Source organism: Zingiber officinale, chromosome 3A (assembly GCF_018446385.1).
Source record: "Zingiber officinale cultivar Zhangliang chromosome 3A, Zo_v1.1, whole genome shotgun sequence".
In the NCBI taxonomy this organism is placed as follows: Eukaryota; Viridiplantae; Streptophyta; class Magnoliopsida; order Zingiberales; family Zingiberaceae; genus Zingiber; species Zingiber officinale.
The window spans coordinates 158,855,750-158,926,810 of NC_055990.1; the positions used below are offsets into that span (position 1 = coordinate 158,855,750).

The 71,061-nt window shown below is 36.8% G+C and overlaps 6 protein-coding genes across 10 annotated transcripts in view; 4 read left to right on the forward strand and 2 right to left on the reverse strand.

Moving 5' to 3' along the window:
• Positions 1-14,075: 14,075 nt before the first annotated feature.
• On the forward strand, positions 14,076-18,042 carry LOC122053037. Of its 3 annotated transcripts, none has more exons than XM_042614884.1 (6): positions 14,076-14,209; positions 15,379-15,657; positions 15,770-15,876; positions 16,015-16,147; positions 16,233-16,427; positions 17,494-18,042. In XM_042614884.1, the coding sequence occupies exons 2-6, from the start codon at positions 15,385-15,387 to the stop codon at positions 17,779-17,781; spliced, it is 996 nt and encodes a 331-aa protein (XP_042470818.1). In that variant the 5' UTR covers positions 14,076-14,209; positions 15,379-15,384; the 3' UTR covers positions 17,782-18,042. The 3 variants fall into 3 exon arrangements, with proteins under 3 accessions (XP_042470818.1, XP_042470817.1, XP_042470819.1); XM_042614883.1 differs by having other exon boundaries at positions 14,130-14,281; XM_042614885.1 differs by lacking the exon at positions 14,076-14,209 and adding an exon at positions 14,345-14,541.
• Positions 18,043-18,429: 387 nt separating this feature from the next.
• LOC122053038 lies at positions 18,430-26,279 on the reverse strand. 2 transcript variants are annotated; one of them, XM_042614887.1, is made up of 7 exons: positions 25,976-26,279; positions 25,315-25,485; positions 25,024-25,113; positions 23,997-24,113; positions 23,757-23,843; positions 22,156-23,012; positions 18,430-19,550 (listed from the first exon to the last, which is right to left on the reverse strand). In XM_042614887.1, exons 1-5 carry the CDS (start codon positions 26,153-26,155, stop codon positions 23,787-23,789), a joined length of 615 nt encoding a protein of 204 aa, XP_042470821.1. In that variant the 5' UTR covers positions 26,156-26,279; the 3' UTR covers positions 18,430-19,550; positions 22,156-23,012; positions 23,757-23,786. The 2 variants fall into 2 exon arrangements, with proteins under 2 accessions (XP_042470821.1, XP_042470820.1); XM_042614886.1 differs by having other exon boundaries at positions 18,430-18,724; positions 18,804-19,550; positions 22,156-23,843; positions 25,976-26,278.
• On the forward strand, positions 19,092-23,069 carry LOC122053036 (palmitoyl-acyl carrier protein thioesterase, chloroplastic-like). Its single transcript, XM_042614882.1, has 6 exons — positions 19,092-19,499; positions 21,710-21,843; positions 21,931-22,044; positions 22,109-22,286; positions 22,408-22,476; positions 22,830-23,069. Exons 1-6 carry the CDS (start codon positions 19,092-19,094, stop codon positions 23,067-23,069), a joined length of 1,143 nt encoding a protein of 380 aa, XP_042470816.1.
• Positions 26,280-27,064: 785 nt separating the features above from the next.
• On the forward strand, positions 27,065-47,326 carry LOC122053039 (dynamin-related protein 3A-like). Its single transcript, XM_042614888.1, has 20 exons — positions 27,065-27,632; positions 29,568-29,850; positions 29,976-30,004; positions 30,096-30,197; positions 31,514-31,582; positions 31,662-31,721; positions 31,847-31,960; positions 33,141-33,189; positions 35,435-35,541; positions 35,724-35,816; positions 35,889-35,981; positions 36,270-36,407; positions 39,332-39,445; positions 40,979-41,083; positions 41,189-41,231; positions 42,791-42,939; positions 43,031-43,177; positions 46,723-46,775; positions 46,918-47,017; positions 47,119-47,326. Exons 1-20 carry the CDS (start codon positions 27,222-27,224, stop codon positions 47,203-47,205), a joined length of 2,346 nt encoding a protein of 781 aa, XP_042470822.1. The 5' UTR covers positions 27,065-27,221; the 3' UTR covers positions 47,206-47,326.
• A 10,575-nt stretch (positions 47,327-57,901) lies between these two features.
• LOC122050824 (triacylglycerol lipase 2-like) lies at positions 57,902-60,171 on the reverse strand. The gene is made up of 8 exons (XM_042611698.1): positions 59,824-60,171; positions 59,270-59,410; positions 59,065-59,175; positions 58,811-58,954; positions 58,684-58,724; positions 58,507-58,586; positions 58,304-58,399; positions 57,902-58,206 (listed from the first exon to the last, which is right to left on the reverse strand). The coding sequence occupies exons 1-8, from the start codon at positions 60,169-60,171 to the stop codon at positions 57,902-57,904; spliced, it is 1,266 nt and encodes a 421-aa protein (XP_042467632.1).
• Positions 60,172-68,892: 8,721 nt separating this feature from the next.
• Positions 68,893-71,061, forward strand: part of LOC122053040 (stearoyl-[acyl-carrier-protein] 9-desaturase, chloroplastic-like) — a 4,649-nt gene continuing 2,480 nt past the window's right edge. For both annotated transcript variants that reach the window (XM_042614889.1, XM_042614890.1), the window contains exon 1: positions 68,893-69,109. In XM_042614889.1, the coding sequence (XP_042470823.1) occupies positions 68,988-69,109 (122 nt within the window). In that variant the 5' untranslated portion in view covers positions 68,893-68,987. The remainder of the gene's footprint in view (positions 69,110-71,061) is intronic.

A 71,061-nucleotide genomic window follows, 5' to 3' on the forward strand; every position in this document is an offset into this window, starting at 1 on the left:
ACTAACAAATACGAAAGTTAACCTAAAACAAGAAGAAAGAAGACAACAAACCAAACACAAACCCTAACACAAAGCGTGTACGTGGTTCGGAGATAACTTGCTCCTACTCCACGGCGTGTCCGTAAGGTGGACGATCCCTCAATCCGTTGGTGGATTAGTCCCCGGCAAACTCCGGCTAGCTCAACCTCCTTGTGGGTGGAGAAACCTCACCACAACTCCAACCAAGACCTCTTGGCACACAAAGATCTCTTGAGCACTTTGGTGACTACTAATTAGGCTTTAACCAAGTCTAATTTCGTCACCTTGGCCGGCCATCCCAAGCTCCTTCTTATAGAGCTTGGAGCAAATCAGAAAGCTGATTTGCCCGTTACCAGTCGACTGGTCAATGCACCAGTCGACTGGTGCCAACGGCTATCTCAACGACTCTCTGCTACAGTGAATCAGTCGACTGCTACAATCATCAGTCGACTGCTACAGTACTGCTACAGTAACGCTACAGTAAACCCTAATTTTGGGATTTTGCCTCGAGTACATTCACTCAGCACTCGTTCTCTCCCGACCAACCTAGACCTAGCCTTCTAGCCTCCTCCATCAGCCTCGCGTCCCTCGGATGTCTCCCCATCCTTCACGTCTTGCCTTCTGGAGCTTCCTTCGGCCTTGTCCATATTGTCGGGTCTTCCTTTGCCAAGAGGCTCCTCACCTCCGGGGTTTCATCCATTGTCAAGTCACACTTGGACTTACGTTGCCAAGACTACATGCTTGGACTTACACCGCCAAGACTCATTCTTGGACTTTCCTCCTTTGCCAAGATCACACTTGGACTTTTCTTGTTGTACTTGTATCCTGCACACTCACAATGCATATCAAATACAACAATAAACCTAACTTAAACCTTTGCCCAAATATCAAAACCTAGGGCACCTAGATTGCTCCAACAATATATACACCTAAGAAAACTAGGCTGAATTCTATACCAAATCATGCCTAATGAGCTAGAGAAAAATGCATATTGCTTCTACTTAAACTCGATGTTCACTAACTCCTCAGCTAAATCCCTAGCAACCATTCTGCACAACAAATTGCGAAATAAAGGAATCAAGCTTGCCGAATTGAAACTTTAAAAATTAAACTTGCTGAGTTATCAAAAAGAAAGGTTGTCCTATGCTCTAATAGAGCTGTACGTTTCTGTAGTGAACTCAAAGAAAACTTGAACTGGAATAAGCTCCAAAGGGGTTGTTCTAAGCTCTAGTAAAGCTGTTCGTGGTTACAAAAATGCACTGATATGCTAAACTACACTAAGAAGGAATTTAAATCTGTGTCAAAGAATTAATAACACAAAGTCTAGCAACATGTTAAGGATTAATAACACTAAGTCTAGCAGCATGTTAAGGATTAATAACACCACCAAACCTGCACAGCAACTCCAACTCAACCTAAAACCTGCTGGGATAGGGTCCTATGGAAGGGTGTACTTTGCAATTCTAAACAATGAAAAGCCCAAAAATCCACCGAGCATAAACCCAATTCAAACAACTACTAACCTGTTCGATACAAAGGAATAGACAATCATGCAAAGATAGGGCTACATAGCTCCAACATTCTAACTTCCAAAAAGAATTAGAAATCAAGCGATAACCTATAGAACACTCACGACAGAAATCTTCAAAGATAAAACTCCTTACAGCATGCTTCAACAATCAAGAAGAACAAGCATAATCTTTACAACATGATTCGAAATCAAGAAAAACAAGTCCGAAAACTACTGTCAGAAATCTAACTCACGGCAATAAGCATGAAAACCAAAATCCTTAAATCACGGCAGCAAGGAAAGAAAATCTCGGAGCTATCCTACTGCAGGTGAGTAGCAACTCACCGAGTGTTCTTGGACTTACAACTGGAGAAGAAAAGAGGCTTCTAGGGCTTCGGGAGAAGCTTGAAATCTTGACTCTTCTTCACGTTTCCGAGCTCCCCTCGTCGAGGTGATCACGCACGGTGAAGACCGGCCGGAAGAAGTCTTCGTCGGTGCTGGAGAAAAGACCTAACGTCGCTTTCGGCCAGAGAAGAATCGCTCGAAGAACAGCGCCGTCGCGGAGGAGAAGGGAAAGAACAGATAGGGTTTTGGGAAAAATTTCGATCCTTTTTAAAAAAAAACGATTCCCATTATAACTACACTATAAGTATCTATCTCTACATATCTGGTTAACAAAACGAGCGTAGCTTAGTTGGTTGGCCTGGGTTCGGCTGAGGTTCAGCTCGGGTCGAGGTCTTGGGTTCGAGTCTCACCTTCAACGGTTTTTGTCAAAACTTCTTTCTTTTTGTAACCCTACTAAACGACCTCCAAAAATTACGTAAAAATACTCTAAAAATTCCTAAAAATCTCTAGAATATTTTAAAAGCATTTCCAAATATTTTTATGGACTTTTAAAACTTGAAATAGGGAAAATTGGGTCGTTACAATCCCCCATACCTTATAAAAAGTTCGTCCTCGAACTTAGAATAGCTCTGGATACTTCTGTCTCATACTATCCTCCCGCTCCCAAGTGATTTCCTCGTACTTCTGGTTCTGCCAGACGACTTCTTTGTTTCTCAATCTCTTGATTGCTCTGTCCACTATCTGTGTAGGTCTACTCTCGTAGCTAAGATCCTCTTGGATCTGCACTGTCTGAGGCTGAATCACTTGGCTGGGGTCGTGAAGACACTTCTTTAGCATGGAGACATGAAATACATTATGTATTGCTGACATGTCTTCTGGTAAGTCCAGCTTGTAAGCTACTTTCCCAATCCTTTCTGTGATCAGGTAAGGTCCTTCATAACGAGGACTTAATTTGCCCTTCTTACCAAATCTCATCACTCTCTTCATAGGAGCGACCTTGAGAAAGACTGAATCCCCTACTTGGAATTCAAGTAGCCTACGGCGTGTGTCAACATAATTCTCCTGTCTATTCTGGGCAGTCTCTATCCTCTGTCTGATCTTCTCGATAGCCTGAGTAGTCTCATCTATCAGTTCTGTCTGAATGCCCAGTTCTACTTCCATTTCTTTTCTCTCTCCTGCTTCTTGCCAGCATATGGGTGATCTGCACTTCCTGTCATATAGTGCCTCATAAGGTGCCATCTTGATGGTGGCCTGATAACTATTGTTGTAGGCAAATTCAGCTAAGCATAGATACTTGCACCAACTTCCTTTGAAATCTAGTGCACAAACTCTGAGCATATCTTCTAGAATCTGATTTACTCGCTCTGTCTGTCCATCAGTCTAAGGATGGAAGGCTATGCTGAACTTGAGTTTGGTGCCTAGTGCAGTCTGAACACACTCCCAAAAGTGAGAGGTGAAGCGCCCATCTCTATCAGAAACAATAGATTTAGGAACTCCGTGCAGTCTGATCATCTCTTTAACATACAGCTATACCAACTGCTCTGTAGAGTGGGACACCTTGATGGCTAGAAAATGTGCAGACTTGGTCAATCTGTCCACTATCACCCATATCGCATCATATCTATTTGTGGTTCTTGGGAGACCTGTTATGAAGTCCATGGATATGTCTTCCCACTTCCACTCTGGTATAGGAAGAGGCTGTAGAACTCCTCCTGGTCTCTGGTGTTCTGCTTTAACCCTCTGACATGTCAAGCAGGTACTGACATATTTAACTACATCTCTTTTGAGTCTAGACCACCAAAATTTCTGTTTCACGTCTTGATACATCTTGGTAGAACCAGGATGCATGGAGTAGGGTGTACTATGAGCTTCCTCTAAAATTTTCTTTCTCAGCTCTTCATCATTGGGGACATAAAGGCGGCTCCCCTGATAAAGAATTCCACTGTCTGATACTCGAAGCTCTGAATTTTCTCCTTCTTGTATCCCTTGCTTAATCTTTTGGATATCTGGATCTTCACTTTGCTTTCTCTGTATATCCTCAAGCAGGGTAGACTCCAAGGTCAATGCAGAGAGTTGCCCATAAATAACCTCAAGTCCGAAATCTGACAACTCCTTCTGCAGTGGCAGGGCTAATGATGACAAAGACATCAGGGATGCACTGGATTTTCGACTTAGTGCATCTGCCACTTTGTTGGCTTTACCTGGGTGGTAGGGGATTTCACAGTCATAGTCTTTGACCAACTCTAGCCACCTACGCTGTCTCATGTTTAAGTCCTTCTGAGTGAAGAAGTACTTAAGACTCTGATGATCTATGAAGATTCTACACTGAACTCCATACAAATAATGTCGCCAGAGTTTCAGTGCAAAAATCACAGCTGCCAGCTCAAGATCGTGAGTGAGATAGTTCTTTTCATAATCTTTGAGTTGTCTGGAAGCATAGGCTATGACTTTTTCTTCTTGCATGAGTACAGCTCCTAAACTCATCTTGGAAGTATCACTGTAGATGTCGAAACTCTTGTCGCTTTGTGGAACAGTCAGAATGGGAGCACTGATCAATCTCTTCTTTAGCTCTTGATAATTCTGCTCACATTTATCTGACCATTCGAATCTCTTGTTCTTTCTGATGAGGGTTGTTAGTGGAGAGGCTATCCTGGAAAAGTCCTCCACGAATCTTCCTGTAGTACCCAGCTAAACCAAGGAAGTTTCTGATCTCTCTGACGTTCTTGGGTCTACTCCAGTTGTTGACCGCTTCCACTTTGGCTAGATCCACTTGAATACCTTCTTTAGAAATAATGTGACCTAGAAACGCCACCTGCTCTAACTAGAACTCGCACTTTGAGAATTTAACATATAGCTGCTTTTGCTGAAGGGTCTGCAATACTATCCTCAAGTGCGTGTCATGCCCCTCTGGGGTTCTTGAATAGACTAGAATGTCATCGATGAATACGATGACAAATTTGTCAAGGTATTCTCTGAACACTCTGTTCATTAAGTCCATAAAGACCGTTAGTGCGTTAGTCACTCCAAAAGGCATGACTATAAATTGTAGTGTCTAGATCTGGTTCTGAAAGTCGTTCTGGGTATATCCCTTTCTTTCACTTTCAGCTGATGGTACCCAGAGCGCAGGTCTATCTTTGAGAATACTGTTGTCCTTTTTAGTTGATCATATAGATCATCTATTCTGGAATAAGGGTACTTGTCCTTATCATCACTTGATTCAGAGCTCTGTAATCTATGCACATCCGCATAGATCCGTCCTTCTTCTTGACAAACAACACAGGAGCTCCCAAAGGTGAGTGACTAGGGCGAATGAAGCCTTTGTCAAGTAACTCCTGTAGTTATGCTTGTAACTCTTTCAACTCTGCTGGAGACATGCGATACGGAGCTTTTGAAATTGGACTGGTACCAGGAACCAATTCAATCTCAAACTCCACTTCTCTGTTGGGAGGTAGTCCAGGTAGCCCTTCTGGAAATACCTTTGGATACTCACAGACTACCCGAACATATTCCTGCTTGGGTCTTTCTTGTTATCTTTGTCCTTCCAGTTCTGATTACTTGACTGGGGTCTCTGTTTCCCCACTGTCTTGTCTTCTATCTTGACTGGCTTGTGTTGCGTTTGTTGTGCCTTGATGCGGTTCAGATAGTGCTCACTAATGCCCTGCTGACCAGCTCTTCACCAATCTGTGGTCGGTAAGTTTCACTACTCACATTAAGTGCTATTTCTGGTCTCAACATTCGGAGCATCAGTCTGACTCGTTCTTTTCTCTGTACTTACTAACTCTAGGCAAAGACGAGCTAGCCTGTTGAATCTTTTGACCGCTTCTTCTACTGGTAGGTTACCTTGTCTGAATTCTATAAGCTCCTCATAATGTTAATTGGTGATCCGTTGACGGAAGACTTCTTCGTAAAACTCTATCTCGAAGTCAGCCCAGCTCATCTGGTTGACTACTCTCCTACTCTTAACTCGCTCCCACTACATACAAGCATCTCCAGATAGGCAGAAAGAGGCACACTTACCCTTCTCGACTTCTGGTCAGTCAAGAAGCTCCATTGTGCTCTCAAGTGTCTTGAACCAAGCCTGGGCATCCCAGGACTCAGTCGTGCCTGAGAAGCTTTCTGGTTTCAGCTTCAGCCACTGGATGAAGTATGCTTCTTGTCTTCTAGGTGTTGTGGCGACTTCCAGAGCAACTGATAGGACTTCAGTCACCACTGGGGTCTCCACATTAATGGTTGGGGGAGTGGGAGGAGCTGGCTTCTGATTGGCCATTAGATTGGCAATCACTTGCTGCCGCTCGCTACTTGTCTCTGAAGTTGAGCAACAACTTCAGAGAGAATAGGCTCAGTTGATCTAAGCTCTTCGTTCTCCTGATCTTGGTTCTCAGTACGAACGGTACGGGGATGTTCTCTTCTTGCCATCTAATTATGCAAAGAAAAAGACTTGATATCTTCTCTATCCTTTCTAAACATACATATATATGGATCAAGAAAGGAAAACCAATAACTTCTATCTTACTTAAGTACTCATAAGCAATTACTCTGTACTGCAGTAATAATAAGGAAAGCAATAAAAGAAAGAATTTAAATACTTCCTTACTTGGAGACGGCAAGGAAGATGCTGATGTGTGTGTGATGCTGGAGAATGGAACACTACTTTGATACCAACTGTAACGACCCACCTTCTACACTACTACTACTCTCTAAAGGTGGACGCTACTTAACTACTAACTCTATTTAACCGGTGTGATTAAAAACCACATGGAAACTCTACCGAAAAATTTCGGTAGAATCTCCCTTGTACCGGTGACCTTAAACTGATATACAAACACTGTATACATCAGCCACAGGCGGTTGGAACATATATCAGACAACCATGCAGTTTATATATATGAAAAAGAATCAAAATACTGAAAGAAATAACTCTATCAATGCATGATAAAAACACTCCAATGAAAATAGCATATACAAGTTCTAAATTCTTTTAACAATTCAACGGAAGCAATCTTAATAAATTTTTTTAAGCTAAGTCCCAAGATCTCTCCATAGTCCTGGCATCACACACCGTCACAGCATCTCCTTGTCGCCTTCCTTCTTATCCTTTTCCTTTTCCTTTATCTTTTATCTGCAGTAGGAGAAATGCAGACTATAAGCAAAATGCTTAGTGAGTGCTATCTAACTCACAAAAACTCGATATGCATGTATATAAATAAAAGAGACATGCTAAAACTGAATGCTAACATGTAAAGCTACTCATGCTCATAAATAGCAAAGAAATCAACTAACTGAAAAGCTAACATATAAAGCTAAACATGCTCATCAACTAGCAAATAAATAACATGTAAGAAACTGAACATGTAAAAGCTGCTAGCATAAAAGAAAGCTAAACTTGCTGATCTTTAAAACAAAGTGAAGCTTACTTTATTTACTCTAAACTTATTCTTTTATTTCACTTGTTTAAAATTTATACTTTAATACTTGAAAATAATAATCAACTTCTCTTGGGCCCAGGCGTAGTACCATCTTGTGCGCGTTCCCTAATAGGTTGGGGTAGCGAGCCACCAATCCTAAAAGAGCAAACCTTGGTCTACCAGGGCCAAGACCTTGGAATTGAACACCTGGATTTGTTTAACGACAACCTTGGAAGTCGGGTACTAGCCTCTTCTTAAAAGTAAAATACTTATTATCTTAATTACTTCTTCTTTAAATGCCTTGTCATTTTAATAGCATCTTGTGTGCCAAAATCCCTAAAGTCTTGACTTTGGGATTTACCTAAGGCCTTGGCCTTTTATTTCTTTTCTTTTTCTTTCTTTTTACTTGTTAATGCTTCTAAAAGAATTTGATAGAACTCTTATTTTCCCACTAGAATACATGGCTGTTCATACTTATTAAAATAGCAAATGAAAACTAAAGAAACTGCTCATGTGTATCTAGTAATAAAGAAAACTGATCATGCTCAACTCATAGCAATTAAAAACTGCACATGCTCAATAATAGCAAATGAAAACTAGAAAAATCTACATATAAGACTAATACAAATCTGCACTGTGAATGTTACAAAATTCTGCAAACATTCCTACCTCGAGAGAAAACTATTGAGGCATATATACACCTAAGAAAACTAGGCTGAATTCTATACCAAATCATGCCTAATGAGCTAGAGAAAAATGGATATTGCTTCTACTTAAACTCGATGTTCACTAACTACTCAGCTAAATCCCTAGCAACCATTCTGCACAACAAATTGTGAAATAAAGGAATCAAGCTTGCCGAATTGAAACTTTAAAAATTAAACTTGCTGAGTTATCAAAAAGAAAGGTTGTCCTATGCTCTAATAGAGTTGTATGTTTCTGCAGTGAACTCAAAGAAAACTTGAACTGGAATAAGCTCCAAAGGGCTGTTCTAAGCTCTAGTAAAACTGTTCATGGTTACAAAAATGCACTGATATGCTAAACTACACTAAGAAGGAATATAAATCTGCGTCAAAGAATTAATAACACAAAGTCTAGCAACATGTTAAGGATTAATAACACTAAGTCTAGCATCATGTTAAGGATTAATAACACCACCAAACCTGCACAGCAACTCCAACTCAACCTAAAACCTGCTGGGATAGGGTCATATGGAAGGGTGTACTTTGCAATTCTAAACAATGAAAAGCCCAAAAATCCACCGAGCATAAACCCAATTCAAACAACTACTAACCTGTTCGATACAAAGGAATAGACAATCATGCAAAGATAGGGCTACATAGCTCCAACATTCTAACTTCCAAAAAGAATTAGAAATCAAGCGATAACCTATAGAACACTCACGACAGAAATCTTCAAAGACAAAACTCCTTACAGCATGCTTCAACAATCAAGAAGAACAAGCATAATCTTTACAGCATGGTTCGAAATCAAGAAGAACAAGTCCGAAAACTACTCTCAGAAATCTAACTCACGGCAATAAGCATGAAAACCAAAATCCTTAAATCACGGCAGCAAGGAAAGAAAATCTCGGAGCTATCCTACTGCAGGTGAGTAGCAACTCACCGAGTGTTCTTGGACTTACAACCGGAGAAGAAAAGAGGCTTCTAGGGCTTCGGGAGAAGCTTGAAATCTTGACTCTTCTTCACGTTTCCGAGCTCCCCTCGTCGAGGTGATCACGCACGGTGAAGACCGGCCGGAAGAAGTCTTCGTCGGTGCCGGAGAAAAGACCTAACGTCGTTGCCCCTTTCCGCCCGAGAAGAATCGCTCGAAGAACAGCGCCGTCGCGGAGGAGAAGGGAAAGAACAGATAGGGTTTCGGGAAAAATTTCGATCCTTTTTAAAAAAAACGATTCCCATTATAACTACACTATAAGTATCTCTGGTTAACAAAATGAGCACAGCTCTGTTGGTTGGCCTGGGTTCGGCTGAGGTTCGGCTCGGGTCGAGGTCTTGGGTTTGAGTCTCACCTTCAACGGTTTTTGTCAAAACTTCTTTCTTTTTGTAACCCTACTAAACGACCTCCAAAAATTACGTAAAAATACTCTAAAAATTCCTAAAAATCTCTAGAATATTTTAAAATCATTTCCAAATATTTTTATGGACTTTTAAAACTTGAAATAGGGAAAATTGGGTCGTTACAAATTTCTCCCAGAGGTCTTTTGCGGAGTCGTAGCTTCCGATTTGACTTACCTCTTGGGGTGGAAGAACGCTGAGCAAGTGAAACTCAGCTTTTCCGTTCGCCACAAAATTCGCCTGCTCCTTCTTCGTCCATTGGAACTCTTCTTTGTCTTTAGGAGCTGAAAAATCGTATTTTATTGTTAGTAAGATATCGAACTCGGTTTTGAAGAATACCTCCATTTTTCGCTTCTATGTAGCGAAATCTCCGTCGAACATCGGGGGATGGATGTTCGCGCCGGCCATTGTCTTGATCGTAGTGCTTCAGTTGGCAGTTAGTTCTTCTGAGACGATCAGACTCTGATATCACTTGTTGGTGCAGCGGAAGCCGGCAAGAGGGGGGGTGAATTGCTCCTGAAAAAATAAATATACTCTCCTCATACTTTCAACTCAAATTAGTGCAATAGTTAAATAAAACAGTAAAAGAAAGACACAGGAGAATTAACCTGGTTACAACCAAGGAGGTTGTTAATCCAGGGCAGTAGAAAAAGCGCAATAAAAAAAACCTCCTTTGCTGAAGGCGGAGAAGCCTTTTACACTTTCAAAAGCTCAGAACTATTGCTAGGAAACACTACAGATTGAATGCTTGAGTTGATGTTGAATTCCTAGCTCCAGGGGCCTTTTTATAGCTCCTGGAAAGTCTATCCCGAGGGTCCAAGGCGCCTCCAACAAGGTTTAAGGTGTCTCCAGCTCGGTCAGCGGATAAAACTTTATCCGCAGCGCAAACGGTCAAAACAGACCTGTTGAAGGCGCCTTCAACAGGCTTGAAGGCGCCTTCAAGGGCGCCTTCAAGCTACAGTAACTTCCTGCTACAGTAATTTCCAGCCTCTTTTGACTCATTTTCTTCTTCGCTTTGGCTTCCGAAACTCCGTTCTTTTGGGTGATTGCGGCCAACCGGAATAGGGCTCACCCGAACCCAATTCCCGGCCTTCTCCTCGAGCAGCCTTCCATCCGGCTTAACGTCCTTCGAACGTCGCGCACGCTCTTCACGCCCATCGGAGTACTCTTCCGTAGCTCTCTCGTCCTTCGGACGCACCGAGCCCGTCGGCTCCCTTCCCGTGCCGTCCTTCTCGCTAGCTGCGTCTTCCGCTCGACTTCCTGTGCTCCTAAGCTCCTGCACACTCAGACACAGGGATCAAACACAACAGGGCCTAACTAACTTGGTTGATCACATCAAAACTACCACGGGGTCCAACAGGAGATACACGTTATTCACTGTTTGTGCCTACGTTACTGTTGCTCCACTTTCCTTCTACACTTTCGATGACTGACTTGAGCGTCGAAGAGCCAACGCTAGAACTCCTTCCCTGGCTCGGCACTGACATTACTTGTTTTGCAAAGCAGAATGACATCTACAGCCGATCAGCAAAGCAGTCACATCCCCAACTTTCCACCTTCCCGCTTTCAGGCAGGATCATTAGTGATTACTGATTGTGTCATTGGGAGATCCAATAACATCCAATGATTAATTCAAGACAGTTATAACTAGTCCCTAGGGCAATGGTGCAAACATAGGACGTCTTTTTAGTTTCTCAGACATCTAAAGATTGAGTTTTAGTTTTGACGAATTAATGAAATGAGCAATTGACCTAAGAATGTCGAGTTCATGGGATGTTCGTTGAAAGCGCTTCTCGATTTACTTGATGGTCGGTGAGAAATTTGTTGGAGCAATCTAGTGACCCTAGGTTTTGATGTTTGGGCAAAGGTTTAAGTTAGTTTTATTGTTGTATTTAATATGCATTGTGAGTATGCAAGATATAGGTACAACAAGGAGAGTCCAAGTGTGATCTTGGCAAAGGAGGAAACTCAAAGGGTGAGTCTTGGCGGTGTAACTTCAAGCATATAGTCTTGGCAACGTAAGTCCAAGTGTAATTTGACAATGGATGAAGTCCCGGAGGCGGGACCTCTTGGCAAAAAAAGACCCGACAATAAGGACAAGGCCGATGGAAGCTCCAGAAGGTAAGACCTGAAGGATGGGGAGGTATCCGAGGGACGCGAGGCTGATGGAAGAGGCTACAAGGCTAGGTCTAGGTTGGTCGGCCGAGGACGAGTGCTGAGAGATTGTACTCGGGGTAAAATATTAGGTATAGGGTTTTACTGTAGCGTCAATGTAGCAATACTGTATGTAACGACCCATCTTCTGGGTACTAGGCTGTAAGGCCGATCGCTGACAGTAATGCTGTGTAACGGTCTGATTTCCACAGAGGGCAGTCGACTGCATGTTTTAGCAGTCGACTGGTAGGCGGGGTTTTCAACCCGCGAGCTATAAAACCAAAGCTTGGGAGCTTGGTTTGAGTTGACGAAATTAGACTTGGTTAAGGTCTAATTAGTAGTCTACAAGTGCTCAAGAGTTTTCCTTGTGTCCAAAAGGTCTTGGTGAGTTTGTGGTGAGGTTTCTCCACCCACAAGGAGTTTGAGCTAGCCGGAGGTCTTCCGGGGAGTAATCCACCGACGGATAGGGATCGTCCACCTTACGGACACGCCGTGGAGTAGGAGCTTTATCTCCGAATCACGTAAATGATCGTGTAGCTTGGTTTGCATTCTTTCTTGTCTTGTATTTTGTTTAGCTTGTTTATTTTTGTATTATTCCGCTGCGCAAGCTAACAACGTAGGAAGCGAACGATTTGGGTGAGCCGTTATTCACCCCCCTCTAGCGGACGTCAAGGTCCCAACAAAATTTTCATAGGACTGGACTGGTCATCTTAAGGATTAGTTAACGTAAGTTGGATATATGATGTCAATTAAAAAAGATGATCATAAATAAATACTTAGTTTCGACTAAAAAAATATAGTCATAACTACTCCCCAAGACATTATGTGGTGGTAAATTGCATGGTGCATTTCTCAAGTAATTAGGGTTCAAAAATCACGTAGTGCATGCATGCAACGCTTGACATTAGGGCGTTATTTCGGAGTCACTTTGCTTTCTATATTTATTTGGTGGTTGAAATGTAGATTGAATCGTCCATCCTAAGATTAATCGGTGTAAATTAAATATTTGGTATAAAGAAAAGATGGTCATAACTGGATCCTCGAGTCACGATGTAACAGTAAAATATTTAAATAATCTGTCAAGCGTACTCATAATTTGAATCATAGTTACGATGCATTATAAATATTTTTTTCTCTGGTAAAATAAAAACTTTAGAACGTTGGCTACTAGCTAAGAGGGTATTTGGCTGAGCTTATAAGCTCTCTAGCTCTTCAAATTTGCTTGGTAAAATTTTTTTTAAACAGCTTATAAGCTATCAAAATAAGTTATTCTAGAGCTTATAAGTTGGTTTTAAAAAAGTATGAAAGCCCATATTTTTTAAAAAAAGATTTTATTTTAATAATTTTATTCTCTAAAATATCGTTATATAATTTTATAAATCTTCATCTTATCTTCCATAAATTTTTATAAACTAATATCTTTTTATCTTCGTCGACTTATCTTCCAAGACTATGTCATCTTTTCCACCAATGCTTTTTTTCAATTTTCTCTTTCTCGATGTAAAAATTCACTCAAAACCCTCTATTAATAAAAAATCTAAAACCCTCTATTAATAGTATTATATCCTTTTTAATAATTTTATTAATAAAAAGATCTTATAATATCAAACACATTAATATTTTTAAATTGATTATAATAAATTTACTCAAATACTTTAATATTTTATTTTTAAAATAAAACTTAACAACTTATAAACTTATAAAATGATTCACATTTTCAAATTTATCCGATGGCTGATCCAACCGGACCGTTCATCTCTCAAATCAATGAACTCTCATCCACCTGTTTTATCTTAAAAAAAATGGTCATAATTATTTTATAATTCTTTTCTTATTTTTCCCATTTATTTAATAATAATTCAATTATCAAGAGTAAGGCCCACGTCGGTTAAAATCTTTTAATTTTCTCTAGCAAGTACCTATATATTTATATTAAATTATAACTACCTTGCAGGCTCACACCTCATGTTACCCACCAAGTTTTGAATATTGTCCAGCCGCCCTCATCCTGCATTGCAACGCTCGCCGTCGACCTACATTGCCCGCCGACCAATCTCACGGTTTACTCGCCTTTTGTACCCGCGCTTTAATTACTTCGCGGTGAGCCACGCGGGTCCCGCCGGCGATCTCGCCTTTCCTAGCCCCATGACGGCAGGCGTCGGATTCGGGCACAGGCCTGCGACATCACCGCTTCCCATTTCCTTTCTCACTTAGAAATCTTACCCAAACGTCCACCTGTGTACGACAAGTTCTAGGCTACTCCGTGAGCTCTGGGACCCTCCAATCGTCCAATAAATCTTCCGGGTTTGGAATTTAAGGTAATCTCGTGAGTTCTAACATCAAATCGAGGCAGGGGCCGTCGACTCGTCCGTAGAGGTCGCCAAGAAAAACGACGTTTTTTTTAAAGGCATGTAATTTTCTTGCCCTTTTTTAATTCATCGACAGCTTGATTATATCTTCGAAAGCGTCCGTTGACCCACTAAAGCCCGACTAAACTATCATTGGCTAAGAAGTGGGCCTGGAAGCGTAATGCACAAGGTACAAAAGAGAGTGTGACGTTCGAGTAGCGGTAGAAATCGTAATTTGATATTTCTATGCATTGTCGAAGCAATTAAATGGTACCAAAATATAACTCCCGACATTTCCAGCGAATTAGCGACTCCGTCGCTCTCCGCTTCGGCCGGACCTCTTCCCACTTCCTGGTAATCTTCCTCGCTCGCTCGCTCGCTCGCTCGCTCTTCTCCACTCGAGGAACCTTGTGGTGTTTGTGATTCGTAAGCTATGGAGAATTTTGTATTTGGTTCAGATTTGTGCTTATGATACATGTACTTGACATGATTTCTGAATCACTTGATCGCTCCTCTTTCCGCGTCGAATGCTTCCAGTTGTTGGATCTTGTTGTAGGTTTTTTTTTGTGGATTTTGTTGGCTAGGGCGAAGAGTGTTGCGGTGGACTGCAAACCTAGCAAGAGAAACGGTGGTTGTTTTTTCGCTGCTTCATCTCTACGCTTGGGCTCTGTTTTGGTTGATTGTTGGTTGGTGTAACCTTTTGCTCACTAAATTTCTGACTTGACGTGTAATAGTCACGCTCGATCTCGAGTGTTGTCGTTGCTACTCTAGTTTCAGATCTCGGGAAAAAGATGAAAATTTTCCTATGAAATTTATAGTGGTCGCTTGTCATATTGTTTGATAGTGTCATGAGTGAAATATCGATACTCCATCTTGCTTGTAGTCTATGCAACGCTGGGAAAAGTGGATTAGTAACTGTTGCGTTGTTCTAGGGTTCGGATGTGCTTACCGAACCAAATTGGTGTTCTTTGTTATTTGCATGTGAAAGGAAGTGGGCCTAGATAGGTGGCAGGTGCCTCTTGGTGAAACTTCATCTGTCATGATCCTTTTTCTTTTTGTTTTTCTTCCCCTTGCGATGCTTCCGAACCTTTGCTGGTAAATGAATCTAAAGTAGTAGGGATTGTGAGTAGGAGTCTAGGACTAGCTAAGTTATAGATAAAAGTCGAATTGTACTTTTCAGTACTTGTTTAAAAGACAAAGACAGTGTTAATCCATTTTCACCATTATACTACAACAGTAGATGCATTTTTCCATTTCTCTGTCATGAAAATTTGTTGAAATATTATCAGTGAGCCATAAATATTTCTAGTTGCTATTCTTTATTGATCACTCACGCTTAAAGTCAAATGATAGGAGGAAGTTCTGTGGCTTGGTTCACGGGGTCTGTTTGAATTATTTATGTCTCATATCTTATATTTTCCATCCATCACTATTTATGAGTATTAGCGCACACAAAATATATAGACGTGTAAATCTCTATGTTTATTTATATATTTACATTGGATTTTTTTCTGACTTAGCAGGTGTAAATGTCGACCAAAGCCCTCAGGGATCATAATATAAATGTAGTTTTGGGATCGGATAAGAAAGTTGATGGCAAAGGAAATTTAACAAAGCCATTTACTGAAAAGATCACTGAGAATGGATCTGAGTTACAGAAGAAAACTCCTCACCTATTTTCTACTCCATCATTTAATGGCGATGTTGTGGGGTCTAATGGATCAGAGACAGGAAATTCAGAAGTAGAGTACATAGAATCTGAAAATCTGGTTGATTTACCAGACTTGGATCTTTGCTTTAGTGTATGTTCTCATCCTCAAGTTTTCTTTGTTTCTTTCCCTATGCACTAACCTACCAGTGCAATTATCATTGACCTAATGAAGTAAATGGGTATTTCTTTTTTCTCTCACATAGACACTTTTAGCTAGGTTAGACTCGAAGGATTGGATTTCAGTATGTGAAGCCCTTAATAATGTGCGCCAATTGTCAATTTATCATGGGGAAAAACTGCTTGAAATCTTGTGAGTCATCTACTTATATTTTTCTTTGCAAGTATATCACACTATAATGGTTGTATATTGTACAATTAAGTTATTAATCATTTATCAACTGGCATTAATCAACTCTGGCTATTTCTTTTTCCAAACCTTCTATGGTAGAGGATCTGTGATTCCATTGATTGTGAAGTCACTGAAAAGTCCAAGAAGTGCTGTCTGCAAAACCGCAATTATGGCATCGGCTGACATATTTAGGTGTTACAATGATAAAGTTGTTGACTCAGTAGATCCCCTGGTATATTTTTTTCAACCATATATGTAATTTTATTATGTTAGTTTCCTGTATAAAATACTAATGCCATGGTCCTTTCTTGTTTTAGCTTGTCCAATTGTTACTAAAATCCTCGCAAGACAAGCGCTTTGTATGTGAAGCTGCTGTGGCAGCTCTAATAGCAATGACCATTTCAGTTTCTCCAACACTTTTGTTGCCAAAGTTGCTTCCTTATCTTAGCAACAAAAATCCTCGAATTCGAGCAAAAGCATCTATGTGTTTCAGAAGGAGTGTATCTCGACTTGTAAGTTCCCTTCTTTATTTTCAGAGGTATAATTGCTTATCGATCCATCTAGTTGGTGAATAATGTAGTTTACGCAAACTTATTTTGATGATCCATTGTAACTTCATTTTATGTATTTGTTTTAAGAAGTACTTTACATCAAGTTGGAGTCATATCCCTAGGTGTTACCATGTCCTTGATGATATTAGTATATTTTAATAGAATGATTTTTTATTGGATTGTTGGACGTTTTAGTACATTTAATCAAGGTTTATTTAAAATCCACCTGATCAGTAAGAAACATCTCATTAAATTTGTGTTAGCCTAATTTATCTGATTTAGCTTTTGTATTTATATTTTCATAAGCTAAAGAACCAGATGATTTGATTGCACTGTATAAATTATATTGCAATTATGACCGTCTCTAACATATTAGAAGTTCTGACTCCTTTTTTTCTGGGAATCATAAGAAATGTTAAATCCGTGAAGAAAAAAAAGTTGGCATTTTTTATCTTGTTTTCTAAATTATGTGTGGATCTTCTTATAAGTCAGACTGGGTGATTGTTAATTAAAGTGTTCCATTTCTTGGGGAAAAAATGGTTCTTATTATTTGATAAGTTCTACTGGAAACTGTAGGAAACATCTAATCCTATATTCCTATTGTATGGAACTAGTAAAAAGAATTTGTCCATTACTAATTTACGATTCATGATCATGAGAAATGGAACGGCAGCCACATACATACTCAGCCTGCTGGATCCTACTTTTTTATTTCGTTTTAAGTGAGACTTAAATTGAGGTAGATCTACATCATACTGATGCAGCGGGCTGTCATTTTAATATCTTTTTTGGATTCAGATTCAGATTTGAGTTGAATTCAGTCAAAATAATTAGGAAATATTATAATGTTCTCCATGATGTAGTTCTCAGATTTGAATTAAGCTTTTCTTTTTGTTTTTTGGTAAATGAAATCAAGCCATTTGAATAACTTATTGACCTTTGGAATCAGAACATGCATTCTCCTCCAAACCCTGACTCACAACTTGCTGAGCAGCGATTCTCAATAATTGAAAATCATTACTTGCAGGGAATGGAAGGGATCAAAGCTTACGGAATCGACAAGCTCATTGAAATTGCAGCATCCCAGCTCAGTGACCAGCTTCCTGAATCAAGAGAAGCCGCTCGGACACTTGCAGTTGAACTACAAGCCATTTATGTCAATTCTCAGACCTCCCTGAACGAAGGCTGTGCCGAGCTGGCGGATGCTGAGTCCTGGGAGACCTTCTGCCATGCAAAGCTCACGCCTTTAAGTGCTCAGGCAATTCTTCGTGTTACCTCATCCAATCAAAAAGAGGCTCCGGTGTTGGGTTGTTAGCCCCTGATGGCTAGGCTACTACATTTTGTGGTCAAACTCAGTGATTCCACTACTTGTTATCATCTTCATCAGCGAGTCAAATTTCCTCCAGCTATTTGTAGTCAACTACGCAAATCTAAATTCTCTACTTGAACTCTGCAGTATGGTTCTACTAGTTATGCATTTGATATTTTTGTACATGCTATATGACCATAGGAAATATGTGATCGAAGCATTTGTGGAAGTGATCTAATGCATTTGTTAAAAGCATCTATTCTTTCCTCTCGAATGTAGCAAATAAATATAGCGCCGGTTCATTTTTAGTTTACCAGTTTCTCAATTATTTTTATGCCTTGAAAGATTTTTATCAACACCCTTTTTGGATTCTCAATGCATCACGTACGAATACAATATTTTTTTTTGGGCAAAAAAAGTTCATCTCCTTTTCATTTCCCTACTCTCCCCGTTCCCATGGAATTTTTGCACTTATTTTACTATGGAACCCACGATGTTAAACCATTTGGAATGAGCCATGAGACTGACAAACCTGAACCGTTTGGTGGGGGGGAGGAGGGGGATATCAATTTTTTTTCCCTCCAATATCAAAGATAATATTCATAAAATAGTAAATTTTGATCCAAAAACTCAAGAAAGTTCTTCAAAACCGCATCGAACCGTGAACCATACAGTCCTTTGCATTAAGCCCTACCCCAAACAACCTCGGGAAACACTCACTAATAATCTTTGCACAAGTTATTTCTCATGAATGCTGAAGGAATGCAGGACTCATTGAAGCAAGTGCAGCAGCAGCAACAAGCAAACAGAATCCAAAGCTTGCGTCCAAGTTTTGAATTATTCAGGCCAAGTGTTTGGTACAACTAGTCTGGAAATTTTGCCGGAGCACACGGCAGGAGAGGGTTGGTGAGCTGCTTACAATCTAGCGCACACCTTGTTTTCAACCTCCCTGATCCAAAATTTGAATATCATCTCATCCCAGTTGATCCCCAAGCCAACAAAAAAAATCCAGTTGCATAAAACTTCACCTGGGAACGGGTGAATCTGCCTCAGTTCGAGTTTATCTGGTTGAACACGACAGCGAGGTTTTCAAAAACGTTGTTTCCAGGCAAGCAAACACTCATCTTCTTCTCCTCCATCCATATAAGTGGTTGAGCTGCACTTCATCACACAAGCTGCATTTTTTTCTTGCAAGCCTCTCACACCGCATTTGGTGTTCTTTCCATTCATAAGGTCTCAGAAACACTTGATCAATTGCCATCCCGCTTTCTGAAATCAACCAACCCTTTTGAAGAATTTCCAATAAATCTCTTTTCATGGCTATCTCAGCCATGGAATTTGGCAGTAAGGCGGTTGCAAAGTCCATGGCTTCCAGCTGCAGCACCAGATTACATCTTCCAACTGTGGCAAGTGACATTTGCTGTGCCAGGAAGGGAAAGCTACGGCAGTTTTGTGTGAAGACTGGTGGCGACAATTGCAAAGTGAGTGCGGATAGAGTCCATGGAAGCAAGATGAATGAAGTGGTGCATGGTATTGAGGCTTCTTTGACCATGGGGAATGGAACTGCAGTGCTCCAGGATGATGATGGTGGAGTAATGCACACTTACAGGCTTGGGAGGTTTGTGGAGGAGAGATACGTTTACAGGCAGACCTTTGTGATCAGATCTCATGAGATTGGACCTGATGAAACAGCAACCATGGAGACCCTCATGAATCTCCTGCAGGTACTTGCCTTCTACCTCTGTATCTATCCGCCACCTTGCCACCCTTCATCCCTGCACTGCTACTAAATAAGCATTGTTGTTTTTGCATTTACAAATGGCAGGTTAAACACAAGTTTGTGTAACAAAAGCAGATAGCATCTGTTAATTTTTCTATGCTGAGCATAAAAGAAATTCAGAATTAGGATTATTTCTCAATTTTTTTAATGCATTTGACCATCACTGACTGAAACTGTAACACAATTTTTTTAGCAGCAAGTACTATAATAAGCTTCCCAATTTTATTGTTTCTTAATAACTATGTGCTCTTGTATTTTGTCAAATAGACAAACATACACCAAATAAACCCATGAGACACCTTTATCAGAGGTAAAAAGCATATCAACACCATCAAAAGAACTAATAGATGATGCATAATTCCAGAATAGTTATTTGGAGATGGAAGAGTGGTACTTAAACTAAATTTGAAGATTGAATCATAGATAAGAATTTTAGAAACTAAAGGTTTGAAGATAAGTTGAACTGAAACTAAATACAAGAAATTAGTCTCAGTAATAAGAATCAATGGAATAGCTAAAGGGAAGAACATGAAAATCGTTTATTTAAGAATTTTAGATATCTTGATATTGATAAAGATATCTTTACTAGAATTGGATGGTTTGACTAGAGAGGATCTTTTAGGGTGTGTTTGGTTCAAGTTATCATGTATAACCTTGATTATGTGATTACCAAGTAATCACATAACCAAGGTTATGGGGAATAAAACATAACCAAATGTTGTTTGGTTCAACCTAGGTAATGCAACAAAAACTTGTATGTTTGAAGGTTTTAATAAATAACCTACTTTAATATTTTAAAGTATTACCCTCATTTACAAAACCAACCATACATAATAATAATATTATTATTATTATTATTATTTAAACTCTATGTTTTTTTACTTTTTCTTTTTCCTCCTTTTCTTCATTTTTATGTGTTTTTTTATTTTTTTTCTTTTTCAGGTTTTTTCCCTTTTTTTTATTTTTTATTGTTTATTTTATTTTTATTTTTTATATTTTTATATTTTTATATTTTTTTCGTTTTTTATTTTTTTTATTTTTTACGTTTTTTAATTTTTAATTTTTTAATGTTTTTTTATTTTTCCATTATTTTTTTTCTATTTTTTATGTTTTTTAAAAAAATTTTAACCTCTTTTATTATTTTTTATTTTTTTAAAATTTTTTTACGCTTATTCTATTTTATTTATTTTAAATTAATTTTTTACATTTTTATTATTTTTAATTTTTTTTTCATTTTTCCTATTTGTTATTTTTTTACATTTATTATTATTATTTTATTATTTTTTTATGTTTATTATATTTTTTATTTTTTATATTTTTTTTATGTCTTTTTCCTTTTTTTAAGTTTTTTTATTTTATTTTTTATATTTTCCATTTTTTTCTTTATGTTTTTCTATTTTTTCAAAATTTTCTCTTATCCGAGAGTATTTTGGGTAAAAAAAATTCGTTAATTCCGGAATCAAGAAAAATCTCAGTTTTTCGATTCCGAGTTGCATGCCTCTTTTGCTGACGTGTCGGGCATGAAACATTATTTGGGAATCATCGATTATCTAAACCAAACAGGGTTTTCGTTGATAACTTTGGATGAATAACCAAGAGTCTTGTACTATTGTCGTTGTCTCTTAAGCTAAAAAGAAATTTTATATATTATGGTACAACTGACCATTTTTTATGGATCAAAGTATTGAGCATTAGAAATATAAAAAAAGTTAATATAGAAATATAAGAAGGCTAAGATAAATATGTGGATTTACTAAAAAAAGATCATTAGAGTACTAACAACCATGCACAATTAAACATAACACTAATAAATGATAAAATGACAAGAATAAAATTGAAATGATACAGCGGGAAGCAATTTTTTAATTACTACAGAAGACATTAGTCAATGTAATAAAATTATTCAATTTTTTAAATATTACTAGCACTACGATCTTGCATAGACCTCAATGGAGGAGGGAAATTCATGAAGCTAATCCCAAATAGTTGGAAGACAACGTAATGATAAAATGACAAAGAAATAGTCAAATAAATGCTGTGTTTTATTGGAGAAGTGTGACTTAAGCTTGTTGGAGGGTGTTTATGTTTTTTCTTATTTTTTCATTGCTTCATAATGTTGTATAATTACTCTGTGCTGGTGATGACTGAGAACAGGAGACAGCTCTGAATCATGTCATGAGCTCTGGCCTTGCTAGTGATGGATTTGGTGCGACACATGAGATGAACCTTCGGAAACTAATATGGGTTGTTACTAGAATTAATATTCAGGTTGAGAAGTACAGTCACTGGTATATTCAAACATCCCTAATGCCATACAACTTTCATGTGGTTCCATTTTAATATCAATACTGATGAAGCCACTGTGATTTTTTCAGGGGAGATGTGGTTGAGATTGATACATGGGTAGCAGCATCCGGGAAGAATGGTATGCGTAGAGACTGGATGATCCGAGATTGTAGCACACAAAAGATAATAACAAGAGCTACAAGGTAGATAAACCTTTTCTCACGTCGGTAACTTGTCTTACCTCTAAATTGTATCTTACACATGCAGCAACTGGGTAATGATGAATAGAGAAACAAGAAGGTTGTCTAAGTTACCTGAACAGGTAAGGGAAGAGGTAAAACCCTTCTATCTGGACAGGAGAGTATTTTTTGATGGCAGCTGTGACAATGAAAAAATCGAGAAATTGACTGAAGAAACTGCAGTGAACATCAAATCTGGTTTAGCAGTAAGTGTAAATTTCTTGTTCAGTGCTAACTATAATCAGTCAATTCAAAACTGGATTTCAATATGAATTCAGAAGCTATAAATCCATAAATTACTAAACATGTTTTAATTATGTCATTTAGCCAAGGTGGAGTGACATGGACGTCAATCAACATGTAAACAATGTAAAATACATTGGATGGATTATGGAGGTAATCAACTTCAGCATTCTATGTATTGTTTAAAATTCAATTTTCCAGTAGTTATAAACTATATTCTTGATCCACTCATGTATCAAGACATAAACAAATTGAATCAGCCTTTGAAAGTATTCATTAGTAAATTGCCATTTCTTTTTAAACAGAATCTAGTTCTTATCAATTTTCATGCAAAAGGGAACCAATTAACATAATGTTAGGTCTCATTAAACTACATGGAAAAAAATTTTAACTACAGCTTCAAGCTACATCAAGAAAATTTAACTACTTCTCCAATTAATGAAAGAGATTTAGAAAACAATTGATGACTGACTAATTTGAATACAACTGCTTCCTACCTATTGCAGAGCGTTCCCGTAAATGTACTGGAAAACTATCATCTCACCAGCATGACTCTTGAGTACCGCAGAGAATGCAGGCAGTCGAATCTTCTTGAGTCCCTCACATACCTTACTGCAGCCGAGGAAGACCCTGTGAATGTGAATACAAGTTTGCACAGCATCCAGCTGCGAAGCACACACTTGCTTTGCCTGCAAGAGGATAAAGCAGAGGTTGTGCGTGGCAGAGCAAAATGGAAGTGCAAGTAGCACATATAATCAGCCACCATCAAGAAATTTAATGTCTACATAAGTAGTACTATGTCATTCTTTTGTTTGTTGTTTTTCTCCTTCTTGCTGAATTTCCTTCTATTCTTTGAGATGTACAGCAGATTTGGTAGTGCAATATGCACGCAAGCATTCTGTTATCATCACAAAGCACATTAAGTTTCTGATTGTATACCTTGTCGTCACCTTGTTGTAGCCCCAAGAACATATTTTGTAAGTCTAATTCTATGCACACAATAATGTTTAGGTGTAATTCTATGCGCAGCAGATGCCAATATGATTTAATAGAGTGAGGAATTAATAAATGACACGTTAGCAGTTTCCAGCTTGGATTCTTTTATTACCTAAAGTACCACATATTTGTTGGATCACAATACATTAGTTCACCACGATTAAGATCTTTACGCCCCTATTGCTAAGAACCTGGTTATTACCACCAATGTAAGCACGCCCAATCAATGCTAGTCTGCTACTGAGCATTCAGAAACCTTTATGCCAGATTGATTCACTAGTACAATTTAGTCAACTTTGAATAATACCACTTAATTAGGTAAGATAATATTATCATATCATACAAATAAACAAACATCGAGTCTTAATACCACTTAATTAGGTAAGATAATATTATCATATCATACAAATAAACAAACATCGAGTCTTGAGCATTGCCTAGTAATGGTTTATTCCGAGAAAACATTCTTATGCGCTGTCCGCTTCCTTATCTTCCCTTTGCCCATGTCCATTATGGGTAGTATCCTGGAGAATAAAATAAATTAATGATAAACAAGTGCATTTCTTTTCCAGTAAGGAAAAAAAACTGCACATATATATATATATATATATATATATATATATATATATATATATATATATATATATATATAACAACTGTCGATTTATGAAACTTACGCTGTCAGACATTTGATCTCTTATGAAGTACATGGACTTCAACATCGTTTCCAAAGTGTCCTTAGCTAATTGGAACTTTACCTCTCTTTCGCCTGAAATAGATTGGTCATCTTGAAGCTGCACATATCAAAGATGGCAAAACAATATTAGGAAAAAAAAACATTTGGTTTGACACATCTGCCTTCTCCAACAACTAAATAAAATAATTAAAACAGTTTCATGGCAGCCAATAGTTATTAAGAAAATATTCATGGTTGTTCACACCAAAAGCGCAAACATTCATTTTGGATTTAGCTAGTTTGTCATGGAAAAAGGAAAATGAAGCATAAAGAAACATATATAACAGAATTGTTTTGCAACTCATAGGCGTGACTACTTTGAGGAACCTATGAGTCATTTTGCATGGCTAGCAGAGTTCGCAAGTATAGGGTCCGTGATATTTGATTTTCTCTTACACTAGAAGGGATTCTCAGCGACAAGTTTTGTGCATGGTAGGCAGGCTGCATATGGCCTGTACCATTTCAATCAAGGGCAGAACCTTTAGATATTTGATAAAACAATAGAATAAAGTTATTGGTTGCAAAAAAAAAAGACAATGAAATAGAATAAAGTTATTAGTATTTTATTCTTCTCGATTCCAATATGGATAGCCATCAAATATCTATTCTAGACTCTAGAATGTAGATAGAGATTTTGAAAACTTTGATAAAACAATATATGAAGGGCAAGTTGCTCATACACAGAGACTGCAAATCATACCTTATTTCCTGCAGACAATCAAATGAAACATGCCGGCCCTAAACATTCTATCTAGTTTGTCTGTTTCCGGAGTGTCATGACATGTTTTTTTTCTAATAACTTTTTTAGCGAAAACATTGAGAGAAAAAAAATTTGAGGTGAGATATTACTCTCTCCAATTTTAATCAAATGTGAATTTGAAATGTAGCGAACAGCAAAATAATCAAGAAACACATGAATTATATTATCTCTCTAATGTGCAGGAGGAGAAAAGCTAAATTTGATATACCTTCAGATTAATAACAGCCACGTTATCTGCTGAATCTTGACTTTGATTTACTTTATTCCATGTCATTGCCTTTAAACGAGGCACAGAAGCCTGAGGGTCAGGAAAAAAATATGAGCCTTGTTTGAAATGGAAAACCGTATATAAGGGCAAAAGAAAAAAAATTGCAATTGCACTTTATTGATTAGTCTGACTTGCATCTTGGTAGCAGAAACTAACTGCACAACCAACCTATGGATGCTACAACGAGAAAAGGGATCTCTTTCCCAATTAAAAGAAAAGGTTTGGCCTGACCTGATCTTTGAGTACGTCTTCTCGCCATTCTCGTTGAAACTTCTGTAGAAGCAGCGTCAGCAGCCTTTGCAATTCTGGGAGAACTTCTAGTGGAAACAATTTCTGAATCTCCTCCTTTGAAATATTCTCATAAACACTCTTCCGAATCAACATGCGGAGGCATACCAAAAGCTGCAAAGGAGAAACTAATAAAGTCAATTCACATAGATATCCACTTACATGGCATCAATTTTTAATGATACATACCCTTCCAATTGAGTTGTTAAGTCATGTAACATTTCAAAAACATCACAGTCCTGGAACAATTCCTACTTTCAGATACACAAAGATGTTTGTGTGGTTTAGGACGTGTACAATATTAGAAGGGATGCAAAATTTATTTTCGACACCATAGCAAACTACGCTAGAATCTGTACTCCAGAAACAGTGATTGACGTACATGTAAAACGGCCTCTTGCTTGCAGTTGAAATCAGAGAAAATAATGTAATCCATGGTTATCCGAGGAAATAATGTGAGCGAGGGCAATCTGAACTTAGAAAAGGCATCGATGTTTCGATACTACATGAAGTCAGAAAAATCGACGATCTCTTGCATTGCTGAAGCCCCAAATTTAACCAATTGTCAGAGAACTAAACAGGAGGGTGAATTTCAGAGAATTACAGGATCGAGGTCGGATTCGGAGGAGAGGTTGAGCATTTCTCGGATGATGGAGCGGTCGGCGGCGTCGAGGCCGGTTTTCCGGGTCCGCCAGAGAGCCTGCAGTATGTATTCCACCGACTCCTTGGAGCTGGATTGCACCAGCAGCGGAAGGTGGCTCCAAAACCTGTGCCCCTCCACCATCCCTCGCCGTCACTGTCGCCGTCGCCGTCGCCGTCTATGGGTCGTCCGTCGCACGCGATGCCAGTGTAATTTAGGGTTGGAATGATTCACTGGGGCATGAAGACGAGCATAAGTGCGAAACGCGAAGAGAGGAAGGGGTCTGTGAAGGATCGAACTTGAGTCCGAACCGGTCCGTTTTCTGGTCTGAAATTAAAGGTTTGTTTATAGCTCAATTTTTTTAGTTAAAATAAATTAAACGTTCATTCAGTATGTATTTTGATAAGGGTTTATTTATGTAAGCTTATTAGGTATAAAATTTAATTAAAATAAAATTTTCAATTAAATTAATTAAATTATTCATAAAATAATATTAAAGAATAAAGCTTGTAAATCATGTATACTAATAAAATTCTTATCAAATTTATAAATAAATAAAAAACTAAAAAAGGAACATATAGATATATAATTAATAAGCTCATATTTAAAATAATTAAGTAAATTTAATTGAGACTTTAATAAGGAGTTAAAGCTAAATGAGCTCATATTTAAAAATTAAAAAATTGCAATTTTAAAAGATATATAAATTAAATTTTAAGATCGGCGTAGCTTTACAAAATACAAATTACAATTTCCTTTCCCACCCGTCAAATTCATGCGGAGAAAGCCGTCGAGTGCTGATGCCTGAGTCCGCATATTTCTAATTTCCGAGGTCATAAATCCACCGTCCAAATAAAATGATTCCCTTGGCATCGCACGGTTAATTTTCTTTCATCGAATTGTTCAAAATGCATCTCCCTACAGACGCGGGGTTCCTACAAGGAAATGCAAATGCCCCTCCTCCAAGAAATCTGTAATACCGAAAGTACCCCTCGAATCTGATTCCTTAAAAGCAAGGCAATACTTTGTCCAACGAATAGTTGAATAGTCCAGTTCAGTCATTCCGCATCGCTATAAATACACGGGGAGGGGAGTTTAATTTGTTCTCGTTTCGTCGCTGCGCTTTCTCCGGGACGCTCTGCCAACTCTGCTCCGCTCCGCTCTGCTCCGGGCGAACCAATTAGGGTTTCCAGGGTCCTCTTCGATCCGCATGCGACTTCTCCTACCGGAAGCTAATACAATGGCCGAGGAGGGCTTCCTGGCCAACGATGCACCGAAGGCGGCTGCGGTCGGGCCGGTAGGGCACCAATTGATCCCGATCATGAATAGGCTTCAGGACGTCTTCGCTCAACTCGGTAGCTCCTTCAGCATAAACCTTCCACAAGTGGCGGTTGTCGGAAGCCAGAGCAGCGGGAAGTCTAGCGTGCTCGAGGCCCTCGTCGGCCGGGACTTCCTGCCGCGGGGCACTGATATCTGTACCCGGAGGCCTCTGGTTCTGCAGCTGGTGCGCCTGGAGTCATCCTCGGACTCTTCATATGAGGGAAATGGGGAGTGGGGGGAGTTTCTCCACTTGCCGGGCAAGAGGTTCTATGACTTCTCGGACATTCGTCGTGAAATCCAGGTGAAATGGGCTTCTGATATGCAATTTAGTTGTTGCGGTTTTTTTTGGTACCAATGAATCGTTTCTCTTCCTGATCGTTTAAAGTTTCTCAGGAATTTCAAAATTAAGCTTCTTTTGCTAACTGCTGCTTTTGCGCATGACAACTTCAAGGTTATGCATTTTACATGTTAGTTCATTATTGCATGAGACACCACTGTCTGTTGTTGATGTTGTTATCATGCAAAAGGATTTTGAAAATAAAAAACGAGTAGATGATAAATGATCCTAGGTGCTGCCTGAAACTTGTCTTGTGGAACTAGACCCTACTTTGCTTGATCGTTTTATAAATGCTTCATCCAGCATAGTGCTTTGATAACGTGAATTAACAAACATCCTAAAGCTTAGACTAATTTTCAATTCGCTCCTTACCCTTGCCTCCTGGAAGAAGTTTTTGACCATTGCTTACAATCAGTTGACCAAGATCTCACACTCAGGTAGGTTCATAGGTTCGATACGGTGAAGAAGATGCTGTGAGAAAGATTTCCTAAGTACATGGGTACAACTAATAGGGAAAACTATAGTGCTCCTTCTCGTCTACCTGTTGGGCCAGTCCAAATCAACTTAATGCTGCACGGGAGATGTTTCTCTCACTGGTTCACAGTCTGGATAGTATGGACAAGAATATTCTCACCAGCAAAAAAAAAACGCACTCTTTAAGGCCATGCCCCAACAGTGACTTGAAAAAGTATTCAGAGGCCTAAACACAGAACCAAAACTTCATCAAGTGAAATGTAATTTTTGATGGACAAACAATGTGAAAGGAAAGTCAAGAAATGGTTGGAATTGAGGTTAAATGGCTGCCTAGAAGGGTAATATTCCAATTTTTCTCCTTAAAGCCGTCCCTTTTAGGACTTGGTTAGAATCAGTCTCCCAAATGGACTATTACCCCTTAGCAGATGATGGTCACAGGGAAAACAGGAATGTTATCCTCCCAACTGGGAAGTTTCTTTCCTTTCTCAAGTATTGAGCCACCATCGCTCCAAATATAGTCTGAAATTAGTAATCATTCTGCTAGGGATGTTACTCCCAACCAGTTTCTGAATGATTTCAACCCATATAACCAGATGCAAACTTGGTAAATCAATAATTATTCTGGGATGCTACTCCTAGCTAGTTTCTGAATGATTTCAACTCATATAACCAGCTGCAAACTCGTTTTTTTTAGCAAATGGGTCGTATGAACAACTTAAAATTTCAAGTACTAGAGAAAAGCGCATATACTACCAAACGTCTCATTGATTCCCTGTGCAAGTTATATGTTCAGGTTTTGACATTCAATAGAACATAGATTAGACGATCATTTATCATTATTGTTTAACTACTTAAAATTTCAAGTACTGGAGACAAGCACATATACTACCAAACCTCCCATTGATTCCCTATGCAAGTTATATGTTCAGGTTTTGACATTCAATAGAACATAGATTAGATGATCATTTATTATTATTGTTTTCCTAAGTATTATTTCTCTTTTGCAAAAGGAATGGTAGGGTTATTGTGCTTTTGTAGTGCTGGTCAACTTATTGAAACATTAGCATTGCATCTACACTACAATTAAGTGCGACGTGCACAAACCATTTTCTAGTTTTACAGGCTTTGATTTTGACTGAAACTGCATTATTGGACTATATATGAATTATGTTACTTTATACATTCCCTTGTGCATATGTTAGAAAGAAGGAAGAGATGGACAAAATGTCTAGCTTGAATTTTTCAATATTGATTCTTGTTTCAGTATCTTAAGGTGTACAAATTTTGTAATATCAAACTTCTCAAGAGACAAAAAGAAATCATGCAAACTCTTTCATTCAGAATCTAATATCTAGCTCGTGATTTGTGATTTTTGAGTTTTGTGCATTCCTAAATTGTAATTATTCTACCTACTATCTGTTGTAGGAAGAAACAGAGAGAGAAGCCGGAATGAGAAAGGCTATTTCAGATAAAAAGATTCATTTGAAGATTTTCTCTCCCAATGTTTTGAATATCGCTCTTGTTGATCTGCCTGGCATTACTAAAGTGCCAGTAGGTGACCAACCAAGTGACATTGAAGCTAGAATTAGAACAATGATAATGTCATATATCAAACATGAAACTTGCATTATACTAGCTGTTTCGCCAGCAAATACTGATTTGGCAAATTCTGATGCACTTCAAATTGCAAGAATTGCTGATCCAGATGGTATGATTGTCAAATGTCATTTTATTTTATTCTTATTTCACCATGTTTGTGATTGGGTACAATTGATTAAATGTATTTTGAGAGAAATTAGAATGATTGATAAGCTAATTATTCATTGTTGGCAGGTTCTCGTACAATTGGAGTCATCACTAAGGTCTTCTTTGTGGTTTTTCATAAACTTTAGTTTGTGGCTATGGTGGTCTAGTGGCACTTGCCTAAAGTCACTGGTTTTCTTGTTGTTACAGCTGGATATAATGGATAGAGGAACTGATGCACACAATTTTTTACTTGACAATGTGATTCCTTTGCGACTTGGTTATGTGGGAGTCGTCAATCGTAGCCAAGAGGTGCCTCATTTGTTTTGTCTTATGTTGGATCTCTTTAGCAATATCATCCACTTGAATTTAACAGCAAGTTCACACACACACACACACACACACACACTCACATATAAATAATAAATAATAATAATAATAATAATTAAAGCATTGTAAATGTTCAAACTTATTTCTAATAGTTGTTCAACAAACATATGCGGTTGAAAATGTGTATTGACCCAACCATTTCTATGATATTTTTTAGCCATTTTATTTTGACTAAAATTGAATGTTCTTTTCTAGAACTTCTCAAGTAAACCTATGCTTGCTGTTGGTCTTGGGTCTACATAAGCCTAATTTTATGTCTTTTACCCATATCCTTATATAAAATTTGAAAATATTTGATATTTTCATAATCACGCGTATTGTTTGAGTTGCAATTTTGGTATTCCTGATATCTCCTTTGTCTTTACTTCATCTTGTTTAGGCTTTCTTATTGAGGAATTGATGATCCTAAGAAATGCAGACTTCTTATGTAGCTGGGTTAATCATATGAACATATATTGTCCCATAAGTGATGGTAATATACCTCCCTGTGTTGGTTTCATTTTGGGTTGTAGTGCATAAAGTCAAACAACATTCAGTCGTGTCAACCCCCACTACTTAGATCAGTTAATAATCTATCCCTCCATTGGTGCAAAGTTATGCTACTAATCAATATTTCTTGAGAAATTTTGTAATTATGCTAATAGGAGTTTTTTTTTTGCATTTTGCTTTCCATTGACACCCTAGACTTTCTATTTTAATTGATCCAACAGGATTTATCTTCGAAGATGTCTTTACCATATTAACCTGTTTTCTCCCTTTGTATCATCAATTGAGCGGAACTCAATGACTATTGGATAGTAGTATTTTTTTTATTGTATCTTTCGTAATACACTAAACAGTCTCTAGTTTGCTATACTGTTTTTTTTCATTGATTGTTTCCTAACTGGCCAATTAATTTGACTTGTAATGTTTGGTTTGTTTGTGCCATAATCTATAGAACTTATCGTAGCTTAAGGGGCAATAGATGAACACACGACTTGAAAAAACACTTTAGTTTCAACTGTCTACTCTATCATATCTTCATCAATTTCTTCATATTGAATAATAATTAGTAATTTTAAAAACTATTTTTTTATCCAATCATCATGTACATTGACACTTTTCTTGTCTGTAAGAAGTTAATATGTTTTGCCTTACAAATAGAAGCACAGAAGCAAAATTTTACATATAAAAAAAGCAAGCTTAGCACTGAGTCCAAGTGCAGTACACAATCTTAATTCTTAGATCTTCTAATGCAGGACATCAATGTCAACCGTAGCATTAGAGATGCATTGGTTTTTGAAGAGGCTTTTTTCCGCAAGCATCCAGTACACTTTCTTGAAGTGACTCTGATGGTCTTTCTTTCATTCAATTGTTTTCACAACTATAATACATTTTCTGCTGCAGGCATATCATGGTCTTTCTCATTGTTGTGGGATACCTCAGCTGGCTAAGAAATTGAATAGAGTAAACGCTCTGAGTTTTTATGTTATATGAGGTTCCTTCAGATGGCAAATGAAAGGAAATAATAAATTGGTTTTACTATAAATGACTAAAGCTAACGATTATCTGTGAATCTAATTATTCTGCAGATTTTGGAACAACATATCATGGCTGTACTGCCAACATTGAAGTCTCACATAAATGCTCAGTTGGTAGCAGTGGCTAAGGAGCATGCTACCTATGGTGAATTTGTGGAATCAAAGGTGTGCATCCCTATTCAACTGATCTCAATGTTAAGAATTGCATGATCTCAATGACCTAAACATTATGACGATGTTTGAAACAATCAAGTATTTGATATATTCTCTGTTATTGAAGTATGGATCAACCTATTGTGAATTTGTAGTATCATAAGGTGTGAATTTCCTTTGAGGTTCCCCCTATTGTGGAACCTAGTTTTCCAACGTAAAATTCACCTTAAGTTGGCTCAAATATATTGTCGAAACCTAGCTTGTTATAAATATATTCAATTTTATGACCAGTTTAGGATTTGGTTAGCAAGCATGCCAGATCATTGGAGCTAAAAATGAGATAATTTCATTGGATTGTACTTTCTATCAGATGAAGTAGCAAGCTATCTGTATTTATTTTGTTCTCTAATGAAACAATAAATCAAAGACTATATCCACCATAACTTGATTGTCAAGTACAACTCCATTAACCATAGACTCTATTAGAGCATATTCTAATCAACTTATCATTACAAGTGATCAAATTAATTCGATGCTTGATCCAGTTGTAGCACTTGTGTAAATTCATGTATGTGATTGCAATGGAGTTGTATGCCCTGTTGCAACATAGCTGAATATTATGCCCCCATATTAATCAACCTTCAGCTACTCTTGATTCACTTTTGACAACTACATTATATATTCTTCTCAGTTTTCTAGTATATCTCTATTTACATGTTGGAAGTCATCTAGCTATATTTGTTACTTTCACATAAGATATGGTATAATGGAAAATCTCTGTATATAACTAATGTCATTATAGTGTTTGGAATTATTTAGTTATTAAGCTTAGAGTTGATGAAAACTTATACAGATGTACAACCCTTCATAAGCCTTATGTTTAACTGGACTGACAGATCAAAGGAAGATGGCAATTTTGACTGTTTGCACTAATCCTTTTCTCATTTAAGTTTATCTGCTTCTTCTGATCATGAATGTGGTTTTTCATATTTCGTACTTGTTGATTGTGTAAGTTCCATTTACTTATCAGTTTCTACATGATTTTCTTTATTGTAATTTTATGCAAACTTCATATATTGTTATATACTTATATTTACAGCTGATACATAAATATAAATGAGTTAATTTGTAATTGCTTTTCACATATTTATTTGTAATTTTGTATTGCTTGTCTATTTTTCTTATGCATCAGGATGGACAAGGAGTTAAAATACTTAACATTCTTGCCAAATTTTGTGAGGGTAAGCATGGGTATGATTTGTGTTTTGATATGATAACATTATCCTACTCTTATTAATTTTCTTTGATGCTCTATATTTGGAATTATATATGTGTTACATATTGATTCCCGAAGGGGACCCTTGGCGCAACACTAAAGTTGCTGCCATGTGATTTAGAGGTCGCGGGTTTGAGTCTCGGAAACAGCCTCTTGGAAAGCAAGGTAAGATTGCGTACAATAAACCCTTCCTCGGGACCTACATTGGCTGAAGTTTCGTGCACCGGGCTGCCCTTTACATATTGATTCCTCTATCATGGTGGTATTCTTGTTGAGCTGAGTACATTTTGTTCCAACTTTTCATCATTAATCATTTATGATATTGTTATAATCCAAGCACCTTCAAATTGCATAATATTAAGAAAGGGAATTTATGCAATTATTGTACTACATAATTGAAGGATCACTGAACTAGCAGGAGGCCACTCAGTTTATCTTGATTGGTTCAATTTATATATTAGACAGGGAAAATGATTAGAGTTCTTCCCTGTGTTAGGTATCCCTTCTCTCTTATATATAGGAATATTGTTGAGTGAGGGTTTTGGTTCGCTATTGGAATGATAGTGTCGAAGGGGAGCCTTGGCGCAACGGTAAAGTTATTGCCATGTGACCAAAAGGTCACGGGTTCGAATCCTGGAAACAACCTCTTGCAAAAAGCAGGGTAAGGCTGCGTACAATGAATCCTTCCCCGGGACCCCGCATGGCGGGAGCTTCGTGCACCGGGCTGCCCTTTTTTATTGGAATGATAGTGTCATGTTGGTGTAGTGCTGAGTTTGCCAAAATGTGGTGCTGGAGGAACTGAGGAGGAAGGAATGAGGGAGGAGAAAGAGGAGAAATGGTGAAGATCTGAATGAGGAAAAGGCGAGAAAAGGAAGGAATCATGCCTGTAAATGAAGATCCCCTTTCCTGGCCTACCTTGTTGCAGAGTCCCATCACAAAAGCCTTTTCGTGTGACAATTCTCATGCTTGTAGAAGCCTCATCTCAATGCAACAAAAACTTAGTCCTTGTGTTATCGGAAGGTTTCCCCTTGTGTCTGCTTGTGAAAGCCTCATCCTGGTTGCTCATGGAAACTCCGGTATAGAAGCTTGACCCACTCTTCATATCAAAGGTATTGAACCTGTTTAGTGATGTTCAGCTCAGCATACTGGTTGGTGGCGAGGTAATAAAGTTCACCCATATTGTCTGGTATATCATGCCTTGTAGCAATCATTCTTCCAGTAGGAACAGAATCAGTAGGAAAAATTACCGAGCAATTTAGTGATCAGTGATTTTTCTCACAGATAGTAAGTTGAAAGAAAATATTGACTTTTAGAAGACTAAAGAAGCCTGGTATACACACTTTTACTCGTTAACATTTCCTAGAGTGCCATGAATAGGATGAAGATATTGGTATAAGACTAAAGAAGAGAAACACTATTAGACATATGTTCTGAGGCTTTTAAATCTGGAAACCAAGAGTTTGATCCAGTACTTTGCATCATGCAAGCATTAGAATGCTCTGATGGGCCCCCATCGTTGGCTTGTAAGTGTATGGGATAATGACAGCAGTGGTGGGGGTTGAAACTTGGCAGGTGGATCCCCGTCCATGCACTTGCTAATTTGGATTCGTGTTGTACTCCCTCTCAACGGCATGGGCATTCGTGAGGGGGCTGCTAATGTGGCGGTACCACATTAGAATGCTTTGATGACACAGATTGGTATAATGCACACTTAGTGATATGCCATCTAAGGAATTGTAGATATATTAATGGTTGGAAGCCTGTGGCTGGAAAAAAAAACCATCGTCATGAATTTTGTTAAACAGATCCATTCCTAGTCGCCAAATTAAGTTGATTGCCTTGAGAAGTATATGTCAGAAATGTCAACCGTTGCAGAATGCAAAAAAGGTAAGGCAATCAAAAATTAAATTTACAATTTGATATCCAAATTAATGTTGTATGATTTTGGAGTTTTGAAGTAGTATCTTCTGCGATCTCCATTCGAAGGATTTTTTGAAATATTATTAAATTATTTTTTTTTGATGTTCTACTATTGTGTTGATAGATAAATAGTACCAAAACAACAATCCTAGTTTCTAGTTTGGCGTATTAACACTATTTTTTGGTGTATGTTTCTGTTACTTTGTATTCTGAATGTACGTACCTTTGGTTTATGTGTCTTTTCTTGTTATGTTAAGTTTTTTGAACCATTATCATACCCTGTACTACAGTTTGCTCTTCCATAGTGGATGGAAAAAATGAACTGTCGACAGATGAACTTTCTGGTGGAGCACGAATTCATTACATTCTCCAGTCAATCTTTGTGAAGTGCCTCGAGGTTCCTTTCCTCCTTTTAAATTAATCTGGTTGGTTTGTTACATTTTTTTCATTTATGGATTAGGTGGACTTGGGTAGAATTTTCTTCACTGCTTCATTGTTTCTTTCTTTATTTATTCAGTTGTTTTTGTTTATATGTTTTATATGATTTTCTCTAACTCCATGTAATCTGCACTTGGGTAGGAAGTCGATCCTTGTGATGACATAACTGATGAAGATATTCGCTTGGCAATTCGAAATGCAAGTGGTCCAAGAGCTGCTTTATTTGTTCCAGAGGTATGAATTGTTAGACATCTCAAACTTTCCAAAATATGAACTTGATTAATGTACTTTTACTTTTAATTTCAGGCACCTTTTGAAGTTCTAGTGCGAAGGCAGATAAGCCGACTGCTAGATCCCAGCCTTCAGTGTGCTAAGTTCATTTACAATGAACTAATAAAGGCATATATTCTTTAATATTTTATCAAAATCTCACAAAGATATATAATTTCTCTGTATTATATTGTTAGCTGGAAGGGGAGCCTTGGCGCAACGGTAAAGTTGTTGCCATGTGACCAAAAGGTCACGAGTTCGAATCCTGGAAACAACCTCTTGAAAAAGCAGGTTAAGCCTACGTACAATGGATCCTTCCCCGGGACCCCGCATGGCGGGAGCATCGTGCACCGGACTGTCCTTTTTTTTATTATATTGTTAGCTGCCATATTAGTTTGACTTTTTTTTCCTTTGTAGATGAGTCACCGTTGCTTAACTAGTGAGCTGCACTGTTATCCTGTCCTCCGAAAGCACATGGATGAGGAAATCACTAGCTTCTTGCGAGAAGGCCTTCAACCTGCAGAAACCATGATATCTCACATCATTGGAATGGAGGTTGATTTGCATTTCTTTTTTCTTTCTTCGTTCCTGAATGCTTGTAGCTATCTGCTTGAGATAATGATTGTACTACACTGCATATACTGCTTATTACTGTGACCTATGTTGGAACTCCAAGGTTCTCCTCTTTCTTGTTTTGATTGCTGTTACACCCAAAGCTTTGTGTCATTAAAAAAAAACTCTGGAATCAGGTTATTAAATTTTAATGTTTAATTATACCCTTTACATATCAGTGAAATTAAGGCTCAGTTAAAATTGCACAGTGGATCCAATGTAGAATCAAATTTTTAGTCGAAGAGATCATTGTTCTAAAACACTATTGTCTATTCCATTTGGGGGAACCACTTCACTTACCCATTATGTGGTCCTCTTTAGACGTATCTTCTAAAGAGTGGTTTAGCTGGTCTGACTAGGTTGGATAGGGTCAGGCTGTGTAACTAGGCAGTCTAGGTGGGTTTAATTGGAAAAAACTGGTTCATGTGTTAAACAAGCTCAAAAATACAAAAAAATGTGGAGGGTGGTAATAGGGAATTTAATGAGAACTTCTGTTTGATACTTCTCCTGTAAACTAGACTAACTATTGTGGTTGGGTGATTTTAAACTTTAAATTATATATAATTTTTAATTTTCATATTCTAGCATGACACTAATTATGAACTTGCTTGATTGATTTGTTTTATAGTTATGTATTTTCTTGCAATGTGTTAATAGGAAATTTATTAGCTCGTTTGATTGGACACTTATGTGTATAACTTATTAGATTGGTTACTTATGTGTATAACTTGCTTGCTTGATTTGTTATATTATATGTTTTCTTGCCAGTTATAATGTCAATTGTGTTTTGTTATGTGTTTATTTAGCAATTACCAATTATGCACTGTTGATTGTAAATTTGTTTTGACTTAAATCATTTTAAAATCCTTTTGTTTAGTATTATTTTGAGGCCTACTGCTTCAATGTGCTATGCAGTAGGTTGGCTGCCTAAAACGACTGAAAGGTTGTCATTTATTAAACCTTAATAAAGTATACCTTTTGTTTTTCATGAAGTTTTCTTGTGCGTTCAATTTCACTATTGAATTAAGATGCATTTTCATGTTAGTGTTTCTCAGTAGCAAGGATGCATAGTATTGTTCGCATAATTCAACTTCAAACTTCCTGAATAAATGTCCATTTGACTGAAATGGGAATGGTCTGATGGATCTTTGATTACCCTTTATGTGGAAAATATTCAGGAAAACCATGTCAAGAACAACAATCCGTGAGTTCCAAATATTTAGGATCAGTTACTTGGAACATATCTATGCAATACTGAACTCCCAATTATGTTAAGTAAAACTAGTGTTTTCTCGCTCTTCTCTTTCACCTTGTCTGATTATATTGATTCAACTTGTATAACTTTGAAATGTTTCAATGTTTTTTTCTACTTCAATATGTTCATGCCATTATAATAATTATTCGAGTTACATCTAATTATTCCATAATTTTAGTATTTTTTTTTATTTCATCATTTCTTAGAAATTACCTCACAATTCATATCAGCATTCTCTATTTTACTATCCATCTTAGCATTCTCTATAAATATTTTTCTTTCTGAGTGTTTTGTACTTTGGCAGAACATGTAGCATCCATCTCATAACTCTTTCCCTTTAATCTTTGACCATAATCTCTTTTCCTTCACCGTGTAGCAACATATTAAATAAAATTGAGTAAAGTCATTTTTTAATTCAACTGTCTTATGCTTATTAAAAGTAGAAAAATCTAAATGAAAGTGAATTAAATTGGCAAACTTATCTAAATTCATCTTAGCACACTCTAACACATGTCAAAGCATGCCAAGTATTGGTGCATTGTGGTACAACAAAATTTTAATACAATTAAAATTTAATTACTATGCGTTATTTCAATAAGCAAATAAACTAAGTGAAATGATATTAAAGGTGTAAAACTTACTTAAATTTATCCAGAATGTTTCGATGCACATTGTAATGTGTCGAGCATTAGCACAACACTGTTAAAATCATATTATTTCGGCAGCTGACTAATCTCTAATATTGAATCATAGTTTAAGCTTTGTTCTCATCTGATACATGACACTTATTTTGATATTAACTTGGTGTAATCAATAGTCAAAATGCTTCTAGTATTTTATAACTTACTGTTTTGAAATTTTAGTATAAATAACTTTTTAATCACTATGAAGTAAACAAGTCAAGCAGATGCGGATTATAGGATCATAGCTTATTTGAATTAACCTTGGCGAGTTTGGAAGTGTGCAAATGTGTACTGAGTGTTGGCTTAGCATGATACCAAAGATGTACCATGCTAGTTAGAGACTGAAATCCAGTACAACATAAGGGTTCTAAACCTTGCTTCAAATACTTTGAACAGTTTGACAATGATGTTCGTCATAGTTTCTGTCCCCAATGTTTTTTTTTTCGCTGCAGAGTGATCATTTAAATGTTTATACATGTGATTCTGTATTTTTTTTCCTTCTTTAGCTATTAAGAAATAAGCACATCTAGTATTATCTATATCTCTGTTCTTTTCTTTCCAATTTTAAGGAACTTGCTTTTTCTTTGGAAAAGGTTGTTAGAAGTCATGTGGCAGTGGTTTTGAAGTTTGTTTATTTAGTTAATTGCAGAAAACCAGAAATTAAATGCTTTCAGTTATGGAAATTTTATTTGCTCGTTCTGTAACATTTGCTTCTTCTAGCAAACATGTATTGAACATGATTTCCGGAAGATCATTTCCAACAACGTAATGTTTGAAGTTTGAACTTCTATCATTTCATTATGTGGGTTGATCTCAACATTTAGCGCTTCTTATATTTTGTTTTAAAATTGCTTTCCTAATATTTCCTGTAGCAATATTTAACCAAGTAGACATTTATTCAATGCATTAATTTACATAATGTTCTGCAGATGGATTATATAAATACTTCACATCCAAATTTTATTGGTGGAAGCAAGGCTGTGGAATATGCTCAACAGCAAGTCAAATCATCCAGATTAGTTCCACCATTGCCCAAACTTAAGGTGCATTTTCTTCCATAAAATTGGAAATTATGACATTCAGTATATTATGAGCAAAGTAGTGTCTATTCCAAGGTCGTTGAACTATGTGGAAAATTTTGATTTATTTTCATGTCCAAACTTTATTAAAAATTTTGTTTATTCAGTAAGACAACAAATGAGTACAATATTTTGTTGAATTGATTAATAGCAAAACTACACCAAACATTTATGATTGTTGTAACACTAATGAAATATCCCATGTGGATCCCAAATATTAACTCCAGTTGCTCTTAACACATTAAGTTGGAGCATGAGTGTTAACCTATGTCCAGATTGTTGCAACAAATAAAATTGGTAAGTCACTTGATCAAGATGTGGAGGACATGATAATGCAATAGAGCTTTCAACTACTCTTCAGAAAGAGTTGACAATTCGACTTGACAAAGAAGTGTTTATTTGATCTTTAAATGGGTAAAGTCTTCATGAATATATTTCTTCTTTCTTAAACATATATTCATAGGATTGTGAAGTCTGCAAAGATGAGGTTGCAACGTGGGAAGGATTGCAAAGAAGAAATAGAATCTGGTTTCAATATATATTTTTATGAGAAGGAGTAAATGCATAGGAGGTTTAGAAAAGTCCTGTATAACTAGAAGCCATAAGTTGTCAGAATAAGATTTAGTAAGAGTTTGGAATATACTGGAGAAAAAAGTTCTAAGAAGAAATATATAATCATCAATCCATCTTTTGGGTTTTCATTAATAGAGAGATGGAGAAAAGCGCTGTGAACAAAAGTGTGATTAAAGTTTCAAACTGAAAATATATCAAACGGAAATCTTAGCCATGTTGAACTAGATACTGAATACCAAAACTTTCTCTCTACGGAAAAGATCCAACCAATCTCCCTAATATTTCTGCTGGGAGTCCCTAACTTCCTCTAGCCTCTAATGCTACTGCTAGATTGGTCAGAAAAAGAGTCATTGGTTCAGTTAGAGACGAGTAAAAGTCTGATTTTGACTTCAAGAGGGGAGATTTCAGAAGAGGTAAACCATAATCAATCTCATGCTAAGTGATTGAAACAAGATGAATTATATATGAAAGTTCATGGTGAAGCTTTTAAACCTAACATTGCTTTGAAACCATGGATCCATAATCTGTTTGTGCCTGCTAGGTATCTCCATGTCCCCGTACACATGTAGATGAGTTCTTTCTAAGTAAACAATATTCATTTCTTCAATTAAATGCCATTAGCAATTTGTTGCACAACTAGGAACACCTGACTGCAATTTGAAAAAGTACAACAATACAACTTGTGTACAATCTAGGATAGAATGTGCATTGTGGAATCAGCAGTAGAAATCTGATCTCCATTTATAGCAGCAATTCAGTTACCTGATGGAATTCCTTAGTATTTAAGTGGTGGAAAATTTATTATTTAGCTACTAGCTAGTATGGCTCTGATTGTTAACTTTAGCTATCTTTTTAGTCTAGTCAAGTTTTGTCTGAACTTTCTCTTGGTATCTAATTTTGAATCAAGCACCTATCCTGTATTAGGATACAGCTGATTCAGATAAATTTCAAGGAGTTGAAAAGGTTTCAAAGTCACGAGGCATCTTTACAAGATCTATTGCAAATGGAGCTGTTTCTGATCACTTGCAGGTGACTTACAATTTTTACTCTTGTTGTTATTGATGGGAATTTGAAATCAGCAGGAACTTCTCAATTTATGTATACTTCTTTCCTTTCTTATTTTCTGGTGATTAGGGTACTCGACCTGTTGCAGACTCAGAGATACCAGGTTCTTCTGGTGAGGAAATATTTTTTAATCATAACTCAAATTTGTGATTATATAAAATGTTGATATTGTATTGGTTATTTATATTTTTTAATACAAAAAAAAATTTCTAAGAAAACAGTTAAATTTTCCCGAAAAATAAATTGAAATTATTCCTTATAAGATCTAATCTGATTCCTAACACTCGGATCTAACATATTTTTATGTTATGATGAGTTATCCCCTGCTATATATTATAGTCTGTCCAATGATTCTGTTTTTGGTTGGTGGATAAATGTAAGGGGGCGTTTGGTTCATTCCTAGGAATAGGAATCGGAATGGGAATCATTGTATTGTGGAATGGGAATGGGTATGAATATGGATATCACTCTTAAAAGCAATGTTTGGTTAGTTGCATATCTTCTATCGGAATAAATCAAAATTTCCTTTTTTACCCTTAAAGGAAAATAAGAGAAAAAATTAGATTTGAGATAAAGATAAATGTAAGAGAAAAATATGATGAAAGAGAATGATTAGAGAGAAAGTATGATGAGAGAGAAAGTGTGAAAGAAAGAATGAAGAGAGAGAAAGTGTAATGAGAGAAAATGAGAAAAGAAAGTATGATGGGAGAAAGCATGATGAGAGAAGATGAGAGAGAAAATATGATGTAAGAGAAAGTATGATGGGAGAGGAAGAAGAGAGAGAAAATATAATGAGAAAAATTGAGGAGAGAGAGTATGATGAGAGAGATTAAGGAGAGAGAAAGTATGGTGAGAGAGAAAGTATGATGAGAGAGAAAGTGAACTGTGAGTATAATGGGAGAGATTGAGGAGAGAGAAAGAATGATGAGAGAGAGAGTGTTGAGAGAGAAAGTGTGTTGAGGAAAAAAGGAGGGAGTGTGACAAGAGAAATTGAGGAAAGAGAAAGTGTGATGAGAGAGAAAGTGTGCTGAGAAAAAAGAGAAAAGAGAGTGTGATGAGAGAGATTGAGGAGAGAGAAAGTGTGATGAGAGAGAAAAGATAAAAGAGAGTGTGATGAAAGAGATTGAGGAGAGAGAAAGTGTGATGAGAGAGAAAGTATGATGAGAAAAAAGAAGAAAGAGAGTGCGATAGAAGAGATTGAGGAGAGAGAAAGTATGATGAGAGAGAAAGTGTAATGAGAAAAAAGGAAAGAGAGTGTGAAATGAGAGATTAAGGAGAGAGAAAGTATGTGATAAAATGATGAGAGAGAAAATATGATGAGAGAGAACAAGGAGAGAGAAGTGATATAAAAGAAAAAATAAATAAATATATTTTGATATTTGATATTAATGGAGAAAATTTTAGTTTTAAGTGAAGGGTATTTTGGGAATAAGGGAATATTTTGATTGATGAAAATAGGGTAATGGCTCATTGAAGGGGAGGTACATGGGAATGAGTCATTACCCAATTTCAAGGATTCATTCCCTTATTTGTATTCATATTCCTATAATCCAAACATTAACAATGGCAATGAATGATTCCCATTCCCATTCCCCACTCCTATTCCCCTAAACCAAACGCCCCCTAAGAAATGCTATTGACTTGTGCTGCTTGAATTGTTTTGATGACCAGGAAGTACAAGTGGATCAATTTGGGGTATTTCATCCTTTTTTGGTGCTAGCGAGGATTGTGCACCTGCAAAAGAAAGTGTGATCAATAAGTCATATGATACACCCTTACAAACATGGGACCATTCATTTTCTATGATCAGACTGAGAGAGGTACCATCAACATGAATGATGTATCATTGGTGTTTACAGACAACTTTGGTTATATGCACTGATTAAAGTTCCATGTTTTTTCCTTCTGCAGCCACCATTAACCTTGAAACCCTCAGAGAATCCAACTGAACAGGAGGCTTTGGAGATAGCTATTACAAAGTTGCTGTTGAAATCATACTTTGACATTGTGAGGAAAAATGTTGAGGACTCAGTGCCCAAGGCCATCATGCACTTCTTGGTAAAAGTCTTATATTCTGGTTGGTTATTTAGATGTCTTCTTTTGATAGAACTTTATTTTCATTTGTCTTAGAAAAGTAAATTTCTACGAGGTAATTGTCTCTTTATTTCAAAATTACTTATAATTAAAGATCTATATTACCTGATCTAAATAAGATTTTTGTTGGCATGCATTTAGTTGGAGTGCAGTTTGCTATTAGTATGTTTGAGCAACTAATTGAGGAAACTTAGCTTCCTATTGAGTAATTTCTGCTTATAGTGAGTGCTTGGCACAATAATGTGGCCAACAAGTCATCACGCTCCTAATCTACTAGGGCCAATTTAATAGATCTTATCTTGCCATTAAGTGCTAGTGTAGGGTAAAGATCTGATTGCGACGATAAGCTTTATGTAAGGCAATATCATTAGGCAACACTTAGATCATGTAAATGTTCTTCAGTTAAGTACAGTTTTCTTTTGTCTCCATTCCTACTTTTTTGTCTATTGATCTAAATTTTTTTAAGTATGGAAGTTATCAGTTGTTAATGAATATATCATATCATCTTAATTTAGTTCCTTATTTATTGAATGCTCATGAATACTGAAACTTCTATTTTTTTCTAAGTGTATCTGTCTCAACTTTTTGTTAACTTTGTTGTGCTCTTTTTCAGACTTGCACTTTGACTAAAATTACATTGCTGATCATGCCACTCACAATTTTTCTATTAGCCTAAGAGCACAAGAAAATTGCAGAGTATTTCAGAAGCTCTTCATTTTGGCTCCACCTTGTCTGTGATGGATATTTCTCCTTGTTGATAGATCTAAGATAATTAAAACATATTAACAGATTTTTTTACCATCCAAATAAACTTTTAAACATTTTATATCATTAATATTACAGTTTCATCTATTTAAAAACCTTTAGATGGCAAAGTTCGTCCCTGCAATTCATGTTTTATTTTTTTTTCTAACTAAAATCTCATAATTTAGAATATTATCATAAGCAATAGTCCGCACCATGGATTTATTGTCTAAGTTAGCATATGCAATAGCACACACTATGGGATTTATTGTCTTAAGTTTGTATAGTATTAATATCAATGTAAGCACATAACTAACTCTTTTCTGAGCTAAACCAATCTGTCTACCACTATAGATTCCACTAAATTATACACATAGATATGTAGTTAGTATCAAGGTTTAAAATTTCGACCTGTGCTAAGGTTTTGGTCCTGAATCAGAACGATACGATTTTGATATCGTATCGTGCCGATATAGTTTCAGTATTTTTTAATTATATAATATATTAATTAAAAAAATAAAATATTTAAAATCTAATTAATATAAAAATAATCTTTTTTAAAAAAGGAAATAAATATGAAAATAGATAAATAAATAAATAAATTATTATATTTTTTAGAATTAAAATAAATAAAATATATAATTAATTAGATGCTTTTATATAAATAATTTATAAATAAAATATTTTTTATATAATTAATTAGATAATTTTATTAGGGTTAATAAAGCCTCTTCATATTATCCCTATTGTAGCTAGAAGTTGATTAAAGCAATCAATCTAAGTTTGAATTAAAAAAACACTTGACTTTTAGTTGCAACTACAGCATGCCCGCAAGTTCATGTGACTCTGGTAGAGATGACAATTTCATCCGAATCCGATGGAGGATCCGACATCCGACCCGAATGGAGGAGGGTATGGAGGGACTATCAATACCCGATACCCGACCCGAATACCCGATTAAATAATATATATACATATATTAAAGAAAATTTTCTTTTTCCAAAATCAATTTACTATTTTTGTTGATATTAGGAGGAGACTATATAGATGTTTAATCTATTTTTTTAATTATAAATATATATATATATTAATAGGTTGTTAATTTTAATATATTTTTATTGAATGATAATAGTTGGATAGAAAGAAGAAAAATTATAACTATAGAAGATATCCGATCATTTAATGGGTATGGGTATACCCATCGGAGATCTTATACCCGATGGGTATGGGGACGGAGGATATAAAATCCGACCCGAACCCGACTCATTGCCATCCCTAGACTCCAGTGCGGCCGCGGGATTGCGCTACTCCTCTGGCGTGGCAACGGGGGTTGCACCGACCCCTCCGCGGTCATGGCGGAGGCGTCGTGTGACCCCGCTGGCTGCAACAGCGAAGGCGTCGAGTGATGCCTTTCTGCCACCATAGGGTTGGTGTTGGGGTCGTGCCGGTGCCGGTCAGCAAGCGGAATGAGATATTTCGCCTGTTTTGACCAATTTTACATGGTATTTTAATCCTTAGTTAGTACCATAACAAGACACAAGCCTCCACTAAACCAATATGTCCTTTTTAGACATGATGGTTTCCTAATTGCTTAAGAATAGCACTAGAAATTGATTTCTTTCTGACTTGTGATTATCTATCATCGATGCAATCGTTGTTTCTTGTTTGTATAATAACATTGCATTGATCCTGTGTCTGTTGTATTTACAACTCATATGTGTTTCTTTTTATAGATAGATTGAATATTTCTGATATTGTTAGACAACCAAGATTTGATACAGCATGACTTGTAAACACAAATGCCTGAGTGCTTTAATTTTTTTTTAACGTAACGAGTTTTATTGAGCTCCTAGAATCATTTTGTGATATTATAAAAATGAATTGCAGTATGACATGGGCTCAGTGAAGGGAAAACTAGGGTAGACTTTTTGGTCCAATACATGTTTAATGGGTAATATTCTAAGAATCTTTTATTTTGACAACTGATGCTACCTAAAGAAAATTACTTACTGCTAAAGGCAACTGCATTGTTGCTTATGGTTTCCTCCCCATTGTTGACCCTTCCATAGTTTAATTTTCACATTGGTACCCCAAAACTTAAACTTATATATTCTTGCAAAAGTTTTCACTCACAGATATGTCATTGTTGTTAACTTTGAGTAGTACATGTGACAAACTGTAACTTCATGACAAATTTTGGTTGCACTTTTTTGATTATTATCATGGCCAATAATTGATTTACTTTTTCAGGATGGAGGATATGGATGCGATGAATTTAAAATTATTTAATATAAAAAACACTTATATAGCATATTAACTTTTAAAGTGAAAATGTCAGCTCTAAAAGGTTAACTATGAGTTGCTCGTTCAGCTTTGTTTATGGTTTTTTTCATTCCTGATATTGATGTTTGATAGTTAGCTTTTCTTATGTCACATCGAAGATTGTTTTTTGGAGTTATAATGTATGTTTGTTCTGTTTGATTTATTTTCATTTTCTATAATTTTTGTGTTGTGTGTGCATGCATGTGTGTGTATATATAAAATATTGTTTCAGTGAAAATTTAAAAAATAACTCTTAGTTAATATACATTGATTAATTTTGATGAAAAATTAAACAATGCAACTCTTAGTTATTTTATTGTCCTAGAATTCCAGTTGAAGACAATAACCAAAATTTTATGAGATTACATTTTTTTTATTATTCTATTAGGACAATTTGATATGGATTTGTATTTACGACTTGTATGCTTCATGTATTTTCATAGGTTAATCATACAAAACGGGAATTGCACAATGTTTTAATTAGAAACCTTTACAGGTACTACCTTTATTGTTCTCCTTTAATCAGTCATCTTTTTAACAGGTTCTATTATTACTGAGATGTATATATGCCCTTTTGCTTTTTTTTTCCTTGTTTTATCTTGCTAAGAATCAAGCCTGACATGATAACTCATTGTTAGGGAAAATATGTTTGATGAGATGTTGAAGGAGCCTGATGGAATTGCCGCTGAAAGAAAACGTCTTTGTGAAAAACTGAAGGTCTTGCAACAGGCATCCAAGGTCTGTCCTTGAAGTTATGTGACACATATTGTTGTTAGGTTCCCACCTAATTCTGACTAAAAGTGGTAATGAGATTGATTTGCATATGTTTGAATGATTAGGTATTGGAAGAGCTCCCATTTGAAGCTGAAACTGCCAAGGGCTATACTGCAGATAGTAATCCAATTGACCTTCCAAGGGCACATTGAATTCCTTCACCTTTCTATGCAACCAATATGGATCTAGGTTCATGGCATACAGCTCCCCCAAATCCGAGATTTTGAAAACTCGACTCAGCCCATTCATCTATGAAATTAATGATTTTGTTCATATACTATAGTTAATGCATGAAGCTTCCATTACAAAAAAATCAGGAAAATAGCAATGAATTATTAGCGAAGAAATTAAATTTTATAGCTAAATAACGTTATTTGCGACTAAATATAGTATTGACGTAGTTTTTTTTAAAAAAAAATTATATTGGCGAGGAATCTAGCGGCGAATTATCTCACCGCTAAAATGTTAGCGACGAAAGGTATATATTTCGTTGCTAATCATTTGTTCAGAGACGAAAATTACAATACATCGCAAATAATTAACGACGAATTATTCATATTTTGTTGCAAAACTAGATTAGTGGCAAAAAGTATATACTTTGTCGCTAATAACCTTTATTAACCCTAGTCGGCCCTCCAATCCGACGCTGCACCATTCTTCTCCCAACGCATACACCTCCATGACTCTTGCCTTCCGGCGACTCTTTCCTCATTTCGGCACCCTCCCTCCTCCGGTGAGACCCCCTTGATGACGCATTGAACTCCCCGACTCTTTCCTCCTTCCGACGAGGTGACTTTCCTTCCTCCTTGCTCCAGTGATTGTGTCCCTGTTTGTTATTGCTGTGGATTTGTGTTCTTCCTCTTGAACGAGCTTCGCATTAGTTCTTTCCACGAAATAAGTTTATAATATAGTATTTATTATACTCGTACCTCTCTGCTTCAAAGCTTGCTCTTTTTCATTCAAACCACATACACTGTTCTGTTTCTGGTTCCTTTAGTTTTTGATTTGTTTCGAAAGTATGTAGTAGATTGAAGAAGATAATGTTAATTTCGCAGAAGGAGTGAGCACCAATTGAAATTTTAAACCTTCTAAACCTCACCTAGTTTTCATGGGAAGATGATCGAGAGTAGTCAATGTCAAGTATAGAGAAAGAGAAGGAAGAGGGCATATAGTTTCTCGGAAGCTTTTCATTAATTAATTTATGCAACAAGGTAGTAGCTAATTATTCTATAGCTGAATGATAATTACAAAAATATTTGATAGTTTTTTCCTTTAATTAAGCTTAAAGACATGGTTGTCATTTGTTTCAGCATTAAATTTTCCTTTTGAACTTCCGAAACCATTTATTAATATAGTTTTATCAATTCATCCTTTGTCATCCTATAATTCTTTAGGAATAAGGAGCCAAATGTGAAATACTTCTTTGCCTATGGTGGGAGAGTGTCATAGCTCAACTTTAATATAGCTAACACTTTGTCTTTTTCATTTTCAAGCTGTCATATTTCACTGTCAAATATTGAGGACCAATAGGGTTATTTTGATTCTTATAAGAGTTATTTGTTAAATAATATGAATTTTTTTATATGTTTAATCAGGTTTTATAAATATGGATAAAAGTTATATAATGATTGAGAATTGGATTAGCCCTGAATATATAAATAGGTTAAATCAGTTTTTAAAGATGGTAGAGAATTATATGATAAGTTTAAATTTATCAAATATTCGTTGTCCATGTCGAGAATTATATGATAAGTTTAAATTTATCAAATATTTGATGTCCATGTCGAAGGTGTGACAATTTCTTTAAATATGAGTTGGATTATGTTCGAGGACATCTTTATAAGTGGGGATTTGACAAATTATACAAAGTCTGGAACTTTTATGGTGAATCTTCTACATCATCTGTTAATATAAATATTGTCAATGAAGAGGAACTTGATTGTGATTTTAAAGAAAATGATTTTCAAGACATGTTTACTGATTTAAGAAATGGAGAAACCATTGACCCTCAATTAGATGATATCAATGAAAACATGAATACAAATGATCTCAAAGGAAGTTATAACTCAATGTTTGAAGAAGTACAAAAAGATCGAATTGTATCACTTGTAATAATTTTTCTATATTCAGTTTTTTAGTCAAGTTAATGTATATTAAGGTGTTAAATGGCTGGAGCAATAAATCTTTTGATATGTTACTTCACACTTGTAATAATTTTTCTATATTCAGTTTTTTAGTAAAGTTAATGCATATTAAGATGTTAAATGGCTGGAGCAATAAATCTTTGGATATATTACTTCAATTATTGCAAGAGGCATTTCCGAATATGATTCCAAACTCTCATTATGAAGCAAAGAAAATATTAAAAGAGTTAGGATTGACATATGAGATGATATATGCATGTAAGAATGATTGTATATTATTTTGGGGTGAACACGAAAATAAGGATACATATCTGGTGTGCAAGGAACCTAGATACAAGTATGATGGGATAAATAAGAAAAAGATGATTAGAAAATTCTTTAATATTTTCCTTTGAAGCCTAGAGTTAAGCGGTTGTTTATTGCGAAACATATAGCAAAATATATAAGAAGACATACAGAAAAACGGGTTGAAATAGATGATATATTAAGGCATCCAGCAAATAGTGAATCATGGAAAGAATTTGATACATTGCATGAAATATTTGCTAGTGATCCACGAAATATTCGCTTATGGTTGGCTACCGACAGTTTTAATCCGTTTGGAAATATCTCAAATGCTTATAGTATGTGGCTTGTTATACTTGTGAATTATAATTTGTCACCGTGGAAAATGATGGAGTCATTATACTTGATTATGTCTCTTTTAATTCTTGGGCCTAAATCAACTTGGAAAGAGATAGATATATACTTACGACTTTTGATCAACGAACTGAAGGGACTATGGGATAATGGGGTGGAAGCATATGATGTGTCGACTGAACAAGCATTGGTGACGAGTTTTATTATTTCGTCGTGAATAAGTTGGCAACGAAAAAATGCACATTAACAACGAAAACTTCACATTGTTAAAATATTAGCGACGAAAATAAAAAATTCATCGTGAAGTTATATTTACGACAAGCTTACAACGACGACACTAACGACGAAAATATATTGTCATAAATAATTTTTAGCGACGAATATTCTTAGTTAGCGACGAAAAGTTTCGTCGCTAAATATCATTATTCTTGTAGTGTTCCATACACCAATTCAATTTTTTGTGGACAGATTAAAGTATTTCTACGTACAGTTAGTTCTTCTACTAGATAATTCAATTCTTTAATGAGCTCAATATCTTTAAGTTGGCACTAGTTCTATTGTTTTGCTTCCTGTATATTACAGAAATTATTTTCAACAACAAAATATTGCAAAAAAAAAATAAAAAATCTCAGTAATGCATAATATGGCTGCTAGCTGCTGGTTGTAACCAGTCACAAGTAATCTTTGCTGGTCTCCGAGTGCTTCTACTCTTAGATTTTTGTTTTTTCTTTTGGCTTGTGTTAAACTAATTAATGTTTACCTTTTAAAATGCAAATAGTATTTAAAAATTTCAATTAATTGTTTCATTCTTCTATAATCTAGTCCTTTGTATTATTAATTCACTGTCATACCGACGGAAAACAATTTCCATCGGTAATATTCTTAATCACCGACAGAATTAAATATTCCGTTGGTATTATTTCCATTTCCGACGGAATAAAAGATTCCGTCGGAAATTTCCGACGGAATCTTTTATTCCGTCGAAAATGTATTTTTTTTAAAAAAAAATTCTACACCGACGGAAACTATTTTCCGTCGGTAACTTACGTTTTTACCGATGGAATACAGATGCCATCGGTAAATCCGCCTAAAACACCAACCCTAGCTTCCTTTCTTTCCACGCGCGCGCGGCAGCAGCTTCTTCCTCCTCCCCGATTTCGCCGGTAAGAACTCCTCTCAATCATTTTTTTTCCTCTCCCTGCTACCCTTTGTGGCGGCCAGCGCTGGCCGTCTGTGCCTGCCGCCAACGGCTGCGGCCTGCTGGCCTCTGTGGCGGCCACCTGCTGGCCACTGGACCTGTGGCGGCCGCCAGCGACCCGCTGGCCCCGGTGGCGACCGCAGCGACCTTCTGGCCCATGTGGCGACCACCAGTAGGCCGCTGACCGCTGTGGCGGTCGCCAGTAGGCTGCTGGCCGCCGCCAGCAGGCCGCTGGCCGCTATGTTGGTCGTGCCAGTGGCCACTGTTGCCACTATGCTGCTGTGCCGGCAGGCATCAGGCCGCTGCATGTGTCGGCGGCCAGCAGTGTAATACCCACTAAGCTTGTAAGATAAATATATGAATGTGGGATTTTTCCTTAGAAAAATAATAGGAAGTGAGTTGAAGCAAAAAGAAATAAAATGAAATAAAAAGAAGAGGAAGTCAAGGATTAAACCATGAACCTCTTATATTATATTTCATAGAATTAATTAGTAGAAACCAATTGGGATAGAGAAAAGATGTTGATAACAAAGGAGGGAAACTCATGATAAAGGTAAGAGTAAAGATCTAAGAAGAGAAAACAAGAAAAGAGCAAGAGAATGGCAACTTGCCTTCCTTCATTCTCTCCCTCTTTCTTTCTTCATTTTGCCGAAAATTTAAAGAAGGGATTAAAGGGATTCATTCCCCTTATTTCATCATGAATGGGGAGAATAAATAGAAAATAAAATAAATGTAAGAAAAAATAGAAAATGGGTTAAGGGAGAAGGAAAGCAAAAATCAATTTTGCTACTTCTTCCCCCTTAACATAAAAGGGAGCAAGAAAAGAGAAAAGTATTTTTCTCTCATTCATCCTCTCCCTCACCGAGAACACCACAGTCCCCTCTCCTCCATCTTCGGCCCCAAGCCAAGTTTGTTCCCTAAGAAAGCCTAAGATACAAGGAGGACTTAGCAAAGGAATCAAGGGAAAGGAACTAGAAGAAGAGGCTACTTCTTCTTCACCATACCTTAGATCCACAAGTGAAAAGGATGTAAGCTTCCCCTCACCTGTGGTACAAGGCTTTTATGTGATTTTCGGATTCTATAAGGATTAGAAAACCTAGAAAAGAATTTAAGAAAATTCGGCTAAAGAAAGGGTTTTCAATTCTAGGAGGGTTTAAACAAGTCCTTATTTCATGATATTCTTTCTATGCTATGTAGGAAGGATTTTCTTCATGTTTTTATACTTAAATGATGCTTGATCAGAGGAGTACCTAACCCTAAAATTTCGGCCAAAAATATGTTAAGGAGGTTAGGGAAAAATATTGTTTAACTAAACTAGTACAAAATTTCTCCCATGAACTACTAAGGGTTTTTATTGGTTTTCTTGCTTGAAAGTTACTTGGAACCAAAGAAATCCATTTATATGTTTCGGCCAAGAAAAGGGCTTAGGGTTAGGAAGACCTTTAAATTTAAATAACCATGTTTGTATGATAGAATATAGAGTTCTCTTAAAGAATTACATGTTGTACATTGCTAGAAATTCATGAACTCTTATTTTAGATTTTCGGCCATGATAAGATGGATAGTTTAGAAAAGCTTGAACAAAATTCTAATATGCTCAAGACCTCTGTGATATTATGATATGGAAGTTGTTTAATGCCCTTATGTTTAAATTGAGTATAGAAAATTAGTTACATGATATATGACATGTAAGATCACAAGGGTCCTAGCTTGTTTATGAACCAACTTTATATATGATGTTCTTAGTAATTTTTGCCATGAAACTTACTTAGGTTTTCCATGCTTTAGGCCACTTAAAACCTATTTTAGAGATTGGTAGGTTTCGGCCATAAGAAAAAAAAATAAAAGAAAAAGGGAAAGAAACCTAGGAAGCCTAAGACACAATTCACATGTATGTTTATTATGTTTGTCTTTATACATGCTATGAAACTTGTATAATTTCTCATGCTTTTAGGCTATTTGAAGCAAGTTTATATTCTGTGAGTTTCGGCCAAGTAGGGTTTTAAAAGACCTAGAGGCCTTAGAAATGAAACCAAATGTGTTAAAAGTGCTTCTTATGAAAATATGATAATGTGTTGATTGTGTCACATATTTGTATAATTTTTCCATGACCTAAATGGATCATTGTGTGTTTCGGCCATGAAGGGATAAATGCCCTAGAAACCCTAGAACAAGAATTAAATATGCTTATGTCACTTTACATGAAATATGATAAGTAGAAAACCAAAGTTCTCATACTATATGTTGTTTAGTGACCTAAATGAGGCTAGGGTAAGTTTCGGCCATACCTATTGTATGATGTCTTGTTATGAATTTATACATGATGTTAGTTCAAGTTCACATGCTTGTATGTTGTTTTTAGCCTTAATGAATACTTGTTAAAAGATTGACCAAGACTTACGTTAAGGGCTTGAAGGACTTAGGAACTAGCTCAATATGCTTACTATGCTATTTGGAAAAAAATGCTATAAATATGGTTTAAGGTTTCCATGCTTTCATGACATTTGGGACCTTGTTTATATACTGATAGGGTTCGGCCACATGAGTTTAAGAACTTGGAGAACTTAGAAACCAAGTTAATCATGCTTATAATGCTTTCTATGAAATTTATGTGATGATGATTTAGGGTTCACATGCTTGGAGGTTGTTTTTACCTAAATTGAGACCTAAGGGGGGTTCGGCCATGATAGAAACCCAAGGGTTTAGGAAGCTTAGAACCCAAGTTAACTATGTTACCATGTTTCTTATGATAGTATAATCACATGATATACCCTTATGCTTAACCATGTATGCTTGTGATTTATACCTTTTTATGATATGATATGTGGATAGAGATATGCATGTTTTAATGATATATTATGTGCTTAGAAATATGCAAGCTTTAATAATATGCTATGTGCTTAGAATATGCATGCTTTTATGATATGCTATGTGAGTAGAAATATGCATGCTTTAATGATATGCTATGTACTTAGAATATGCATGTTTTTATGATATGCTATGTGTTTAAAATATGCCTACTTTTTATGACATGATGTATGCCTAAGTGATGCATACTTTTTATGATATGATGTATGCCTAAGTGATGCATACTTAAGTGATGCATACTTTTTATGATATGATGTATGCCTAAGTGATGCATACTTTCTTATGACATGATGTATGCCTAAGTGATGCATACTTTTTATGATATGATGTATGCCTAAGTGATGCATACTTTTATGACATAATGTATGCCTAAGTGATGCATACTTTTATGCTATGCTATGTGACTAAATGATGCATTTTTATACATGCTATTTTACTTTGTAAGGCTTGTACCAAGGGTGGACTCCTAATCAGTCCCTAGGCCTTGCTTTGTGATCTAGGCTAAGCCTTGCTTTGTGATCTAGGATAATAAGGGATGAGCTCCTTAGTACACCCCTAGGCCTTGCTTTGTGATCTAGGTCAAGCCTTGCTTTGTGATCTAGGCTAATAAGGGATGGACTCTTCAAATACGCCCCTAGGCCATGTTTTGTGATCTTGACCTAGTTCTTAGTATGATTCAAGACTTGCTACCTTGGATATACTTAGGACGCGTGCATCTATGTTATGTATGTATGGTACAAGTCGGGGCCCTAAATATGTTGATATTATGTTCAAGTATATATATGTAAGAAGAAAATGGTTTTAAAAGATCATGAGACATACACATGTTTTTCGGATACATGTTTTTAAAATCATGATGCATATAATCTATGATTATGTTGTGTTGAGGTTATGATTTAAGATATGCCATGATATGATTATGTTATGTTTCATGCTATGTTTTAAGAGATGATATGCCATGATATGATTATGTTATGTTTCATGCTATGCTTTAAGAGATGATATGCCATGACTAGTTATAATGTTTGTTATGTTGCATGATATGCTTAAAGAGTATGATATGTTATGCCATGACTAGTTGAGATCATGTTAAGTTGAGACATTATTTGATTATGTGCTGATTGTTGGTTTTAGTGAGTAGGAAAGGAACTTACTGAGCCATGAGTGCTCATAGCTTACTTTCCTTGTACCACAAATAAAGGAAAAAGCTGGATAAGTTAAAGGAGCAGCAGGAGGGGCAACGAAGATGTGTGTGGCGGTGGCTAGGCAACTAATCAAGAACCTGCTTTAAAACCTTTAAGAACTATGCTTTGGTTTTGTGAAATGTAATACAATATGGGTGACTTGATGTTAAGTTTTTATTTATTTTGTTATCATGTTATGAAACCATGTTAGTGTAGTTCGGTTTTAATTAAGTTAAGAAAAATAATTTTAAGTCTTCCGCTGTAATACGTACGTAGAGTATCGTAGCCCCGTCCCTTGTTGACAGCAGGGAGGGCGGGCGTTACAAGCGGCCCGCTGGCCGCTGTGCCGGTTGCTTGTAAGCCGGCTGTTCCAAACGTTGCCTTGGTGATCGTTGTTGCGTTGGACAGTGCTGTGTTTGTCGGTAGTAATAGTTTATGTTTTGTACTTGTTAATTTTTAGTAAAATTTTGTACTAAGGTGCTTTTATTTTGTAAACAGATAGCATTTGCTGCTCTTCTCTGGTTGACCTACACATCTTCAGGTATATTTTAGTAAATTGTACTTGATATTATTTAGCATGATTTAATTTAGATATATTCGTATATTATTCTGTAACATAATATAGTTATTTCATTTGTAATGTGTTTGTACGTTAATATTTGCTAATTTTTAATTATTTGTTTAAGGTCCAAATGTCTATGAACAAAGCTTGGATGTACAATTGTTTTGAAAAATGGATTTATTAGAGATGATTTTATTGCTGAAGTTGAAAAATTTGTGAACTTTGCTAAAAGTCATCCAGAATCTATGAATGGTGATGAGTTACGGTGTCCATGTAATCTTAAGAAATGTAGGAATAGAGAGTTTTTCGTGATGAGGATACCGTGAAGGTTCACATATGCAGAAATGGTTTTGTACTAAATTACTATAATTGGTATTGTCACGGGGAGTTTTATGTGTATGAATCAATTGGACCTTCTGATGGGACGTCATCTGCCACAACTTATACTGCTCCTGATATTTCAACTAATGATATTGCAATGCAGTCAATGATTCATGATGCGATGAATGTTGCAGTTGATTATTCCAATATAGATGATGAAACACCAACACCTGAATATCAGCAACTATATGAAATGTTAAAAGTTAGCGAAAGAGAAGTGTGGGAAGGAATTCTCTCTGGTCATTCTCAGTTATCAGCTACTGCTAGGTTATTGAATATAAAAGTAGAACATCATTTTTCAGAAAGATGCTATGATGACATATGTCAATTGATGTCAGAATTGCTTCATGCTGATAACATAATGACTGATAGTTTTTACAATACAAAGAAATTGTTCAGAGGTTTAGGCTTGCCTGTAGAGAAAATTGATTGTTGTATAAATAATTGCATGATATTTTGGAATGAAGACAATGATCTACGTGAATGCAAAATCTGTACACACCCTCGTTATAAGCATGGTAATCGTATACCAGGGCAGAAGAAGAAAAAAATTGCTTGGAAAGTTATGTATTATTTTCCGTTAACTGCTAGACTTCAATGTTTGTATGCATCTACTGCTACAGCTTGCCACATGATATGACATCATGAACATGAGCACGATGGAGCGTTGATGTGTCATCCTTGTGATTCCCCTGCATGGAAACATCTTGATGCTTTATTTCCTTCGTTTGCAATTGAACCACGTAATGTGAGATTGGGACTTTCCGCCGATGGATTTCAGCCATTTGGTCAGTCAGGACAACAATATTCATCTTGGTCAGTTATATTAGCACCGTACAATTTACCGCCATGGATGTGTATGAAGGATGAATTTATGTTCCTTACAGTACTTATTCTTGGTCCAACAAATCCAAAAGAGAAGATAGATGTTTTCTTGCAACCTCTGATTGCCGAGTTGAATGAATTATGGAATGTAGGGTCAGTGACTTACGATGTTGCAAGTAAAACTAATTTTAGATTGCATGCTGCATTATTATGGACAATCAGTGATTTTCCAGAATTCTCAATGTTGTCGGGATGGAGCACGGCTGGTAAATTAGCTTGTCCACACTGTATGACAGATTCTGATGCATTTTCATTACCTTATAGTGGGAAAGTATCTTGGTTTGATAATCACCGTAAATTTTTACCAATTGATCACTCTTTTAGGCAAAATAAGAAATTCTTTTTAAAAAATGTTGTTGTGAGAAAATCTCCTCCAGCCCATGTTTTAAGTGAAGAAATCATTGAGCAAATAGATAGTTATAGATTTCTACCAGAATCTCAACCTGGTTCTGATGAGTTAAATAAATACATTGTTAGGATGTGCAAGTGTGGTTGGAAGAAAAGAAGTATTTTTTGGGAGCTACCATATTAAAACCATCTACTTATTAGACATAATTTGGATGTCATGCATATTGAGAAAAAATTCTTCGATAATATTTTCAACACTGTGATGAACGTGCCTGGAAAAACTAAAGATCACTGCAAAATCACGTGAAGAATTAAAAGAACTAGTTAATAGACCAGAGTTGTATCAGGATGAAACAACCAACAGATTTCCGAAAGTTTGTTATACAATAGACAAAGATGGTAAGCAAGATTTATGCAATTGGTTGAAAGAAATTAAATTTTTAGATGAGTATATTTCAAATATGGCTAGATGCGTGAATGTGAATAAATTAAAGATGATATATTATTGCTTTCAGTGATGATCCTAGCGTTGACACAATGAACGAATGATCAACTTGTACGTAGGAGTCTCTTTGAAGAATTTCATCGCACACGACAACAACATCACGACAGCATCAGCACGGGACAGTGATTAATTATTTAACTTTGCCGCTTGAAGAATTCTATCACTCCATCGTAGACGACGCTCTTGGCGTTGACCGCCATCACGAAGTCCATATGGGCATACTCCTCCACCAGCTGCAACCTGAGCTTGTCTTTCTCGTGGTCCCTGAGATCGTTCAGCAGCAGCTGCACGTCCTCCTCCGCCGTCAAGGAATCCCGACCCCCGTAGCTGAGCAACAACGGGAAATCTCGCGGGATGTTGGAAATATCATACGCCGCCGTCGTCCCCGAACCTAGTCTCCAATCATCATGGTACCTTGTTACCACTCCATCTCTATAAACTGCTGGTCTAATTTATTAATTAATTATGATCTTCAGAGAAATTAATAATTAAAACATTAATTAATTCGATCGATCCACTTTTGTTTACAAACTCACTCTCTGCAAACTGGACCAGTGTCTTCACAGATGTAGGCTGGGGCTCAAATTGCAAGAAGTAATCGATGCTCGAAGAATTGAGGCAACAATTTATCCCTAAAAGAAACACGAGTTTAATTTTCTTCTTTTTTCTTTTTTCTTTTCCAACTGCAGATTGCAGATAAACAGAAACATTAGGATCGACTGATCTGTTTAATTTATACCTGTGAATGCCGTCATAAAGTCGTAGCAATCGACTCCAGTCGCATGGCAGATTGAATTCAAGAAATCCTTTGCTACCAACCTATTGATCAATCACCATGCATGCGAATATAATAGACAGTTGCACTAGAAGATCATTCATTATATTTAAGAAGGCAAAAACATATATTTACTCTTACCCTTTGGGATTAAATTCTCCGTGTCCAAACCATCTTAATAGCTGCAATAATTAATATCATCAACAAAATTGCAATTTGATCATATCTATGTGTGAGAGAGAAATGATAAAAAAGCAAACGTACGTACTTCTCCAGTGAATGAGTTGGCTGCAATTATTCCTAAAGCACTGGTCATGTGTGATAAATAGGCAACTGGAGACAGAAGAGCTGCTGACTTCAGCTTGTCTACTAATCTCCTCTCAGATAATGCTGCTAGAGCAATCGTAGTACCCTAGTTAAATATACATAATTAAGCTTAGTTCATACTTACATTTTTTGTTTTTTGTTTGTTTTTATTTTTGTTTGAAAGAAGAAATTAGTACTTAATTAAATAATTAATACCATGGAATGTCCAACATAGTGCAGCTTTTGTCCGGTTTGGTTGAACACAAAATCAACAGTAGTAGTCAAGTCGTACATGGACAACTCATCCCAGGACCAGTACCAATAAGCCTATAAAACTCAATAATAATTAAGCATAATATATATGGTTAAATTTATTAATTATTAATTAAGAGAGGAATTTGGTTATGTATTAATTATTAACTGGCGAGGAAGGATCAAGAGCGACATGGCGACGGCTCCACTTAGTGCCTCTGACGTTGGCAATCCAGACGTCGAATTCAGCATCTGCTAAGATGAACGCCAGTGATTCTTCAGGTGAGTTCAGTAGCCAAGTCATGCCATCCTGCAGCAATCGACCACATCATTCATCTTAATTTCAAGTAATTAAAGTTATTTATCGTTTTCCGAATTTTTAATTAATCTTTTTCCTACTGTTTGAAATTTAAAAAACAAGATATTCATGTGTACACACACAGCTTTGCAGCAGAATGCGGCGTTGTCAGTAGATGGAAGTTCTGAGGACTACGTGCGTGCAAGGAGGAGAAAAACAACAATATATATAAATGACGTTTTCTTTCAGGTTGTGTTTTCGAGACAGGAGATTTATCAAAATCGAAAAATGAATATATTAAATAATATTTAATGATCACAATGGTCAATTAATTAACTCACAGTTTGGTGGATTCCTCACAGCCTTGGGATTTGATATTCAATTGTTACTGCCTTATTGCACCCAAATAAGCTAAACAAACTCACCATGAGGACTCCATGTTGCAATAGCACAGCTTGCCTTCCCGGACCATCATCTCTTCCTCTTCCTTGTGTAATTCTATGCAAGGCTAATATGTATCCATCTTCCGTTATAACCTCAAATTCTTGGCATTTGTAGCCTTGAGGGTCGACGACCGTAGCACACAGACCGTCGGCTCTGACTGGGTCAGGAGTATCGTAGAGCTCCCCTGCCGCTTCGCAATATTGGAAGAGGACGAAGATGAAGAGGAGCCTGAAGAATGCCATTGTTAAGGAATGAATGAAGGAGGGCGAGTTTAATGTAACACTGCTAACCCTCCTTTTATAAGGAGGGAGGGTGGCAACTTGAGGCATGTAAACTGCAAGTCAAATTTGGACCCTCCACGATAAACAATTCACATAATCCAATCTTGGGTTGAGAAAATATAATTAAAGATATATACTAATTAGGATCTATATTTTTGGATTAACTTAAGCTGTCCCCCAAAATTTAGCAACGCTTAGCTGGTGAATTTAGTTAGTTTAGCTGGTATATTTATTATTGCATCATTTTGGTGTTGGATATTGGGGCCTTAAATGGACCAAAACGATTTAGAGGAAGGAAGTCATCAATTGATGAAAGTCGTAATTGACTTCAAAATTGAAATCTACGATTCGCGTAGATAGATTTAGACTATTAATTTGCTCAAAACCGATTAAGGGTGAATGAGAAATTAATGTTTAAAGTCAACCCAAAATAACATTTGTTATTCATTAATAAAGTGCATAGGAGAATAGTCCCACATCGGAAATTCTCGATGTGTATTCTCTACTTATTAATGAAGATGTGTTAATGGAGTTAACACAAAAAATAAAAGGACAGGTGACCCCTTAGCCCAGGGCGAGCAGGTGCTCGCACCTGTGAGCCCGCCACCCGCCACGTGCGCAATGGGCGCTTTGTAGGCGCACTTTGCACTTCGCACGTACGCATCGTCGCGAGGAGCATTGAGGAGCTTAAATTTATGCTCCAGGTGACATTGCAGTGCCTGCGTGGCACTCGGGTGACGTGTCAGGCTCTTACCTGACGTGGCAGTGCCTATGCGGCATCCTCGTGGGCAAAGGGAGATGACTGGACAGTTGACTTAGGGAATGGATGGCTACCGTTGATCAACGTTGATCAAATAGATATGATGGATCGCTTGTGATGCGATCTAGAGCGTTGGATCGCAAAGAGTAACGATCTGACGGCCTGGGATGAGGCTTGATCTGAAGCATCGAATCAATGGATCCAGATCCGATGGCTGATGACAAAAGGCGGGATCTGAGGGTCGCAACTCCTCAGATCTGATGGATGAGATTGAAGTGGGCTTGGTGAAGGGTTACAACCCTTCAGAATAGATGATCTAGATCGATCCAGCCCAAGGAACACATCCACTCACCCAAAGGACACTCAACCTCTTCGTTCAGTATAAATAGAACCCTCCAGATGATGGAATACTCACTCAATCTTCTCTTCTCTTCCTCAAGCATTCATCTCATCTTGTGCATTCAAGAGTCCAAGAAGTCTACTAAAAGGTTCGCTGGTCTCGGAAGTCGGAGTGCTACGATTCCGAGACGTTCGTCGTCGTTGTATCTTGGGAACGAATTGCAACAATCCGTTAAGCACCGTAGCGGAGCAATATCGTTTACGGAGATAGTGTCGAACACTAGCCTCGACGATCAGTTTGCATACTCCAGAAGCTACCCGGAGACAACAGTCGTAAACGATATTTCCTGCAAACTGATATGGCTACCAACGACATTCCGACGGCCGTTCCGACCGTCGTTCCGACCGCCATTCCGACAACCATTCCGCACGGAGAAAAGCCGGAGAAATTCACCAGAACCGACTTCAAAAGATGGCAACAGAAGATGTTGTTTTATTTAACAACGCTAAACCTTGTACGGTTTTTGCACGAAGACACGCCAGCCGCTACGGAAGGAAGTAAGGTTGCTAGCGATGCGTGGTCTCATGGAGATTTTCTGTGCCGCAATTATATACTCAACGCCTTGGACAACACGTTATATAACGTATATTGTTCTCTGGAGACGGCAAAATCTTTGTGGGAATCCCTTGAGAAGAAATACAAGATCGAAAATGCTGGATTGAAGAAATTCATCGTCGGTCGATTTCTGGATTTCAAGATGGTGGACTCAAAAAGCGTCTCATCTCAAGTCCAAGATATGCAATTAATACTGCATGATCTGGACGCCGAAGGCATGAAGCTGAACGAGACATTCGCAGTTGCTGCGGTAATTGAGAAGCTCCCTCCGTCATGGAAGGATTTCAAGAATTACCTAAAGCACAAGCAAAAGGAAATAGGGTTGCAAGACCTGATCCTGAGGCTACGAATAGAAGAGGATAATCGAAAGTTATCCGACTCCAGAGGAACCAAGCGGACTATAGATGAAATGTCCAACCTGGTCGAGCCGAACGCCAAAAAGCCGAAGCAGTTCAAAAGGAAGGCTCAAGCAAAGAAGTTCAAAGGCTCCTGCTACAACTGTGGAAAGGCAGGACACCTATCCAAAGACTGCAGACGCCCAAAGAAGCCAACCAAAGGATGTTGCGAATCATGTCGCAACCTCTCTTGAGGACTTGGATCTCACTGCGGTTGTATTTGAAGCCAACTTGGTGGACACCAACCCGAAGCAGTGGTTCATTGATACTGGAGCAACTCGTCATATCTGTTCCGATAAAGCGATGTTCTCCAAGTATACTCCGATAAATGGCAGGAAACTCTATATGGGTAATTCCACGACGTCGCCAATTATTGGACTCGGAAAAGTTGTTCTGAAGATGACGTCCGGAAAGGAGCTAACACTCATTGATGTACTCCATGTTCCCGACATCAGTAAGAACCTAGTTTTTGGAGCGGCATTGGTCAAGGCCGGATTTAGGCTAGTGTTCCAGTCAGACAACTTTGTACTTACGAAGAATGGTGTCTTCGTAGGAAAGGGGTACCTAGAAAAGGGTCTATTCAAAATGGTTGTAATGCCTGTACTCCGAAATTTTGATGGTAATAAAATAAATGCTTCCAGCTATGTTGTTGAGTGTTTTAATTTATGGCATGATCGACTCGGACATGTGAATAATAATACTCTCAAACGTCTCGTCAAATTAAATTTATTACCAAACGTCAATGTTGACGGAACACTCAAATGTGAAGTGTGCGTGGAAGCGAAAATGACGAAACTACCTTTTCATTCGGTGGAAAGGACGACAACTCCTCTAGAGTTAATACATAGTGATCTATGTGACTTGAAATTTGTGCAAACTAGAGGAGGTAAAAAATATTTTATTACTTTTATCGATGACTGCACAAAGTTATGTTATGTCTTTCTTTTAAGAAGTAAAGACGAAGCCCTAGAGGCGTTCAGAACCTATAAAACAGAAGTTGAAAACCAACTTGACAAACGAATTAAAATAATTCGAAGCGATAGAGGTGGAGAATATGGTGCACCGTTTGATGAATTTTGTACAGAATCCGACATTATCCATCAAACAACGGCACCTTACTCACCTCAATCAAACGATGTTGCCGAACGTAAAAATCGGACACTAAAAGAAATGATGAATGCCTTGTTGATAAATTCAGGCTTACCTTAAAACTTGTGGGGGGAAGCAATATTATCGGCAAATCACATTCTCAACAGAATCCCGCATAAGAAAAATGATAAAACTCCATATGAACTATGGAAAGGCCGCGAGCCATCGTACAAATACCTGAAAGTGTGGGGGTGCTTGGCAAAGGTCGAAGTACCTAAACCAAAGCAAGTAAAGATCGGACCTAAAACGTTCGATGCGATATTTGTCGGATATGCCCATAATAGTAGTGCATATCGTTTCCTAGTTCACAAATCAGATATTCCTGATATACATGTGGGAACAACCATAGAATCTCGAAATGCGATATTCTTTGAAAACGTATTCCCAAATAAAAAGGGAAACGTTGAAAGTGATAACAACGGAAGTTCAAACAAAAATGACGTTACCGAACTTAGCTGTTATAAAAGGACTATTGACGATCAAAGTGAAGAGCCACGTCGTAGCAAACGGGCCAAAGTTGAGAAATCGTTCGGGCCAGATTTCATGACTTTCATGTCAGAAATGGAACCAAGAACATTAAGTGAAGCTCTCTCTAGACCCGATGCTCCAATGCGGAAAGAAGCTGTCAATAGTGAAATTGAGTCTATCATGAATAATCATACTTGGGAATTAGTAGACCTTCCTTCTGGTAATAAACCATTAGGTTGTAAGTGGATACTAAAACGTAAGTATAAAGCTGATGGATCAATTGACAAGTATAAGGCCAGACTTGTAGCCAAGGGGTACAAGCAAGAGGAAGGCCTTAATTACTTCGATACATACTCACCGGTGACAAGGATTACGTCCATACGAGTGCTAATAGCCATTGCAGCACTGTATGACCTTGAAATACATCAAATGGATGTTAAGACTGCATTCTTAAATGGTGAGTTGGAAGAAGAAATTTATATGGAGCAACCCGAAGGGTTCATGGCTCCTGGAAATGAGAAAAAGGTGTGTCGACTTGTTAAGTCGTTGTACGGACTTAAGCAAGCACCTAAACAATAGCACGAAAAATTTGACAAAGTAATGCTGTCAAACGAATTCAGAATAAATGAAGGTGACAAATGCATTTATGTCAAAAACACACTTGAAGGCTATGTAATTGTCTGTCTATACGTAGACGACATGCTAATAATGAGCAGTAATCATGATGTAATCATGACTACAAAGAAAATGTTGACCAGAAATTTTGATATGAAAGATATGGGTCAAGCAGATGTTATATTGGGAATTAAAATTCTCAGGACATCAGAAGGGATAGTTTTAACACAATCCCATTATGTAGAATCTGTATTGAAAAAATTCAATGCGTACGATCTCTCTACAGTGAAAACACCTATGGATCTAAGTCAACACTTAGCAAAAAACCATGGTGAGACCATATCGCAGTTGGAATATTCTCGGATAATAGGCAGTTTGATGTATCTCACAAACTGCACACGTCCGGATATTGCCTGTACGGTCAACAAACTAAGTCGTTTTACGAGTAATCCAAACGACACCCATTGGAAAGCATTGATGCGAATTCTCAGATATTTGAAATATACTATGAACTATGGATTACATTATGGAAAATATCCCGCTGTATTGGAAGGATATTGTGATGCTAATTGGATATCAGATACAAAAGACTCCAAATCCACTAGTGGATATGTATTCATGATCGGTGGGGGAGCAGTATCTTGGAAATCCACTAAGCAGACTTGCATTGCTCGGTCAATTATGGAATCCGAGTTTATAGCACTAGACAAAGCAGCTGAGGAAGCTGAATGGCTGCGAAATTTCTTGGAAGATATTCCTAGCTGGGTGAAACCTGTGTCTGCCGTACTAATCCACTGTGATAGTCAATCGGCGATTGGAAGGGCACAGAATAATATGTATAATGGGAAGTCACGACATATACGTCGTAGACATAATACCATTAGGCAGTTGATCTCGAATGGAGTGATTGCAATCGACTATGTTAAGTCCAAAGATAATTTGGCAGATGCTCTAACGAAGGGGTTGAGTCGAGATCAAGTATACTGCTCATCAAGAGGAATGAGATTAAAAATCTACAACTAAAAACGACTGTAGCGGTAACCCAACCTTGTTGACTGGAGATCCCAAGATCTTGGTTCAATGGGACAACGAAGTTACAGAAGTTGTGTCCAGCACATTAGATAGTTTATCTCTATCCCAATCCTAGGATGAATTTGTGCTGTCCTACCTCATGTAGTGAGGTTAAGCTTATGCTTTTAGTGACTTCTATACCTGATAAGGTGGAGTATGGTAGGATACTCTTGATAGAAGTATCACCTATGTGAGTGTGAAGACAGGCCGCTTCAATGAAACACTCATGAATCCAAGATGGTATCCATGGCCGAAACGGAACCAACCATGAGAACCTAAAGTAGGTGAGATAGATCTCTGTGTGGGTGTTATTGTCTAAGTATACACCAACAGCTGAGCAGTTCAAGGCATCACGTTCACTGCGCAGCCTAGTATACTCGATAGCATTTCACTACGGAAGGTTCAAAGCCACAAGCTACCTCTCCCGATGCAGTGACTTATCGATTGGACTCTTGTAAAATGTCAGCATGCATACACGCATTGCATTAATTTCCATTCATGTGGGGGATTGTTGGATATTGGGGCCTTAAATGGACCAAAACGATTTAGAGGAAGGAAGCCATCAATTGTTGAAAGTCGTAATTGACTTCAAAATTGAAATCTACGATTCGCGTAGATAGATTTAGACTATTAATTTGCTCAAAACTGATTAAGGGTGAATGAGAAATTAATGTTTAAAGTCAACCCAAAATAACATTTGTTATTCATTAATAAAGTGCATAGGAGAATAGTCCCACATCGGAAATTCTCGATGTGTATTCTCTACTTATTAATGAAGATGTGTTAATGGAGTTAACACAAAAAATAAAAGGACAGGTGACCCCTTAGCCCAGGGCGAGCAGGTGCTCGCACCTGTGAGCCCGCCACCCGCCACGTGCGCAATGGGCGCTTTGTAGACGCACTTTGCACTTTGCACTTACGCATCGTCGCGAGGAGCATTGAGGAGCTTAAATTTATGCTCCAGGTGACATTGCAGTGCCTGCGTGGCACTCGGGTGACGTGTCAGGCTCTTACCTGACGCGGCAGTGCCTATGCGGCATCCTCGTGGGCAAAGGGAGATGACTGGACAGTTGACTTAGGGAATGGATGGCTACCGTTGATCAACGTTGATCAAATAGATATGATGGATCGCTTGTGATGCGATCTAGAGCGTTGGATCGCAAAGAGTAACGATCTGACGGCCTGGGATGAGGCTTGATCTGAAGCATCGAATCAATGGATCCAGATCCGATGGCTGATGACAAAAGGCGGGATCTGAGGGTCGCAACTCCTCAGATCTGATGGATGAGATTGAAGTGGGCTTAGTGAAGGGTTACAACCCTTCAGAATAGATGATCTAGATCGATCCAGCCCAAGGAACACATCCACTCACCCAAAGGACACTCAACCTCTTCGTTCTATAAATAGAACCCTCCAGATGATGGAATACTCACTCAATCTTCTCTTCTCTTCCTCAAGCATTCATCTCATCTTGTGCATTCAAGAGTCCAAGAAGTCTACTAAAAGGTTCGCTGGTCTCGGAAATCGGAGTGCTACGATTCCGAGACGTTCGTCGTCGTTGTATCTTGGGAACGAATTGCAACAATCCGTTAAGTACCGTAGCGGAGCAATATCGTTTACGGAGATAGTATCGAACACTAGCCTCGACGATCAGTTTGCATACTCCAGAAGCTACCCGGAGACAACATTTGGTTCATGGATTGGATTGTGAAATTATATATTCAATTATGACAAAAGGTGAATATGTTCGCCCAGCGTCCCCGCCAACCCGTCCCAAGACCAACACGGAGGAGATAAATCACGGGCGACTATTAGTTTTTGGAATAATGACTAACATATAAGGGAGGTATTTACTTGGCTTTGCGTCGAAATTCGAACATCAAACCTCAATGTGACAAGTGAAATTATATATTCAAGATGTTTGTAGTAAAGGATTATAAATGAGGTTGTTAGTAGTTTAACAATGCCCTCCTAGAGATACCTATCGATTAGCTTTGGCCAATTTTATGATCAATGACATCCGTCTTTTAAAAAATAAATAAATACAAAAGCTACAGTGGATATAGTCGAGTTTATACTTGGACATTGCTTGTTATCAGAGAGACATGGTTCAATTCATAATAAATGTAAATATTATTTCGGATTATCTCGTGTCTCTTATCCAAAAAGGTTAACTTGACTATTGAATAAATCTTCATATTTTATTTTTTTTAGAGTGCGTGTACCTTCTTGAAGAAGTTGACATCGTCTTGGAGAAGTTGTTAAGATGACGACTTTATTATTATTATTATTATTTTCTTCCACATGAGTAAAACAATATAAAAGAGTTTACTCTACATTAGCATTGATTAAGAATGTGACTTGCTATGAATCATATTTAATCAGATATTTTGGTTATTAATTTTAAAAACTTTGAGGAGTATTCTAAAAATATATAGATTAGAGAAGATAGAAAATTAAAAGGGTATTATATTTTTATTGGTATTGTTAATAGGATGTCCTTTTAGAATTTATAATATTTTTCTGTCTTCTATTTTTAAATTATGTGCATTATATAAAGTAATTCTAAGGTGGAGTTGTTTTGATTAAATATAGTCCAAATAGTTTTAGTGTGGAATTGCATTGAAATAATTTTCATGAAATTGCTTCAAGCCAATTGATCAATTTTAATTAAAATAACATAATGGTGAAATTGTTTTGATCAAAATAATTTTTAAATGATACTATTTATATAAAACAATTGTAAAGTGGTGCTGTTTGGGACAAAGCAACTCAAAAATAATATTGCTTTGTATAAAATAATTTTAAAGTGGAGTGTAAAAGGAGTACGAATCCTCTTAATTGTAATTTATGAATTAAAGGATAGTGCACTTTATGGATTAGTCTATATTTTAATAGACCCTATTACTTAAATATATAAGGTATATCATAATTCATCAATTATAATCAATGGATCATCTTTTAATTAATAATTTTCGGATTAAAGGATCTCATATAGTATAAAAGAGTATTTTGAGGAAAAAAAATATAAATAGAATATTATTTACTTTTTAATGATACGGGTAAATAAGATATCAATGTAACTTTTTTTATTCACACTTGGAACGGATCTACGTAATACTGTTAATTATAAGGGGTAATTAGTAAAGTTTGAAAAATTGACGGTAAAAGAGAATTTATAAAGATTAAGTAGGTTAAATGGAAAAACTCTGCCGACTAAGTAAAGTTACATTTTGACCGCTTTTTCTGGGTCGGTTGTTAAATTCGACCCGTGAAGCATATTCGAATTGATTTTGAGTGTCTTCCGAAGGGTAGAATGGTGATTTAGCATCGTGTTGCTCGCCTGGTTATTATTAAATACCGCCTCGTTCCTGCCCCCTTTGCCGGAGAGGAAGAAGAGCGAGCGAGAGTGGAAGTTCAGAGAGGAAGCGGAGAAGGAAGAAGGTCTTCCATGGCTTCTCTAGTGGCGTTTCATACTCAAATGCTCTTCTGCTCTCGCCGTGACGGCAGGTGGAATGCCAGATCTCGAGGAGTCTTCATGGCCTCCGCACATGGATCCTCCGTCCCCACCAAGTGAGCTCACTTCCTTCTTAGGGTTTGCCTCTGAAATGAATGGTTACCTTGTGATTCTCGATCTTTCTTTTCGAATTTCTTCTCGGGTTCTGATGAATTGGTATTGATAGATACAAGTGGCCGAGAATTTATTTATTTTATTTTTGCTAGTTTTCCTTTCCGAATTCTCAGTCGGTGTTTCCCTTTTTCTTTCCTGAGGAATTCATTGTGGATTGCGAATCCCAAGTTAGCCCTCGACTATCTTTTTCCTTATTGATTGCTGAGAACTATAGAGTTCTTTGTCTTGCCTTGTGCCCCTTCATTGGCGTTTTAACCACGATTGAACATGTGTACTGGAATTACAGTTTTGAGAATGATTACGAGACTTGCTGTTTCTTGTTGATTGCTCAAGACTGCTATGAACATATTAACTGTCCATTTCCCTGTTTTTTTTGGAGGGCTTGCAATTATGTAGATTTTCAAACTAAGTTTGCAAACTTTCAGAGTTGTTTAGAATTTTTAATTGTCACGTCTAATACCCACGTTTAAAGTCCATGGATGGTCGGACAATTAATCTTATTGACAGAATTCTCTTCTATCTTCACCCACTGGGGTGTGTAAACTGTGTTTTGCACAATTAGATTTGAACTCCATGTTTTGAATTCTATTTTCTTCTTGCTTCAAGCACTTATTTCTTTGTGCATCTAACAGAGTTGTTCAGAACTTCACGTTTAGTTAATCTTGCAATCTGAAACTGGTACATTCTTGAAAACTTCCATCTAGTATTTGAAGTTCCCACGTAACATGGGAGTCATCCATGATCTCCTGCACATATATGATAGACATACTGTGCAAATGACTATGGTGTTGGGCCTTGCAATTTGATGTTGTTTTATTGTCGGTGTGCTTTTTAGCATAGTTTCCATCAGTAAATGATTTTTCGTATTTGTTGCTGCAACTAAGGATGCAAAGTAGCTTTGAGTTCACAGTAGCTCGTAGATTAGGATGCCCATGATTTGACCCTTTTTATGGGAAAAATTTGTTTTGGCCTTTAATTTCTCACTTCATCCACGTGTTTCTTTGTCCGTTTAATTGGTATGCTTAAAAGGTAGATTCGCTACCTTAGGGCATCTCCAATCGTTAAAACTTTGAATGAGCTTTTTTTAGAGCATCTCCAATGCAAGGTTTTTAAAGAGGTTTGTAAAATGAAAAATCTAAATAAAAAAGTTCTAACCATTGTGGATATAAGGTTTGAAGTTTGTTGTTAAAGAACAGTAGTGAAATTTCAAAGCTACTTTTTTGTGTTGAAATTGATGTAATATGCATGTAGTCATGCAATTACATATTATAAAATGGAGCACACGACAATCATTTAAAGCTCTAACTATTAGAAATGTTTCAATAGGTTTTTAGAATGTTGATGTGGCATGACGTGGCATATTGAGATCATAAAAAAAGTTTTGTAAAACTCTAACTATTGGAGATGCCCTTAGAATTCTAACATGTCACATCAACATTATAAAAACTCATTGAAACATTTCCAATCGTTAAAGCTTTGAGTCAGTTTTTTTTTTGTAATTCTCTTCACATGTAGTTGCATGACTCCATGCATATTACATCAATTTCAATACAAATCTACTATTCTCTCCATAATTAAAAAAAAAACCTGCATACAATTTTTTCATTTAATATCTTTATATAGTTTTCATTTGATATTTTAATTAATTATAATCTTTAATTTAATTTATTTATAATTAACAATTAATAAATTAATTAATTTTTAATTTTTAATTTTTAATTTTTAATTTAATATAATTTATCATTTTATTTAATATTTAATTATTTTATAAATTTAATTTAATTATAGTCATTTGTATATTTTTTTAACTTATCTCAAATATATTTATTTTTAAAAGAAAAAAAATATAATTTTAATTATTACTAATTATTTATAAACTGAAACATTATAATTA

Coding starts and splice junctions, on each gene's coding strand:
- LOC122050824 (XM_042611698.1), bottom strand. CDS start 60,171: ATGCCTCAAGTTGCCACCCTCCCTCCTTATAAAAGGAGGGTTAGCAGT. Junction 59,411..59,823: donor TGCAACATGGAGTCCTCATG/GTGAGTTTGTTT, acceptor CGATTGCTGCAG/GATGGCATGACTTGGCTACT. Junction 58,207..58,303: donor ACTGGTCCAGTTTGCAGAGA/GTGAGTTTGTAA, acceptor TTAGACCAGCAG/TTTATAGAGATGGAGTGGTA.
- LOC122053039 (XM_042614888.1), top strand. CDS start 27,222: ATGCGACTTCTCCTACCGGAAGCTAATACAATGGCCGAGGAGGGCTTC. Junction 30,005..30,095: donor CAATTGGAGTCATCACTAAG/GTCTTCTTTGTG, acceptor TTGTTGTTACAG/CTGGATATAATGGATAGAGG. Junction 46,776..46,917: donor TTAATTAGAAACCTTTACAG/GTACTACCTTTA, acceptor ACTCATTGTTAG/GGAAAATATGTTTGATGAGA.
- LOC122053038 (XM_042614887.1), bottom strand. CDS start 26,155: ATGGTGGAGGGGCACAGGTTTTGGAGCCACCTTCCGCTGCTGGTGCAA. Junction 25,114..25,314: donor AAGACGTACTCAAAGATCAG/GTCAGGCCAAAC, acceptor CCTGACCCTCAG/GCTTCTGTGCCTCGTTTAAA. Junction 23,844..23,996: donor GAGATCAAATGTCTGACAGC/GTAAGTTTCATA, acceptor TTTATTCTCCAG/GATACTACCCATAATGGACA.
- LOC122053037 (XM_042614884.1), top strand. CDS start 15,385: ATGTCGACCAAAGCCCTCAGGGATCATAATATAAATGTAGTTTTGGGA. Junction 15,658..15,769: donor ACTTGGATCTTTGCTTTAGT/GTATGTTCTCAT, acceptor TCTCTCACATAG/ACACTTTTAGCTAGGTTAGA. Junction 15,877..16,014: donor GAAAAACTGCTTGAAATCTT/GTGAGTCATCTA, acceptor CTTCTATGGTAG/AGGATCTGTGATTCCATTGA.
- LOC122053036 (XM_042614882.1), top strand. CDS start 19,092: ATGGCTATCTCAGCCATGGAATTTGGCAGTAAGGCGGTTGCAAAGTCC. Junction 22,045..22,108: donor ATAATAACAAGAGCTACAAG/GTAGATAAACCT, acceptor TTACACATGCAG/CAACTGGGTAATGATGAATA. Junction 22,477..22,829: donor ACATTGGATGGATTATGGAG/GTAATCAACTTC, acceptor TACCTATTGCAG/AGCGTTCCCGTAAATGTACT.